Source organism: Chanos chanos, chromosome 9, assembly GCF_902362185.1.
Source record: "Chanos chanos chromosome 9, fChaCha1.1, whole genome shotgun sequence".
Lineage (NCBI taxonomy): Eukaryota > Metazoa > Chordata > Actinopteri > Gonorynchiformes > Chanidae > Chanos > Chanos chanos.
Genome location: NC_044503.1, coordinates 22424211 through 22476910, shown reverse-complemented (window position 1 = coordinate 22476910; position 52700 = coordinate 22424211). Strand labels below are relative to the sequence as shown.

At 41.0% G+C, this 52700-nt stretch overlaps 2 protein-coding genes across 3 annotated transcripts; both read right to left on the bottom strand.

Moving 5' to 3' along the window:
- Window positions 1-4745: 4745 nt before the first annotated feature.
- nacc2 (NACC family member 2) lies at window positions 4746-27988 on the bottom strand. Of its 2 annotated transcripts, none has more exons than XM_030784020.1 (6): window positions 27819-27988; window positions 12567-13457; window positions 9412-9588; window positions 8471-8576; window positions 7544-7641; window positions 4746-7219 (listed from the first exon to the last, which is right to left on the bottom strand). In XM_030784020.1, the coding sequence occupies exons 2-6, from the start codon at window positions 13405-13407 to the stop codon at window positions 6666-6668; spliced, it is 1776 nt and encodes a 591-aa protein (XP_030639880.1). In that variant the 5' UTR covers window positions 13408-13457; window positions 27819-27988; the 3' UTR covers window positions 4746-6665. The 2 variants fall into 2 exon arrangements, with proteins under 2 accessions (XP_030639880.1, XP_030639881.1); XM_030784021.1 differs by lacking the exon at window positions 27819-27988 and adding an exon at window positions 17145-17192.
- Window positions 27989-31023: 3035 nt separating this feature from the next.
- tmem250 (transmembrane protein 250) lies at window positions 31024-33067 on the bottom strand. Its single transcript, XM_030784885.1, has 2 exons — window positions 33003-33067; window positions 31024-32463 (listed from the first exon to the last, which is right to left on the bottom strand). Exon 2 carries the CDS (start codon window positions 32257-32259, stop codon window positions 31840-31842), a length of 420 nt encoding a protein of 139 aa, XP_030640745.1. The 5' UTR covers window positions 32260-32463; window positions 33003-33067; the 3' UTR covers window positions 31024-31839.
- Window positions 33068-52700: the final 19633 nt, after the last annotated feature.

Here is a 52700-nt window from a genome sequence, read left to right as displayed (position 1 = left end):
TACTGAGCTGTAAAAGCTTTCAGCACCTCTAGGGGGTGTGCTGACACCTCCACTGACATTTCTCCAACACACTGATCACAGCAACACGGCCTGGGGTGCTCATTGGTGCAACCAGAAGGAGGTGACCACAGGATATCAACATTGGCAGAATAGCCCTACTGCCATTGGCTCCTTTCCATGCAAATGGCCAACCACACACTTTACACAAACCTCAGCGTGACCTTAACGTTCTCTGAAATGAATGACCACTTTGTTCTCTGTGCCCATCATGCCCTGCAGTTCTAAGTTGCATGCTGGATCCAGAGCACCACAGCCCTACAGTTACATAGAAGCATACTGACAGCCTAATACAGATTCCTTCTTCTACTACTGCCACCCAACAGACGGGCTTTGTGATTGCAAACAGAAAGAGGTGCATAAGATGGTCAGAGTCAATGAAAAAAAACCCAAACAGAAACAGCTACCTTAATTCAGACTTGCAGGCAGTGGTGGATGGGCACAAACAGCAGGAGCCATCAAGATGTGCTGATACGTTCAACAACATCCACGAAGTTTGGGATGTGGGTTTTTATTTGTCGGCAGGACAAGTTGCTGCAGTGTAAACATCATAGTGTAAGCACAGCTCTTCTGAAGCTGGAGAAAGCATTGTTAGGTATACTGAAACAGACAGTGGTCCCGGTTTTGTACTCTGACATTTCAGCAGGCTTTTCATCTGCTCTCAGCAAGCTTCCTTAAACCAGCTAAACTCTGAAAAACAATAAGATTACCTCAGGGAGAAAAATGAAAGATGGAGCAAGGCAAGGATCTTTTGGTGAAGAAAGAAATTTTATTAGAAAGCAGAGTCATCAGTATTGCATTTTGCAAAGAAATCAGTCACTTCAACTACACAATGTCAACTCAAACTGAATTTGGTGCAAGAAAAAAAAAAATGGGAATGAAAGGCATTTACTCTGTAACATTTAAAAGTGGCATTTTGTAATAAGCTCAAATTTTATCATATGATTCAAAAGGCAAATAATAATAATAATGATAATAATAACAATAATAATAATAATAATAATAATAATAATTGGAAGTTGGTGTTCCATTCGTAATTATATGTAACACCCCCTTCCTTATTGTACGATCATGGCCCTTTGGGCAAAGCTTGGCCGGATTAGCCAGTTCCAATCCTCAGATACTGAAGTTCACATCAGAAGTAGTCTTAACACGCCATTCTCCTTTCCAATCTGCCAACAGACCAATGAAAGACAGGTGGTCATTAAAACTTTGGTTGCCGCAGCAACAGTGACCGTCGCAGGTGGCATCTGCCACAGTCCACCGGTCTGAAGTAGCACGCACAGTACAAGCAAAGCTGGCGGGGAAAAAAAAAGATGAAATGAAACAAAACAAAACAAAACAAAACAAACTGGGCAACAACTTGTAGGTGCCTACCAACTGATAGCCAAAAGATTAGTGCACATTCGTCCTTTGATTGTCTGCGCTCTATGCACATGGCTTTGAGGGTTGTCTCCTACATCTACCAAACTTTTGCTCTTACTGAGAGATTGCTCCTTTTTTGTCTTCTTCTTTCTTTTTAAAGTGCTGGCATAATTTCCAAGGACAAAGACATAAAATTTAGTGCAGTTTTAACGACGTCCGTGCAACGCTTGCACAATAAACACAACAGACTACAGCCATCCAGAATGACACAGTATTACATAACTCCTGAAAACTTGAGTGAGTTGTATAGGGGACACGCTAAGAATCACTGCTCAAATGACCATTATGTAATCTGCAGACAAAACTGTAATCATTCATGCCTGACACATTTGTTTGTCTGAATAATAACTGAGGGGTGGCAATTTGGGGTCCGAAACATGTAAATTAGGTGGAGCACATCCTCATTGAATACCATTTCATGGTTACAGTGATACGGCCCAGCAGAAACCCGATTAGACCGTTCAGGTATATATCCTTATAGGATTGTTACACACACATATACATACATACACACACACACACAGACACACACATCAGTATATATATTTAAAATAATAAGATATTATTTTTGAGTTCCTTATAACAATAAGCCATAAAGTGGCTGTTGGTTCAGTCCTGGGTTCCAAACTTACAAGGAGCGCATTTGGATAGGGGTTATTTTATATTTCAGGACACAAGCTCAATGTTAAACAGAGGGCTTGATTATTCCGAAATGGTTCCCAATCTTCCCTCAAACACACCTTACCACACAAAACTCTCACATGTGCACACTCTCTACCAAAAGTCAAACGATACCTTGTGGCTGTGCAAAAGCAATTACATTAGCAATTAGTGCTGATATTTAGAGACCGAGGGGTCTTTCTGAATGAGTAGCATCTAAAATCTAAACATATATCTTTATAAATTAGCATTTTTACACACATCGGACAGCAATATTTAAGCTACCACATACAGAGCTTTTGCTCTACAGGTTAGCAAGAACATTCTCTGAGTTCCTCTCAGGTTTTAGTGCAACATCTTACATCAGTTCAGGGCCAAAATGTCCTTACAACAAGAAAAAGGGTCATAAAAGCAAAAAAAAGACAAATTTGGAAAAAGTGACAAAAGAATAAAAGACGAGTTTTGAAGAGCTAATTTTGAGGTTACAGGCATAAAAAAAAAATCAAAATAAGATGGGAGTCAGAAAGCAAGAGTACAATTACTGGACTTTACAGTAAAAACTAAGTCAAGATCGTGTCTGTACACTATAGTAGTCAGGAATCAGCATTTCAATGATCTATTTTGTAATAAATGGCTGGGAGATGTGTTAGACAGGATGTGAAATATTCCATTCAAACTGAGTGAGTTCATGACTACATCTATTCCAGAAACAACCAATGAAATACAGATGATTTGACAATTATAAATTTGCATCACAACTTTGTCTCCAATATTACACTCTTAAGACATTTGTCAGAATCTTCAGGCATGTGTAAGCTTGACCATATTAAAATAACCACACTCATTTGCATATAACAACACAGAAAAACAATAATTATATCATTTCCTTTGGAAAAGGCTCCTTACAAATGGTTGTTCCATCACCACATGCGTGCCAGCATTCACTTGCTCCATTTTATTACCTAAAGTCTTTGAGACGTTTTTACCAGATGTTGTCAACGGTTTGTCAATCTTGCCGCAAACAGATGGCGTGCAACATGAGTCATATCAGTAGTTTCAGTAAGGCACAGATCCTCCTCCAAAACCCTCCATATGCCATATATACGCTAACTTTCAACCGCAGCAAATATTTTTATTATTACTACTCAGGAGCCCCTTTAACCTCCCCAAGATGTCAACAGGGTTTTCTCATTGGCTGAATAGAGAGAGCAAGAATGATAATCAGATTTTTTCTTTTCTTTTCCCCTTCCTTCAAGCACATTTCAAGGTAATAAACTGAAGAAACTAAGTTTGTATTATTTTTGCTTCAGATTAACTCAGCAAAAACAAATGGCTTGTATTCTGTCGTCTTTTTGGTTGGATGGAAAAGGGTCTCTATGGACAGGATGCATTCAATTTTGGAAGATCCTAACATAAGATCTCTGAGGATGGCATCGCATTGTTAGCCAGGAGAAACACAGTAAACCACACAAATTCTTAGCTGATGAACAAATGTCCATCCATAGTATTTAAAATCAAGTTCTGTAACATTCAAAGAGCCATTTAGGAAGTGGGCCTAACCTTGTTTCCTTGGTCACCCTGTGACAATTTGTATTATAAGACATATTAAGTACGTGACCAATTTTAACAGGCATGTAACCGAATATTACACACCAAATACTGAAATATATCTTGTTTCTAAACACATGAGCAGTGCTTTAGCTTGTCCTTCGTAGCATAGTAAGGCAGGCTAATTGTAATTCTCTTCAATGTTTGGGCCAGCGCAGTGAATGCTAAGGGTTACTAAGACAGATTACAAAGCACAAAAGAAGTGAATTATTTTACATTCATTTTCTTACTCACTCTCTCACCCAGTCAGTCTTATAAATCAGTTGTAGCTCTTACAAAAACAACTGTAAACAAGCTGATACCTGTGTTTTAATGCACAAGTATCAGCAGTAATGCAAGTCCAAATCCTTCGTCAGGCGTATCGTGGTAACACTGATACATATGAAATGATGAAAGGAACCGAGCCAATCCTATTTGTAAATTACAAATTCTCATCGATTTTTAAATGTCACAATCATAAAGTATTCACATTTTCGAGCATATATTGTGATTGATGGGCATAATGTATGGGGTTGTCAAATTTTTCCTCCTGTGGTTTTGTACCCAAGGAAAGGATTCCTTGCCACCACAAACCTGAAGACTCTGACACTGATATAAAATTCCATTGCTTTTGGGAAGGGGATTAAAATTCTGTTTGTTGGAATTATGTACAAACAAAAATCAAATTTTATCAGGGCATATATTTGAACTGAACACCTAGCTCATATACTTAAGGCCATTTTACTCTTCAGCCATATATATATATAATAAAAACACAGTGCTCTTTCTTTTCAGACTGAGCGTGTTTGTGTGTGAGAACGAGTTACGGGAACGTGTATTTTATCAGAGGATGCTGGTAAAATGCCCTCACGGTTCACATGTTCTCTTGAAATGACAAAATATCCCAAGTCAAGCCTCACGGAAAATGTACTTTTCCATGCTTCGTAGTCACAGAGTGCAAAAAAAAAGGAAAGGAAAAAAAAAAAAAAAAAAAAAAAAACGCCTCTGTGAAATTTTCAACATAGTGTTCTTTTCTTTTAAAAGTACTTAGTTATTTTAATGGAAAAAGCAGTACAATAACTGAATCATTCTTGGCTAAAATATTGCGCGGGATGAGTCATAAAAAGAATGCTGTATGTTTTTTTTTTTCTTTTTTTACATTAGGTAAATGCAATGCACTGTCGGCTAATCATTAATACCCATTCGGTTACGACACTATATTGCATTTACCTTTAGTTCAATCATCTATTGCTTTAAAGACAAACAAACAAAGACATGTGACGCTAAGCAGGGCAACAAAGATTGCGTCGCTGTGCAATTTGTAGTTTCTCATTTCTCCATAGTCCACACAACAGTCTTTGCCAGCATCATCTAATCAAACTGGATGAGAATGGGAGCTTGGGGCTGGGGTGGGGTGGGGCGGGTTGGGGTTAACATTGCTTTGTCCCAATAGTCGCTTCAAGATGCAAATGCAAAAAAACAAATACAAAAAAACCAAAACAAAGACAAAAACAAACAAACAACACTCCCTCCAAAAACTAAAAATAAAATAAGCCAGCAGAAAGTTTATACTTGTTTCATTAAATAATTTACAGTACAGACCCTTTAGCCATAAAACCTTCTCTGTTAAACAGTGGAAAACCATCCATTGCTTGCTGTATTTGGAAAGGTTATGGTTACCTTCTTACGTGGGCCAAACCAGACTTTGATTCAGAAAAAAAAAAACGAAGAAGGTAAAAAAAACACAGGTTTTTTTTCTGTGATGGGACTGATGATGAATCTTCAGGCAAACTGTAGGTTAGCGATTCCTTTTCTTTTGGGATGCGGATTACTTTGTGGCACTGAATTTTTTTTATTGTATTTTGTTTTGCATGCAAGCAATTTGTGTTAGTGCATGTTCTGGATAAGAACTTTTTTTTTTTTTTTCTTTCCCCGAGTCAGTGTGCATATCTGTTTCTGCAGGGTATGCTAATTGTTGCAAAAGTGCTTGTTTGCTGTCTTACCAAGATGTATTTGCATTTAAGGATCAGGACACCTCACAGATCTTCTGCAGACATGTAGCCTGAGTGTGTGTGTATGTGTGTGTGTGTGTAAAAGTTAACCTAACATACATAGGCATTGCACTGGCCGATGAAGCAGGGCCTTCTGAGAGAACGCAGCATACGTGGAGACTTTTTCGAACAGATGAGACATCTTAACATAGCTCACAAAATCAAAAGAGGACTCCCTCTTGACGCACAATTATGGTCACACATATTGTTTGGTTTATCTCCATCTTATTCCTTAGATCTTAAAATTGTGGATTTTGAACGAGTCTTGAGAAAAGCACATTGTAAATAAAATTCATTATTATTACTAACATTATTGATGCTGCTGTGGTCAATTGTTGTCACGATGCTCCTGAGAAGCAGCGAACATTCATCCTATTACAGTTTTTTATAGTATCATTTCAAAATCAAGGTTACTCTGAAAACTTTTGGCCACTGCATGGTCAGTTACACAGCTATTTGCGCTTTATATCAAGACCCTGGGCCACAGAGAAACAACATATATTGTGTAACGTTCTTTCTACTAAGCCAACTAAAGTACACAAAAAGAGAGTCATCAGTCTGACAAATTTGACAAATGTTTAAAAATCACTAAATTGGCCAAAAAAAAGAAAAGAAAGGAAGAAAAACATCACGCTAGCGTCTATCTCTCGTGCCACGGTGCTTACAAGAGTGATGCCTGTGTTTGTTTGGCTTCAAGGATCGTGTGAGGGTCCCCGCCCTTACCCAACATGCATTGCAAAGTGTGTTAGTGTGGTGGCGTAATGTACTGCGAGCGCGGCTTCACGAGGCAAGAGGCTCCCTTCAGAGAGCAGAGGCATTGGCGCTGGAGAGAGCAAGAGAGAGAGAGAGAGCAACTTGGGTGTGGGGGGAGGTCGGTGAAATTCATCACTGTCCGTTTATCCGCAAACCATCCGCGAACTCCTCTTCATGCTGTCCCTCGGGAGTGGGGGCCCGAACCCCTATCCCTCCTGCTTCGCCCCCTGGGATGATCGTGGTCATCCCCAACGTCCCCTCCGTGCTCTCTGCCCTTGCATCCTCCTCCTCCTCTTCCTCAGGGCCTTCCTCACCCTGAACGTCGGTGAGCTCAGGATCAACCGTCTCTGCTGTGGGTTCCGGGCTGTCTTCGTCCAGCTGCACGTGAGTTCTCAATGGATCCTTGCGTTCGCCATACAGCCGTTGCTCCAACGTGAGGCCGGAGGGCGCCAAGGACTTGAAGTCAGCCTCGAAGGGCAGCGGAACACCTGCCGAGGGGCCCCCGATACCCAGGCCCAGTCCCATAGCGGCTGCAGCCCCCCGGTACACCTCCATCCCATCTGGTAGCATGGACTTGATTTTGGGCAGCCAACGTTTACGTACACGGCGGGCGTTGGTGCACATGTCGGCTGCGATCACGTTCATCTCGCTCTCTTTGAAGTTTGGTGCAAAGTTCTGACAGTAGACTATGAACGGTATGGTAGAAGGAAGAGGAGGGAGGCAAAATGTGACCTGTTAGTCACTTTAATCAGACCCAATAAGCTAATTATTCTACTCAGTCTGAAACTGTACAGCGTTTTATCCAAATGATGAAAAGACATACATCTTAGAATAAAAAACTAACAAAAAAAAAAAAAAAAAAACACGATTAAAGAGAACATTTCATGGAGAGGTCATTACTTTTTGTCTAATTGTTATTGCTAGCTGTTGTTGCTGATTGCGCTTAGCCTATTGTCTGAAGTGTCTATGTATATTATTATACTTCAGTATATCATGACATTATAACTTACGTTTCACAGCGTTTAGCACACGACTATCCAGAGGTTTGCGACTGGGATCACTAGTGGAAGAGCGGATTCCAGTCCCACAGCTGTTGGCCAGCGTGTTCCTGCATGTGCAACAACCAACCACCAGAGGGTGCAGTAGAGACCATGAGTATGAGGGGAAAAAAAGTGTCTCCTCACGCTGCACTGAATAACATGTCTACTCACGTACACCAAAATATAAAATGTCTACTTGCTCGCCATCATTTTCAGAATTAGATGACGTTTAAGGACAAATTAAGGTAAAATTTTGCGTCTCCTAGCGTTTTTCTGTCCAGTAGATTAGAGATATATCAAACAAACTAACAGTTCAGATTGTCTGCTTGTCTTTCCCAGAAAATTATACATCAAAAAGGATTATTTTTAAACTTCTCAAACAGAAAAGAACTTAGCTTCTGAAACATTTTAGACAGATTTATAGGCATTTTTGTGAGAACAACTATGATTTCAATATGCTATCTGTGTCTACCATGTCTCTTTGTACTCAAAAGTACGTGAGTACGTAACTAAGTAGATGTTAAATAAAGTGGTTTGATCTCAAAATACATTCAGTAAATGCTGCTCAGAGTTGCTTCATGACTATGAAACCTAAGGACAACCTGCAGAGGCAACTTAGTGACAAAGCCACTGCCAACTCATATGGATATGTTTAATGTTTAACTAATCGCAGGCCACAACTGCATCTAAATAATCCTAACATTCTGTCTTCATAGGAATCATTCCAACACCAGCAAAAGTGTGCCACTGACAGTTATGTTTATATTTCCAGAGAGAATACTGTAAAAGTCAAAAAAACATAAACAAAAACCCATGTGTTGTACATTGGAACTAAAGTGTTTAGAGTTGTAGTTTGGGAGAGACTGTTAACTTTTACTCAGAGTGAACTCCACTGACCTGTCGAAGAAGGTTGCAAGTAGTCGCCTGAGCAGGACTTTGTGTTTTATGCCTGCACAGAGGTGACAGTTCATCAGCTGTCCACGAGTCATAAACACACCAGTGCCTAGGACAGAGAGAACACCACATCAGCATGCACGCGCGCACACACACACACGCACACACACACGCACACAACCTGCACAAAAAACACTGCACTACACACCTGACATACACCTGAGCACTACCCTGGTGGCTTTAATATTAAAGAAATATATATATATATATACATACACACACACACACACACACACACACACACACACACAATCACACATACATACACACATAAACATATACATATATATATATAGGCCCTGGAAGTGAAGTAGGCTGAACAGATCTCTATGTGGCATTCGCAATGTCCTGTAAGTTTTATTTTAAAACGTTATGCACTAATAACCCTGGCCTATTTAACATACAACTGAGGCATGTATATGTTTGGCATGACACCAGTGTTTACGCTTAATGCCACACCTCCTCGGTATAAAGGCGTGAACATGGACAAATCGTAGGATGATTCTGACTAACTAGATAATCATCAAACAAAATACAATGACTAGCTTTAACCTGGCTACGGATCTGTGGCTTTTTTCAACACTAAAGCGCCCTAATTCCTCTGAACTGACGATAAACATCAAACCTCAACAAATAAAGGTGAGAGTGGATCAGAAAATTGCTTTTTTGTGTGTCTAGATCTCTAAAGACTTGCACGTCACATAACTTGGCTATTTCCACAGACGGTAAGTTTATTCTTCATACGTTTCCCCTATATCCAGCCTAATCTCCCCATATGCTTGTCAGTTCTGATGTAGGACTCCTCATATAAGGTCTAAGCCAGAACTGGTCTTATACAGATTCATACTAAAAAGGAATGAAAAAGTTTGACCAAGTCTACCCACCGGCTACCAATTCGAGTTTCTCCCCTGGATCTCCCTCTGTATAGAGCTTCGGGTGGCACCGATACCCTATCTGGCTGATCAGACTGGCGGGCAGCGCCACCAGGTCCCTGCGAAGCAACACGCAGGAACGGCTCTCCAGGGCCAAGGGTACAGCGGCCATCTCAGGCTTGTCCTGAACTGAAAGGAAAACAAAAACGAGGATCGTGTTCAGTGTAACTCTTTGTGTTGTGTCGTTTTGCCATTCGCTTATAAAATATTAATGGCACACATTTGTTCACTGGGTGACGTTGATTCGCCTTGAAACCAACAGACATTGAACTCTCCTAAGATCAACGGTCACTTGCATGTGTCTGGACCGTTTCTATGTCTGTTTTCTATTACTGGTTCCTTACATCTGGCTGATGGAAACAATAGGAGACCACAAATAAGATAGACAAACATAAGGAAGATGAAGCGCTCTGCTCTGTATGTCGCCTCAAGGCATGACACAGCAATGTTCCACAAGACACGTCCTGAACCTGGCTGTTTTGCGAGTACGTCAAACTTTGCTTGATGCAGTTCAATAAATGTTTAAATTTATAGATGGGGCAACCGGAGCCCTTGAAGGTTCTGGTTTCTTTGTAGTCTTCGACCTCTCCAAATTGACCTCTACAGTCTTCCTGTCAGTCACCACACACACCCACACACCCACACACCCATACACGGACACACATACACCTCTCAGATATCCCACAATGTCACCCTCTCGTGTCCTGACTCATTACAGACAGAATGGATTTCAGGAATATCTGAAACTCGACACTTTGATAAAACACTGTGCACCCATTTGCCTGCAGAGCGTACAGTATTAGTCACTGCAGAGCACCACCTCTGAAGTCTGGAGAGTCAACACATCGCTGGAGTGAACTCGGTGATGGTGTGAGAATCCTGCAGAGAAACCTGGGGCCCCAAAGAGAGCCTCTGAATAAAGCTACACTGCTACACATATGGGGTTATTCATATATATGTAGAGAAAGTCTGTGTGTGTGTGTGTGTGTGTGTGTGTGCGTGTGCATGTGCACGCGCGTGTGTGAGAGAGAGAGAGAGGGAGTGAGAGAGTGAGAGAGAGAGAGAGAGTTAAACATACAGGGTGCACATACAGGTTTATTTTTATCTATATCTATATCTATATCTATATATATATATATGTGTGTGTGTGTGTGTGTGTGTGTGGAAGGGGTGTACACACACACACACACACATATATATATATATAAACAAACACACGTGTGTGTGTGTATATATATATATATATATATATATATATATATATATATACACACACACACACACATACATACATACACACACACATATGTATGTATGTATGCATGTATGTATGTATAGGGAGGGGGGAGAATATCTATACACATATATACAGGCTGCCGATTAACATCATGGCAAGAAACATTACATTTAAATTACATGCAGAAGTGAAAATACATCTGACTTCTGTTTTCATTTTAATCACTCTTCTATGTCGGTGGGTGATGAGGAACTAACAGAGGAACCTGGCAGACGGAGGTTTGCTTTCTCCTTACAAAGACTGACTGACTTGTGAATAACTGTGTGTTGACGGTTCATTCTAATCATTAACCCCTCACGTCTTTATATAACTTTATCTTTTTTTTAGAATTTAGGAGCAATCTAATTGACCTGTTTAGACTACAACAGTTTTAATCAGGGACGAGGACAATATTGATCTGACTAAACTGTCTCGATGTTGAATTAGGCTAACATTCACATGTAGTCACAGCCATCTCATATATATTGGTAACAATGACAGCAAAATACGAAAATTACATTAAAATTAGGTTACTATCACCATATTAGGCCTTAGTTTGAAAGCATGGACTTCGACAATGAAAAAAAAAACAAAAAACAAATAGAGACTGCAGCATTTGATAGTGACATCCAAACAGGTTTTGGCGAGCCATTTAAAGGGCCGAACAGCAATGAAAGCATAATGTTATAGCATTTAAAAAAAAAAAAAACCCTGTAAGGAATAAGCAAATATATCATATCATATAAACACAAGCCCACAACACTGCATCGATTCATGCCCATCATTTAATGTAGTTGAGATGAAGGGTATGTATCGTGGTTGCAGTCTGAGACCAGAGAGGCGAAAGCTTATAATGTGAGTGTGGGTATTTGTCATTTGGCACTGACTTTTTCACCTCTGGCAGTGTTCTCAGCAGGAGAAAATCTCATTTCATACATCAAGGGGTGAATGACTGCTATAGAGGAACCTTATCTAATAGGCCCACGGTGTGTGTGCTCCTTTGAATGATTCACAGCTTTCCACTGCTGCTCCACTGCTCGACATGCCACTATTTTGCCACTGTTTTTTGCGTGCTAAATAAATTAGGTTTGCTTGGTTTTTCTCCGTTGGGCTTAGGGGCCAAAAAGCTGTAATGGTTTCAATACCAAACAGAGAGATATCCCTGTTATTCAAACGAGAGCGTAGAATATTAATGATTCAGTTATGGTTCATTTGTGAGCTTTACCATACAGCCAACATGGAGGTTATGATAAACAGAACACAACAACAGTCGTGAAAATTATCATGACAGCTCATACCAATTAATTCTAATTTAACCCAATTCACTTTAATTTACTGCAGAATTTGTTGTTAAAAAGCACGCACTGAATGTCTTTTTCCCCCAAAGGTGGTCTCAATGCCTTAAAGGTTAGCTTCTGATGAATTCTGACATTACAACAAGAGTATAAAATGGGGGGGGGGCTTTATCATTATTTCCAAGGTAGTATTTCTGCCAGTTGCTCCTCTAGTTCTGTAGTTTTTGAAAAGCAAAACGGCAAGCTCTCAACAACTTTCTGCTGAAACACATCAAACCTTTGACAAGCAGTGTCCATCTGTAGAAGAAAACTAGCTAGCTAACTAACAACACTGCTGACTTTCTGAGACTTTCAAGAAAAAATTACTTGTCAGGAGCATTTGTATAAGTCAAGAGACACATCTAACACTTGTTTCTTCATCAACCTATATTACAAAGGACAAAAGGGCTGAATTTAATTCTTTTTTCACCCCCTTAGCGATGAGAGCAGGTTACGCATCGCACTGAGAGACCTGAAATTGGCTTTCCCACACTTACTTCCATATGGGTTGGACGAGCGGCCATAAATCTGGCTGTATGCCTCCTCTGTGATCCCATCATAAGGCTCCTCCTCAAACTCCTCGTCTTCGTTCTGGTAGGAGGTGGGGCTATCTGTGGTGGGGAGGCTGGAAGCCCCTGGGCTGGAACGTTCCCCGGGCGCCATGGGATACTGCTGTGCCCCCGGCGGAAAAATAGTCGCAGCTCCAGACCCCGTGTAGAACAACGAGCTGCTCCGCACTGACCTCCCCCCTCCCTCCCCGTTGGCAGAGCTCCGTTTCTGTCCCGCCAGGCTCTGGAGGTTCAGGGGCGGCAGCTCGCACCCTTCCAGTTTGATCCGACGGGCGGGAGGAGGCACAGAGGGCGACCAGCCCGGAGGTCCGAGCATGGCCGTCTGGTTGTTGCTGGGGCTCTGGGGCTCTGAGCCCGGTTCTTCCATGGCAGCCGTCTGGGAGTCACAGTGGGGCGAACTGGCCTTGAACATGAGGTCCATTCCCCTTTCCACAATGTGCTGGATCTGGAGATATCCCGCCGTGTACATGACCACCAGTTGTTCGCTGGCCGCCATGGTGAGTTTGCCGGTGTAGCAGAATGTGAGGATCTGCTGGAAGCAGGCTGGCGTGACCGAAGACGGCAGCTCGAACTGGGCCTTGGTGCTGGTGCTGAACAGGTCTCGAAAGTACAGGCTGCTGGCGGCCAGCACGGCCCGGTGAGCTTTGAATGCTTGTCCTTTGACTAGGATAGAGACATCACAGTACTGGCCCAGGAGACGCTGCTCATTCAGCGAACCCAGCACCGTGCTGCCAAAATTGGGGATCTCCACGTGGAGCAGCTGGGACATAGCGGCCGGCTTCAGGTGTGCACGGGAGGCAGGGCTGGTGATTAGGTCATCTGGTGGCAGAGAGAGAGAGAGAGCGAGAGAGAGTGAGAGAGAGAGAAAGTGAGAGAGAGTGAGAGAGAAAGAGTGAGAGAGAGTAAAAAAGAAAAAAACACATTAGGAAAGTGAGCAAGTGGTGAGAAATTGTGAGAGTTTAAAAAGAAATACAACAACAATAAAAACAAAATGTAGGTGGGAGATAAAGCTGATACAACGTACAATAAAACACATAATAAAAAAACTATGATGCGCCTGAAAAGTCCAGTTATGATGAGGCATGTTCATGTCACAGAGAAAGAGGGGGAGAGAGAGAGAGAGAGAGAGATAGGTCACAAACAGATTAAGTCCTGTGATGATCACGAAGATCCTCTTTCAATAATTTGAATCGTTTATATTATTATACACGTTAGGAGCTGCAAGAGAAGTGTAGCAGCCTGTATGTTGCAGTGGGCAAATATTTCTATAGCAGGGAATACAGTGGAGGTTTATAACAGCGATATTGTCATTGATATTGTCACGTATGGTCAAAGTAAACTGACAAAACCTGTGCATATACCTACTACACATCTACTTGTATCAGGGATATTTTACGTTTCTACACTGACATATTCTTTAAATGGACGTTGCACCCTAAGAGGGGAAGAAGAAGACAGATCGAGGGAGGACAGCTGGACGGCACTCCAAGGTTTAGGTGAACCTTGCCATAGTTACTATTTTGTCAAACTAGCCTTCAACGACCTTGCCTCTGTAACCACGACTGGCTTTTCGCCAGTTCCTCTCTGTATTTTCATTGTACTTTTTATTTAGTGCAACAAATAAAATCAGTGTTTTGGAATTCACAAAACTGGATTCTAACTAATGTTCTGAATCAAAGCGAGACTTTGTTATATCACTAAATAAAACAAGAATAATTGTACCAAAGCTAAACATGAACTGAGAGAGTATTAGACTCACTAATATGGACTTAGACCAAAACCATAGATTAAAATCAGCTAATTTTCTTCAGAAAAGTAAAAAAAAAAAAAAAAGAAAGCGAGAAATAAACATAACCAACATTGCAAATAACTTTCACATTAAAACCAAAAAAAAAAAAAAAATCAATACCTAACACTGATAAATACATTTCAATATTTAATCAGAATTGTAGTCTTGCAGTTAAAGAGCAAAACACTACAGTCATTAAAGATTTAGTTTTTTTTAAAACCGCACTGCAACAGGAAATGCATGGTAGATTCACTTTACGCTACCACCACTGACAATTCAGAGTGAGAAACACAATTACATTTGTTCTCCTTATGCGACACTTTGTCAACTGTTTGCTTTGTGCCTTGCTCACAAATTCCACTATCAACAATTGCTACAGAGGATTTCCAGGAACCCTAACTGAAAATTTGCCACCCTTTCAACAACCACACGCTCGCACGCACACACACACACACATACTCCCAAAAACCGCCACTACTCCATCAGAGTCCTGACCTGCTCTGTACGCAGTCCTCGAGCAAGATCACAGGGTGGACAGAAACGTGGAGCTGTCGTGCTTTTCGTATCAGTAAATGAATGGAGCATGGGAGGAGAAAGAGAGAGAGAGAGGGAGGGGGGGGATAGGGAGAGAGAGAGGGAGAGTGCTCTTGCTTTCTTTCTCTCTTTTTCAGGCTCTCCCTACAGTCTCTCTTTCTTTTTTTCCTTCATTTTTTTTTTTTTCTTTTTGGCCAAATTCAACAAGTGTTGCTGCAGCTGGGGAGAACACATCAGTGGTGGAAGGAAGGAGGAGGGGGTGGACAAGAGATTTCTGCGTGCAATCAATGCAGCATCTATATGTCGCAAAGAAGGAGAGAGAGAGAGCAAGAGAAAGAGAGAGAGAGAGAGTAAGAGGGTGGAGGGAGGGAGGGAAAGAGGGGAGGAGGGAAGAGAAACCAGGCTTCAGTTACAGACAGAGACAGAGTGAGAGGGAGACAGCCGAGCGCAAGGGGGGGGGGGGGGGTGTGGAGAGAGAGGGAGGATGTGTGAGACGAAGAGAAAGTCATCTGAGGACAGCACAAGCAAAGAAAAGCAACTGTGCTCAAGCACCTTCAACTACCTCTACACCCAGACCGCAGCCAAACAGACATGGAATAAAAAGGCAGACGGAACACAAAGGCACACTGACAGACATAAATAAAGAGCTCCTAACACATACTGCAGAGAAGAGATACTGCATTTGAACTCACTCTGAATGTTTGCATTCGATGCAAGAGCACTGGCATCGCTTTAAATGTCGTCCTATAAGGAAGAGTATTTTGCATGCGCACACTGAGAAAACTCGCGAGGAATGAGACACAATTATGTTTCACTCGACAGTATAGTTGTTAACATCCGACACAGCAAAAATTTTCATTTCAGTCATGGATAGGGGGTGATGTGTATGGGTCATTTTAGTCCTGTCATCTCACGTACAGGCACAGGGAAGCTTCTGTCTGGCATGTTGAAAGAAAAAGAAGAAGAAGAAGAAAAAAAAATCTGAGTATAGTTATATCTCGACTACAGTCCAATGCTCCCAGAGATGTTCACAAACACACTGACAGACAGACAGACTAACATTTTTTTTTAAAGAAAGCCACAGGTGAGAAACAAAGATCTGTGACTTATGTCAGAGTGTGCTTGCGGGGTTCTTTTTCTTTTCTTCCTTTTCCGTGTGACTTTTGTCTGAGCTTGTCATCCTTGAGTTTCCTGAAGGCCAGTGGCACATTCAAATGGAATTCACTTCACTTTCTGGTCCTCTTTTCCGATGAAGTATAATATGACAATCTGGCTGTCAGGTACTTCGCTTTTTTCCCCTCCTCTGTCTCTCTATCCTAGAACTACAACATCACCTAAAACAAGAGTAAACAACATTTCTACAAGTATAAACAACTGACACGGGCCTCGATGAGATGAAAAATGTTGGCACACTAATTTCTTTCTGTCTTTTTTTTTATTGAGTATTGAGTAGTAATTTGGATGCAGCTGAGGTTACAGAGACGTTAGTAAAGACAACACAGTCTGACAAATAGGATGCAAATCGAGAAACATACACAAAAAACACACAAACATCTCTCCACTGTTAACACAAGGCGGGGGGTGGGGGGGGCATGTGAACCATTTGCATTGCTTCTCATATAGGATGAGGAATTGAATGTGGCATTAAATTAGCCTATGTAAATTGTGATGCACTGAAACCTTCTCCTGTTGGTTCTACACTGCTGAGAGACGCTGAGAGACTTCAGACATAGTCTTTATATGAGCCTCTCTGTGCCTAGCTCCGAATCTGTCCAAGTGATTCAAATATTTCTCCAATGCACCTCTTTTTCTTCCATAAGTGAAGAGTTCTCTAAAAAAAATATTATTTGCCAGTAACTTGTTTCTTTAAATCCTGTGAAATAGTATGACTGAAGTCATCATAAATGTCTGCTACTCTCTAAAAGGTGATGTAAAAATGACACTAATTTCTGTGAAAACTGTTCTCTCTGAACTGGTCTGAAAACATAGAACCAAAAACCAAGTCAGACAGTGAGACAGTCCGGTCCAAACAGCAGAAACACAGACACACGTTCTTGGTGGCGGCTGCGTGTCTCGAAACGAGAGAGAGAGGGAGAGAGGAAGAGAGAAGGAGGGAGGGAGAGAGAGAGGAGAGGAGGGAGAGAGAGAACAAGCATGAGCACCATGGCCCAAGGCTACCTCACCCCGCTCTGCCAGCCACGCGTGCTCCTCCCTCACTTCATACCATTCCAGTCCCGCGGCTCTCGTTGTCTCTCCGCCAATTAACGCACAGCCCTGCAATGCAGTGCAGAGCTCCTACCAGGGTACAGAGTCTACGGACATGCATGTACGTGCTAGCCAGGAGACAGGCATAATGTCGAGTGAGGCCAAGAGAACTGCGCACAGCCGCACATATGCCATGCACGTACACACACACACACACACACACACTAAATATAGACTTTGCACGTCTCTGATAACAAATCTAAAGAAATGAACTCATTCAACCTGGTGCATGAATCCTCAAAGGACCCCAGCTTTTAAAACTTTTTTTTGTCTATACAGCACTGTCATGAGGTGTCTTGTTGTGAAAGTACCACTTAACAGTAAAGTAATCAAACCACGATAAGACAAGGGAACCTATAGACCTAGCACAGATAATACTGGTGGAATACTTGGAACAGAATCATATCTTCTAAGAAAAGTGAAATCAAGGGTAAAGTGTCAGGAAAATGTGTATTTCACACAAAATGAAAATTATGAGATCTTACTAAGAAAAGTAAATGCCTATATAAACTACAGATTATGGTAACCGTTTCAGAGGCCATAACCATAAGTTCTAAGAACACTCTATAAAGAATTAAAAAAAAATTCTTCAGGTTAAGAAGAAAGAAACAAACAAACAAAAAAAACCCTAAAAAAGTATTTATCTGCAAACATGCTCAAATCAACTTACTGCAATGCACAACGTGTCTACATGTCCTGACTGACCTGAATTGCATTATCCTCTCTACAAACAATCCACCTTTATAAATATTCACGCACTGCAGTTGTTCTCATGTCTGAGACCACAGACACAACATATTCCATCCACGTTGAGATGGCAGAGCTCCCTGGCAACAGGCCTACCAATCGGGACAGCGGGCCCTGCCTCACACTGTCTGAGGAACATTCTGGGATGCACAGCTGAGGCACTAGAGAGGAGAGAAGCATTTAGTGTTTAAATCTCTTGCTGGAGAGCTCTGAAATTCAGTCGCCCCCCACCCACCCCTCTGAATGCCCAATAAACTTGTACGGAAAGATTCCTACTGAGATTAACATGGGAATTTGGCTCAAGTTCATATGAAATATAAGATAGCTATTACAAACAAGAGTGTCTTTCATCCAAAATATTTGTCTTTTTGGTTTTTTTTCATCTTCTTCACAGTAGGAAAGACTTTGATATATGCATAAAGCAAAGCTTGTATCAAAAAATCAAAACAAACGTGAAAAAAATTGTGGCTTTAATATACACAAGTGACAACGCAAACACTGGCAGTCATTTTGTCTCTGTTTTCTCTTTGACTGACGCAGCACTGAAGTAGAGCACACTCTTTGAAACGAGAGATTCTGCAGATAAAGACAGACAAAGAATGGGCTTTTGGCACTTCTGAGTCTTATTTTGATCACTTCCAGATCAGTCTCTATACTCTCACCACTTGGCTGAGCTAGAAATAATAAAAGTTAATCAAGCTGGAGCTGTCTAAACTGGTAACCACACAGCAGCACAACACTCAAACAAACACACAGTCTGTTCTGTGATGGTATGATCGAGAGATCCATTGAGAGTGAGTAAGACACATGACCAGTAGGCCTACTCTAAGCATGTATTGCTAGCATGTGAAGCTAAAGAAGCGAATAGATTTATTTTGTTTAAGAGGGTTTCATACAGAAGTTGATCTAGATTCTCAACTTCAAACCAAACCTCAAAGATCGTGAGTTAAAAAGAAAGTCGGGGAAAAGAAAACAAGTAAACATTGTTCCATTTCCTCTGATGTAGATTTCCTAACTAATGACCTTTACATGAAAATGCGCTAAACCCACAGCTGGTATAAGGTATTATTACAAACAAAATAGCCAAGGGATGAATTTTAAAGAATGTTATTGAGTTATAAACTGCACACAGTGACAGTACCATGTTGTCCAGTAAAAGTGCTAGTCATAGCACCAGCTTTGTATCTCCATAAACAGGAGTTAAAGCCTAATTCAAAATGAATCAGGTATAGTTTGAACTGTTGTGCTTATAGTAAATGCATCTTTAATGTGACACATAATCCCGATACAGATTTTTAAACAGAAGACAGCAAGTATGTATTGTGCTAGTTCTGCAGAAGTTATAGGCAGGATCGCAGCTGGAGCGCTAAGTCACTGGCTATGCTAATGGACTGGCGTAGGCACAGAAGGTAAACAAACAAACACTAGCAGAAACAACCGTGTCTGCTATCGACTCTGACAGCATGACACCAGCCCTCTTAAGAGCGAAAACCAGAACCATGTAGCATCCCAGAAAAATACATAAATAAATAAATGAAATAAATAAAAATACAAATAAATAAAAAGCAGTAGGGGTTCTGGTGTTTGCATATGCTAATCTAGCACCTAATAGCAGAGAACTGACCACTTCTGGGGATATGCTAATTAAGCTCAATGGCAAATGTAGTGTCTAACCTCAGTTGTGTTTCGATGGGTATCCGAGGCTGTCTGCTGACACAAAGTGAAATGGAATTTTAATTATAACTGAAGCTGGGCCTCTGAGAACACTGTTACGTTTTTTGTTTGTTTGTTTTTTATAAATCAGTCTTCAGATAATGGCATTTGGTAACATGCTAATCAAAACAGTCAATAGGATTCCACTAGTGAAATGGTCTATGAAGTACACTGCTTGTACTGCACACTGTCAGGCATCAAAACTTTGCCAGGCTTCAAAACTTTACACATCATCAGAGAGCCTGAAGTAAGCATGTGGTTTTCCAGTCTGCAGGAGCATGTGGTGGAGGAAAAGTCTGTGTGTTGGAAAGTAACAGAGAGGAGAGGAGTGTTTATGTGTACGATGACTTGTGTTTGTAGTACTCTGAAAAGTCAGAAGAATACATTAACTGGCTTTGAATCCCCTGGCCCGATCTAGTTCTTTGACTCAGGAGAAGAATGAGAGGAGCAGTAGGCCTGGCAGTTCGCTATATCCTTATTCTAACACTTTCATTCCTCGCTTTCTACTCTCATCCTCCACATAAGTTCCTTCTATCAAACCAGTGGTTTGTGTTCTTGTTTTCTGCAGTTCTTCTTGTGTATCCCTTGGCGAACAGTTGAAAAATGATGACATGATAAGAAAGTTGGCGTTATTGGTTGGCGAAGGGGGTTTCACATGGCGACTCATAACAATTCTACTATTGCTTTTCAACGGTGTCAGTGATGGAAAATCACAACTGATAGACCACAGAACAACTGCTGATGACAGGTTTCAAGACATTTCAAAAGCTCATGACATTTTGAGTGTTGGCCCTAACAGATGTAGTTTTTGAGAACTGATGGCAGTGGCTAGCAAAATGATGGATCAAAGTAGCAGTTTCATAAAACCACTTCTTGTTACCTGATCCTAACACCATCCAAGCTCTGACTAAGTTTCACTGTTGACTTTAACACCCCTTATGATGAAGTAGTGTTTCGCTTATTTATCTATTGATTTTTCTTTCCTCTGTTAACCAATTGTGGATTTTTTTGGTCAGAATTGGCATTTACTATTTAGCATGAGTGGAATAGCCCTTGCTGGTGTAACCTTAGCCTCTGACAATGGAAAAACGTGCTGTTAAACTATGACACAACACAAGCCATCTACACCCTTTCTAACTTGGTCAAAGGACATTATTTGTCCAATTACTGTCATGTACCACATGCACTGAATATATGAATGCTGTCCTCCTTTGACCAAAATGTCAATGAAATACTGAAATATCAGCCTCCATATGTACACACACACACACACGTTTGGTACAATGGGTCTCTAAATCTGTATGTTCTGTAGTAACATATGTAAAATCAAAAGTTTTTACTAGGCCCAAGGCAGTCCACTGGAAATAAACACAAACTGGCAAATGCACAACAACTGTAAATCGTATAGACCAAACTCATTAGTACAAAATAATGTCTAGTCATAATGTTCACTGGTGCAGAGAATGAATTTTGTTAAACAACTTGAACCCTGGTGATGAATGGAACTAGCCAGGGACTGAAGTAGCGACTGAATGGAGCAGAGAATGCCACAAACATGTGCGTGGGACAGGGCGTACTGAGAACGACCACCGTGTCTGTCCCCAACAAGGTCCATAACAAAGGAATCAAGGATAAAGAAAAAAGGAAAGAAAATAAAATAAATCAGCTTGTATAGCACTTCTAGAACATCCTGCTCAAAAATAATATAGTCATGAGACATCTGTGCTTGTGACAGTTACACAAGGAACCCCTCTTTAAACACATATGGACTGATGTTTTTAATCTGACTTCCTCATATAGGTTTATACATATAAATTTAAGAAACAGCACAACTCCCTGATTTGTGTCTGCAGTTCCTGAATACCTCTAATAGAATTACAAGGAAAACAATTACTTGAACTCTCTGAGGCACTCACAGACTCAGGGATCCAGCTGAGTATGTGTTCACTCCATTGGTCACGTACTACTGCTCTTTCATGAAGGATCAAGTCAATCATTGTTATTAAAAACCTTCATTCTTACACATACTAAATGTGAGGTTTGAAAAGATTTTAGATGTTAATAGACAACCAAAGTTAGGGTAAGATGCTAAGACAGGTCTGCATGTAAAAAACAAATTAATCCTAAAAAAAAAAAAAAAAAAGGCCTGACATGGCCTCATTCTGAATGGGCGAATGGGGCATTTTTGGCAGCTTCACGCGTCCTTTGACTGCATTTATTGGTAACAATTCAACTTTATGCCCCGTGCCATAAAGCTTATATGAATGCATCAAATGCAGAATGACGCCAATTACAATAGCTGTGTAAGGTCAAAACCATAGCATGAGATTATGACAGTTATATCAGATTACCACTACACATGCACGGTGACCTGTTTGCTTCTTAAATAAAGACATACACAGCGATAGGATTTCAGTTTTCCTAACACGTCCACTTCGAGGGCAGTAGCAAGGAGACTTGCTCTTGCCTTTTTGTGGAGAAAAAGAATTGCCAATCGAATGTCATCTCATAAACCTATGTGCCTAAATCTTCACAAAGGCAGCCCATGATCATGCCAGCTTTCTTTAATATCTTAACTTGAGTTTGAGCATAGCTCCAGTCAGATGGGTCAACATCAAAATTCCCCTCACAGGAAGTTTTGGCAATGTGGTTAGGTACACCCCCTCAATGACATTAGTCAAGAAATGACTCAATGGGGTTCTGCTCTGCTGTCTAACGTAAGACTGACAGAAAAAAAATTATAAGTAAATATTTAAACACCACTGACATAAGTCAATCCTAAATACTATATTGACAAAATATTATCAACTCAAAATGACATTTGGCTATGCAGGACTGCAAAACAGGAGAACTTTAATAGCTTCTAAAACGTTTATACATAGAACTTGATTCTTAAATTAACCAGTTCTTGCCAGGGAACAACTGTTTTGTTCAGTTTCAGACTGTTCCCAGTCAGCAGACGTCAGATCCGTCCAGTCAGATGAGAAGTTTAATAATCTTAAGGGTACTACAGCTCACGTTCTCATCAAGTCTAAAACAGGCGCAGTTACGAGCGTTTGTGATGCGTTTATGATACGTTTACGTAGGTTTTTATGATGAGGACTCCTGAACGAGTCAGGAGAGACATGCTATGGAGAGAAATTCCAAGGGGGGGGGGGGGGGGGGGGGGGTGTAGACGGTTTGAGATTCCAGGATTTTTCCACCCTCCTGAAGCTGCAGCAGAGACCTGGCATAACACATTCATTGCACATACAGTGCAGAAGTGTGTAAAGACAGACTCAGCCAAACAAACTCAAAAATCTAAACTTTAGCTACAGTGGACAACTTCCAAAACAATGGCCGCTGACAACGTAAACAGCTTGTTTACTAGTTTGTTGTGACTTTAACAACACCGCTAGACCAGCTGATTTGATAACTGAATGAACAATTCTCAGGGCTACTTTGACCAGGTACTTGCTAATTTTGGTCATTTTGGAGCAACGATTATCATAATACTATCTACTTCATTTCAGCTAATTATATGCTTTTATTATGGGGATTCTGTGATTTCATCAGTGTTTGCTTACAGTGTTTATTTCAGTCAGAGTTGTCTTTGCTATTTTGTGGTTTTACACACATAGGGCTATAATAAGAGAGTTTAAATAAAAAAAGGAAACTTCTTGTGGATCTGACTCGTGATTGTGATGGTAACTGACAAGTGAAAACAATTTAACATTCCTTTATTCAAGGTTACAAAGTGGAAGGAGCAAACATGCACATGTCCTAAATCACACATGCACACTCAGTGAGTCTCTTCCTCAGTAACAGAGCCAAACAGAAACAAAATCCCTCTCCCTCTCTCTCTCTCTCTCTCTCACACACACACACACACAGACCCGTGCTCACTGTATCTCCCTCTGACACACAACACAGCCCCACAGAAATTCAATCACACACACAGGCGCGTGAACACACACACACACACACACACACACACACACACACAAACTGGCGTGACATCCATACCATGTGATCATGCCAGGCATTATGCCAAAGGCCAACTATGTCACTTACCAGAAATCTCACAAAAAGCAAGGGGAGGAGGGGAAAGGAGAAAAAAAAGGCCTTTAATTTTGCAAGAACTCCAATCAAATCACTTAACACACACACACACACACACACACACACACACAAAATAAGAATCTTGTTCAGTTAGCATTGTGCTTCTTTAGCCTTGGTGAAAGAACACAACACTCCAAACTTAGTTTGATGTTTCCAGATCCACAATCTGTGTTTATTCCCCAGTTCTTAGAAAGAGCACTTATGAGCAAACACACCTTCAACAGTTACATTTCAACCCCTGCCATACACCTTCCCACTCCTTTTAACTATAGATATGAACCAAGCGCACACACACACACACACACTTTTCGTTCTTTTTTTTTTTCTCCCGCCAGCCCCCGTCTTTCCGCGTAACCAACCCGAGTAAACAGAAATATGGAAAGAAAACATATTCCAAGAGGAGCATATGGGGACAGATAAGACTCTGTTTAGCCAACAAAGGGAAATGAAGTCAACATGCTCTACAACCACCTACAGCCTCATTCCTAACTCGACATGTCATGGTTGCCTGTTTAACCAGTTCTTATGTACAGAAATGGACATAGACATGAATTGCATGTACACAGTATACCAGTCCACTCCGAGTACTACAGACACGGGTGTATCTCTTAGCATAGTCCACATAGTGATGGATACATGGTTGCTATAAATACTGATCTAGTGGGTACACTGTAACTGTAAACAACATAAACTATGTTATATAGTCTAGCGGACCATGTCCTTAACTTGGAGCTCGGGGGGGCAGGTGTCAAATAGGTTGCTATGATACCTTCCATTAAGGCTAAACTGTCAGACTGACCAACTGGCCAAAATGTGGTGGCGGCGGTGGGGTGAAGAGAGAGAGAGAGAGAGAGAGAGAGAGAGAGAGAGACAGGGAGGAGAAATTAGGGGGAAGCTGGGGGGGGGGGGGGTCCTGAAACACATAGGGGTGGTGTATAAATTGGTCTAATTCCTGGTCATAAAAAAGTCTTTCTTCTGAATAAGATTTCTGACAGTCAGAGAGCAAATTAATAACATTCAAGTCCACGCTGATTTCTGTTTTTTTTTTTTTCTTTTCTTTTCTTTTCTTTTTTTTGTGGAGTCCCAGGTCCTCAGACAAGCAAATGAGCAGAGGGTGAAGCTAATAAGATTCCAGTAAACACACACACACATTCACACACACGTAATACTTCATGAGAACTGCCCCCCTGGAGATTGTAGAGGACATACAGGACAGAGATATCTCTAATGGTGGACTAGTGTTAAAAATGACATGTGCCTACCATAAAAGCCTTGGTCCTTACATTCACACTGTTATGAAACTTTGACGTCTATTTCCAGTGAGACGGCCTTCCAGGCAAACAGCAGTGAGGGGAGCATGTCGTGGAAGAGCAAAGTCTGTAGGACTCGCCTGCAGGTCTTGTGGAGTTGTGATTATTGATCTGGGAGAGGCACTCTTTTAAGGGAATGATAGCTGGGAGAGCTCAGACTAAGAGGCCTACAGTGGGGGGGTTTTGTGGAGGGGGGGAGCTAGAGAGAGGGGGGGTGGTGGTGGTGTGGGTGTGTGTGTGTGTGTGTGTGGGGGGGGGGGGGGGGGGTTAAGCATGCCGAGCAAACCTGACAAGTCCCTGAGCCCCCCCCACCCCCCCCTTCTCAGAGTGCCCACCTCTCCCCCACCCCACCCCCCGTGTCGGAATGTGTGGTGGTGCAGGGTCTATGGAGGGCAATCCGGGACACAGCACAAAAATACAGCTGTTGAGCATCGTCAGAGACTTTGGCAGCCCGCCAACTCAAGGACGGAGCTGTTGAGGGCTCGCATTGAGTGAGAGAGAGAGAGTAAGAGAGAGAGAGAGAGAGAGAGAGAGAGAGAACACACATCCTTGTGAGTCTGTGTGAAAACACAGGAGGGGAGGGAGGGAGGGCAATTGAGCAGTGTGCGGCACGGCTAAGGACCAGAGATCTCGTTCGGAGAATAAGGCTAAACCAGATTATTTTTCATGAGTGGCTGCTTACATATAAGATCCAACTTTGAGTGCTAAAAACCAAAAAAAAAAAAGGTTTCTTTAAAATCTCTGTCTTTAATCCTGTGCTTAAATACCTATAGGTGGAACAGTGTTGAGAAACCAAACTGGAGTCAACAAATTGCTGCTGTCCACATCTAGCTAGTGTGATGTAACAGCTGGAATAGATTTCACAGTGGTGTGTACCCACTGAATAGAGAGCCCTGTGGGTCTCCAGGCCTGGATGTTTGGCTATATCAGCTAAGCAGTGCATAGGATATAAACCAACTCTATTTTGGAAAGGGTGAGGGGTTGGGTGGGTTCGTTCTGACACAGGAAATGCCATGAAACACATGTGAGATTCATAGGAAAAGAGGCATTGTGCATAGTCACATGTCATAAGATCCAGACTGTAGCAGGCTAGTCATGAAGTTCCATAAAGCAATACACAACCTTTCTCTGTTCTCTCCGACCACTCGACTTCCTTTCACCATATGAGTCACAGAGCCTAAGAGAGGTTACAGAGAAATAAACAGCTCTAATATACAACCAAAAGGCTGTAAGAGATTCTGAGTGTCAGAGTTTAAAAGAAAAAAAAAACTTGTATGTGGGCCAACACAGTCTAATGGACAAAACAAGAAAAGATTATGCATGAAAAAGAGGAGATGCCAGTTGACACGGCATAGTCATTTTAACGTTTAACATTAAGGTGTTTTCTTCTCCTTTTTTAAAATTGTTATTGCGGTTCAACGGATTTTTCTCCGTTATCTTCCGCTCAGTCTAAGTCAATCCAATAGGCCTGTCGACAAAGATGCTGAATTTACAATGCAGTGACAGCAATTAAAAAAAAAAAAGAATAAAAACTTATGATGAATCCCTAAAATCAATGATTTCCGAGATACCAAGTATTAATGCTCTTGCTCTGTGAAAGCTCGAGGAAGAAGGGATTCAGTTTGTGAAATCAAGACAAGACAGACAGATAAGTCATATGTGAAAATTCAAGAGTGATAAACATAACGCTTTGGAAAGTTCATGTACGAAACTGCTTGTATCGTTGTGGACAGTGTTCGTGCATGAAATCGGGTTTTTAGATGTTAATTAAGTCCGCGTGTGAAACTTTTCTCCCGATGACCTATGAAAATTTCATCGGTTACAAATTTTGACGGTTTCTTTTTTTTCCTCCTTTCCTTTTTGGCAGCGTGCATAAAAAAACTCAAATTCCCCATGCGAAAGTTTCTGTATGCCCACTCAGTGATACATAACCAATTTCCAAGAATGTTTCTGACTTTGCACCTTTGACCTGTCACCCCGACAACAGCCTGTACACATAAAGGCACATTTATAGTGAAAGGACATCTTAGCATCCTCGGATTTTTCAAACAAATAGTTCCATGCGCTAAAAAAGCATGGCTTACTTATCATTCAAAGGCATAAGGACTATGTGCCACAAGGTAGCTCATTGCTGAAGAAAATCAAACCGTTTCGTATAGGTGAGCGAAGTGTGAGAGATTTTGAATTGCGATCGCACAAACTGTTTTTAAAAGTACACATATAGGCTACGTGTTATCGTGCGGACACATGCCCCATCCGACTGAAGAGTAGGGTCGCATTTTTGGTCAGCTACGGTTTGCTCTAATAGTGACGCAACGAACAATTTAATGTCATATCACACATTACACACTGTAAAGTATCAACTAATAAAAAGTAGCGTTCTCAGCCAACTTCAACTGCCCATAAAAACCGTGGCCTAAAAAATGACGCTGCCATGAAGCTGCCGACATTCCTTCACTGCCGAGTTTTATTTTTGGAATTAAGTTGCACTATCAAATCAATGTCAGGACTCGGGGTGTATACAATCAAAAGCGTAACGCAAACGAAACAGCTCTAAGTAATAGGTCTCACCATTTCCAGGAATGTTATTACAGCCTCTTTGTGACACCGCCAGTACTGTACACTATATGATAAATATTAATATAAGTACTTAAACGAGGAAAGATGGCAACCATATGCGTCATACAATCAAGCGTTAAAGGTAGCAAATAAGATATTTACCCAGTATGTCTCTCCTCCATAAAAAAGGAGTTCCCGGTTGATACAGTGCTATTTTTCTCGGATGCAAAGTTTGCAGGGTCCTTATTTGCCCAGGCCCCCGCTTCACCTCGTTTGCTCGCTCGCTCCCTACTATGCTCGTTCAGTCCACATCTCTCTCTCTCTCTCTCTCTCTCTCTCTCTCTCACTCAGCTGCGTGCCTTTTTCCAAGTCCAGGAAGTGATTGCGGCTCACATGGACGACGACTGAATTGCGCTCAGCCTGACATCACTCTTAAATCGGTAAAGGAGTTTTTAAAGAAACAGACGATACGTTTATGCGCCGATGAACTATCTGTACTCTGTAAGCTCTCAAACAAAGCGCTTCCGATGTACGGAGATAACACCTTGTTACGGATATTCTTTGCAGCTCCATCATAAATCCTCCCTCCTCGTTACCTTTGAACTCGCCTAGGAATTGTTCTTAAATACCGCAATACCACACGCATATGTGGCCCGATAATTTAAACAATAGCGCGTGTAATAGAATGCTACCAACTTGCATGTGCATGTTTAGAATGAACATCATAAAAGAATTTCGCTTCGCGGTATTACGATATTTTAAGGCAAAGTACAACCATAGAATGACAAACATAAAGAGCTTTCTTTTGTGATAATGAAAAGTTTCCAGAGCAAGCAGTTTAAGTATGCTCGTGGATAATCGGGCAAGGAAGTAGTCTGTCTTTCGTATTTAGTAGGCTAAATGTATATGCACAACTGGTTGGCACTCCAGGGAATTAAATGTAACTGACTCCTTTTTTTTTTTTTTTTTTTATAAGCTAAGGCCAGTGCACAACAACGGCGACACATCACGTATTCAAAGTAGTCCCCGGTCATTTTATTCGCTTGTTAATAGTAAACGGATCCTATGTAACGTCAGTGTAGCTCGTTAGTGTAAACGCATTATGGTAACGCAATTGGTCAAGTGATTACTTGGTAATTTTCCAACATGTCACATAAAGAAGCTGTGCATCGTCACTTCTCTATAATATATACATATGTATATAATATGTGTATAATGTATATGTATTTAATATCCGTATAATATGTGTGTGTGTGTGTGTGTATGTATATGTATGGGCAGCCATGGCCTAAAAGCTAGAGAAGCGGGCTTGGGTTCGATTCAACAGACCGGCAGGAAAATGTGGATGGGGGGAGTGGATATGCAGCGCTCTCCCCTCCCTCAATATCCACGGCTGAAGTGCCCTTGAGCAAGGCACCTAACCCCCACCTGCTCCCCGGGCGCTGTGGCTGCCCACCGCTCCGGGTGTGTGTGCTCACTGCCTCAATGTGTGTGTGTGTTCACTATTCGGATGGGTTAAATGCAGAGATTGAATTTCCCATTGGGAAATGAATAAAGCATATAAAGTATATAAAATTAAAAAAATTAAATTAAAAAAATATATAGTAATCATCATTCTTCATTCAGCACGAGGTGGTCTTGACACCCCACAGGAGTGAAGCACAGAAGCGCTAATCAGAACAGCACTAGAACAAGCAGTCAGCACTAGATCACCTACAACAGGGCTGTATCAGACAAAACTCAAGGTACAGACTGTGCATAGAAGCCCTTTAGTCAATCCAGTACCTAGCAGCTGCAAGATGCACATGGGAACAGCATACACTGGGAGGCACAACCAAGTGGCAAGGATCATATACACGAACATCTGCACGGAATATGGGCTGTACACTCCCAAGTCCAAATGGGAGGCACCAATGAGATTGGAGAAAAACAACAGCTGAGGTCTTATGGGGTTTCTAGTTCCAGACAGATAAACAAGCAATGGCTAACCCATCCGATACAGTGATAATAGATAAGGAGCAGAAAACGGCTGTAGTGAGAGATGTGGCAATCTCAAGTGATGGCCACATCAAACAGAAGGAAAATGAGAAACTGGAGAAATACCAGGGATTGAAGGAGAAGTTAGAGAGAATGCAGAAGCCAACCAAAGTAGTCCCAATGGCAATAGGAACAGTCAGGAATGATACCCATAAACTGGTATACTGAAAGAGTAAATATATATGTGTGTGTGTGTGTGTGTGTGTGTGTGTGTATATATATATATATATATATATGTATGTATGTATATGTATGTATGTATATATGCGTATATATATACACACACACACATATGTATGATGTATGTATATATGTGTGAGTATATAAAATAGCATAATGCAAAATCAAAATGTAAAAATGCACAAGCACACACACCCATATATCTATATGTGCTATACACTGGCCTGGCCAGTTAGTGTGGAAAAACTATAATTGTTGCTTCACTATGGCAACAGTAACAGTGTAACTGAACACATGCACATACAGTATGTTGCTTAGATTTTCATATATGACACTTTGTGATGCTATCACCGTTCCATCCATGTAATTAACAAATCACTGTTATAAGCTTATAGACTCCTTTTTCCGACAGTAAGTTGTTAGAAACATAAGCAAACTGCAGTCTTGGAGACCCGCTGAGTTCTAAGCCTGACACAAGATAATTGATCCTCTCCTTATGAAGTCTCTGATTGGCTGAGTTTTTGTGCTGGGCACGAATGAAAACGTGCAATCCCTGAGATTGAAGCTGGAAAAGAGAAAAACACTGCTATGCTTAACATGGTGCGTAAATGAAAAGTAATTAATTAATTAATGAAGGGACATTAATCATCAGGAAAAGCAGAGGGCATTCTGGCACATCCCCATCACGTTATTTATGAGGATTATGTGACCACATTAATAACTCCACAACATCATAGATAGTGTTTAGTGCCTGTTCAATCACATGCTGTTTATAGCTTGTTCCATAGTAAGCTGTTATGATTGACAGCATAGAACAGCTGGTATCATGCACTGGATAGTGAAAGTTGTGCTTTGCAAAAACATCTTGGTTAACTGTAGAACTGATGCTCCATCTTTGTGTAAATGACGCTTGCTGTAAAAGTCTGACTGTGAACATACTGAAAGACCTTTCCTTTTTTGTGTGTGCAAAAATATGGAATATATTTATTCTTAAAATATTTACACTGTCCCCCCACCCACCCACCCACCCAAATGATTCCACAAACACACTCCAAGCTGACATGAATTTAGAACTTAACAGTGCATCTTTAATATCAAATGAAGATTACAAACAGAGATCTGGCAGCAGACACACAGGGAAAAAAACAAAACAAAAAAAACAAAACAAAATTCCAAACATAAAAAACATAGTTCACACTAGCGTACGCCAGCACTGATGCATGATCAGCATGTTGGTAGACGTTAAAACCCTGTTGCTGTGTGTGTTGACACGTGCAAAATGTCCTGTCCAAAATGTCATTGGAGTCCTTTCATTTTCAGGACAAAGGGCCACACTCAGGCCTAGCATGAGGCATATGATGTCTTGATCCTAGAACAATGGAGAATTATCCTAACCTACTTCAAGCTCATGCCAGTCTGGGCACCAACAACACTGGGCACAATAGAAAAACAGGCATTGGGTCTCTTGAACTGGTTGGCACCGTTAAAATAGTTTGGTATGGTTGGACTAAGTAAGCCGCGGAAAGCTGAACAGATCGCCCAACATGAGATGGAGGGATTCAGAACAAAGCATGTGACTGAAGATCACTTATTCAAAAGCCAACCGGAGATGTTCACTCCAACACGGACAGGAAAGTCATACAGAGATACGGTCACTGAAGAGATAAAGGATGCTGGAACACTAATATACTCACATAATCGGTACAACACAAGACTGCTTGTGTTTATTGTATAAAATACCTTTATATACCATTTCAGAACCGCATTGTGACTATGTGGGAATAAATTAGGGTCACACTGGATTTTCTTCACCTCTTCTGAGGGTGCTACTGATTTCATTATTTATTAGGGGCAGTCCTGTACTTGATAGATAACAAAGTTCAGTCAGCACCCCACGAAATGGCACATTGTGGCCACCCTTAGGATCTTAACCCAATCTGGATCGGTCCCTGGTGCTCACGAAACCTTACATGTCTACAAAAACCATGAAGCACCATCCCAGGCCTCCGACCAAGAACATTGTGATGTGCATGCTGTAGATGAAGAGGTCGTTGAGGATGCCAAAGTCCAGACGCCGGTGACCCAGCAACAGCATAATGATGGAAAGCTTGTACTGAAGGCGCAGGAGGATGCGTACGCCGAGGTACTGCAGGCAGAAGAGGGCCAAGAGCGCCACCCAGAGGAGGGAGGTGAGCAGGCTGCAGCCAAAGTAGAGGAGGAAGCGGACGAAACTGTACATCCATCTGGACTTCAGGTACAGGTCGAAGTTGTTGTACTTGGTCCGAACCAGCTGGGCGCTACGTGCCGGCCCACAGGCCGAATGCATGCAGGTGGTGTGGGGGCCATGAAAGGAGCGCACCCGCCGCGGGATGGGGATCACAGGCATGAGTGGGCTAGGCGAGCCCCTGGTCTCGGCATAGCCTGACGTCAGCTCTCTTCCTCGCAGGCCTCATGGGTTTGGCAAGGTGTTATACAGGGGCTTGGGTCTCAGAGCTCAGAGAGTAGTGCATGGTTACAGAGCAAACACCTATTGTTCTCACAACCAGGGTTTATCCTCTATGGAATCTGGTGTCTCCATGGCATAGGCAATCTCGAGAAAAAGAGAGAGAGAAACAAAACAGTATTGAAAAGCTTATGGTGTATATATATGGCATGCAGCAGCTGACAAAACAGGACGGAAAAGAGAGTAACAAAATGGATCAGTGTGAGACACTCACTGCAGTCAGACTGCCAGATTGCATACTGGTTCTTGACAGACTGACAGCTTGATTCGATGGTTTTAAAAGTGTAGCAAAGGTTACGAGGGAAACTGGACACATCACCAGCCTTACGTATAAATGAGCAGGGTGGACTTCAACAGTGGCCACAGTTAATTAACATTACTCACCACTCTCCAAAAGCTCCAAATAAGCAGTTACTCACACATCGGAGCGCAAGACACTCTATTACTTATCGAGACGTTTGTATCACGAAACGTCCTGCTCCCAAGCTATGATGGAAGTAAAACACATTCCTTGCACATAAAGCCATTGGGATTTGACGGCCCTGTATATCGCTGCTAACTAAGCTAGCCAGCTGCTTAGCTCGCAAAAACGTTGCTGGCGAATTATTTCAAATATGGTTACTTACCGATAATTACAGTGGCTGCAGAGCCGAATAAAAACCTGCATTCTGCCTGTGTCAGGCGCTGGTCAATATTGCGTTTACGTGAATTTAATCTAATAATCACAAACCGTTAGCTGCATTTGCAAGAAGCCTAATAGACGGCGCAAAATACGTTTTGTCGTGAAAGTTGAAGAGAAGAGTTGTTATGGCAACTCGAACGTCTTAAAGGAGAAGTACACATTTTGCTGGACGAGGTTCCTGATTCGCAATGCACTCGTAGATGGCGACGGTAAGAGACTGCTGTGCTGTGATAAAATATTCTTCGTTTAAAACTGCAAGGATCGTCACTGAATAATCCTTATCCTCTTCGCCTTTATTTACAAATATGCGAACTAAACCGTCCATCCAGTAGCCTGGCATGACCATTTAGTGCAATTAAATCTGTTTGCGCAATTTGCTGGTTTGCCTCTTTGGCCAAAACCCAAACACATATTTATTTGCTACGCTCGAGTAATTCATTTCTTACAGAAAAATATTCTAATAATTTCTTAGTTGACTGCTCATTTCTACTTGTCACTTTTCAAATCATTTGGTAAAATTTCAAAAACAAACGGTATTGCAGTAAAGATAAGAAGAACTGTTTAACTGTCCTTTTTATCTTTGCGTTCCTCGCTGTGCCAAGATGACACATTTGGAAGTTGTAACACTTGGCACGTGTACCTACTGGCCCCTGTAAACTTACTTTCACCTCTGCTTAACTTTTGTGGTGTAAAGCAGGCAACCTTCGGTGGCTAGATTTATAGCCTTGCCATGAAATTACATGCGGTTTATTTGTCAGCTAGCCAGAGAGACACAGCTTGGGGAGATAAATCATAAACGGAGGCATTTTTAAAAAGAGTTTATTACGGTCGTTAATAGCGCGCCTGATCACTTCGCTCAGGATTTAAAGATATATTATGCAAAATCAGAAAAACAAACCGTATAATACTTAATCAAACATTCATAAAACTGTCACATAGGCTAAATAAATTCTCCCAATTAACTTGCTTGAAGATTATGATTGCTTTTACTAATTTAATCAACAGTAAGATAATTTGAGTGTCAGCCAGGATTGATGGTTGAATTGGACAGTGAAATGCAAGTGGGGAGTTTTTTTTAAGGAGAATTAGTAGTGATTAAAAGCAGTATTTATCCTTAACAGAATGTTCTCTCTCTCTCTCTCTCTCTCTCTCTCTCTCTCTCTCTCTCTCTCTCTGTCTCTCTCTCTCTCTTGCTCTAGCACCATTTACCATCTCAGAAGATGTACTACCCTGAGCTAATGTCTTCAAATATGAAGGACTATGTTTTGGCTTGTTTTGGCTTTCTGGCACAGCTTCAAATTAAGTATAACAACTATCTGCACAAGAGGTATTGAAAGTTGTGTCAAAGGTATCGTAATGTGTGATACCAAATGGAGTGATGCTTCATGCTAGTTTGACATGTTTAAAAGAAGCCATTCCAGACTTACCATTACATATGGTATCCCTGTTCTCCTGGGCCTCTTAACTTAGACACATATCCATGGTGTGATATGTCTTCTAAAGAATGTCTCTGAACTTTTCATCAGCAAATGAAATGATGTGAAGGGAATGATTAAAAGTGAATGTTTAAATCTGAACAGATTTCCTCGGGCTGCGAAGGGTATGCAGTTGTCACCAGCAGTAAGTTGGGTCTCTATAAAATGCTGAAGAACACAACAGCAGTGACCTGGGATGTTCTGGAACAAGGGGTTCAGTTTAAATAACCATTAGCAACTTTAAAAGCAAATACATTACAGTCACTTGCCCAGGGCCCCGTTGACACAGCACCTCAACATCTGTAGTCTCTCATATACCATTTAAATCAGCCCAGAAAATATATGTTGCATGAATGATCCTATTTTATATGTAGCACATGTACAATCAATTAGTTTTGTGTAGTGTTACTGTAATGTCTTCCTAGCTGCACTCAAAATGTAGCGGACATATTGGGAGAACTAAAGAATGTATGTTTACTCGTCACCATTAGAGGGCGGTATAGACCTGCCTTTTCCCCGTGTTCCATAGTGTAGGTCCCCTTTTCATATACTGTAACATAAATTCATTTGGTTTTGTTCACATATATGCTCATAGCATCCAGATAGGAACATATTTTCATCTTATTTCCTCTTATTATGTAAATATGAATGACTTTCACAGTAATTATTTATTTTAAATTTAGAGAAATCTTTATAGACCGACTTCTGACAGGAAGAATATGCACACGTGCATACATACATACATATGTACATACATACATCAATGCTACAAACAACATACAAACACACACACACACACACACACGAAAAGAGATAAAACCATGTAATTAGCCAAGGTTCCAAACCAAGGGCATTTCTAAATGCCATGACTATCAGAGAGACACCCATGTCTGTTTCGTCACAATATACAAGATTAAAGGGTTAAGTTGTCAAAATCTTCTTAGAATTCCCAAAATGCACTGGAAGTAGATCAATTAATTCATTAACTAAGTAGAGGTCAGTGCCAATACCAGGATGAAAACAAATTAAATCCATTACAAAAGGCTAATAAGATCAGGGGAGCCTTAATTAAAAGATGTTTAATTAAAGCAGTATTGGTCCCTCGTATGAAAAGGATGTTTAATACTTCCCTATAGACCTAAGAGTCTTACATGGCCAACAACTCGTTGAGTTTCTGTCTGGCTCAGTATGCATGGACTAAAGAATGAACACCTATTAAAATAGGTGCCCGCAAGCAGTATTGTTGATCTCTTTCTCTTGCTCTTTCTCTCAGTTTCTCTCTCTCTGTCTCTCTTACCCTCACACTTTCACACATGCGCACATTCAGGTACAACCAGAACCCTGAGGTCATTCAATTTAGGTTTGACAAACAAATTGAGAGAGAAAAGAACAAAACTGAAATAGAGGGAAAGAAAAAAAGTTGGATCTGGGAAAATTGCAATTCCACCATGTCCTGAAACAGGCCCCACTTTCCCACTTTTCCCTTGTTGTGGGTTAATTTGTGACTTTTTTTCCCTGTGAGGATTTAAATTGGTTTTTCTTTAACAGATTTGCTTGTTTTGTAGTGTGAGAGGTTATGAAATAGGAATTATGTTCATGTTGTGAAACAGTAGATTACAAATGTAGCTTACATTCCCAATGACCATAAATTTCTCTCTCTCTCTCTCCTTTTTCTGTCTCATACTCTCATACCCGGCAACCATCTGTTGTCATGGAATCTGGCACCCTTGTCTATGTATTCACATAATTTATTGCCATCACATTGGTATTGATCAGTGTTGCATGTTTTTACATATGATCATATCTATGCATGATAAATGCAAACAAAAGATTTTTTATGAACCAATGAAATATAAATATTTATCAGACTCTTTTCATCAATGTGATTATTTGAAAATGACCAAATTTGTTTAGATATCCAATAACACAGACAAAAGATATTAAATATATACAAATATATACAATATAAAACATTAAATATTAAGTATATACAATGTATAACATATAAAAAAGAGATGTATTGGAGAAAATATTTTGACATATGTGAAATGAATTTTGTAAATTGAATTTTTTCAAATATTCAGATACTGTATTTTGGTATGTGGACAAAGAGTTAGATTATAAAATTGAAAACAAAACAAACAAAAGAAACCAACCAACACAACAAATAAACAACTAGACAAACAAAAAGCACAGGGTTAACACGATCAAAGCCACAGCATATGTGAAATGTGAAAAAGGCATCTCTCTTTTACTTTACTTTACAATGCTGAACATTGTACAGAGTTTGGATTATGATCTCTTAAGGACACAGAGAATTGAAGACACATTTCTCAGTAACCTTTTGAAGTAACCCATAAACTTGATTCTTGTTCTCTCTCTCTCTCTCTCTCTCTCTCTCTCTCTCTGTCTAGCTTTCTTGCTCACCCACTCACTCTCTTTCCCTCTCTCTCTCCCCTGTTCTCAGATTGGGACAGCGTGCTAATCTCTGGCATAAGGGGACTTGGTGGGATTAGAATGAAGCAGAAACATCTGCAGTGGGCCGGATCAGGCGGCCAGTGCTTGAACAAGAATGGGATGAGCTGAGGATTTCCTGGATTTCATAGGATGTCAGTTATAGGGAATGTCAGTGCATTGAGGATTTGCAGGATTGGTGGAGCTACCTCTGTGCACAGTGCTATTGTGTTTTACATGTGTGGCACATGTGCTAATGGGAGAGCTTCATGTCTTTATGTGTGTGCACAGACTTTATGGTAGTAAGAGTGCGTAGTGTTAACTAAACAAATAAATAATTTGAGTTATCACACACACACACACACACACACACACACACACAACTATCTATTCTATGGTGGTAATGAAGAAGAAAATATCTAGAATAGTCTAAGAGAATACTCCTAAAATGATTAATTACATCAATTTAATTGAGTAAATTGTTGTTATTGTCAACAATTAAATTACAGTCAATCTAAAGTGAAGTTAACAGTTAATTAAATCAATTCTGTTATTCAAATGAAATTTCTCATGTTTCATGGTGTTGCTTAAACATTTTCAACAATAACATGATCTCACAATCTTTCATTGTTCCAGGGTTAACAGTTTCACAGCGCATCAAGTCTATACCATGAAAAATCCCACAGAGTAGAGAAAATATCAAATGAAGTGCAAAATTAAAAAGAAACTCTAAGACAGAATGACTTACAAAGGCACTGGGTTTGGTTGCCTATAGTTGCCTAAATGGCTGCTATGTGCTTTATGATACATTCTGTTAATGTCTAGCACTCTTATGGAGAGAGGTGTCATGACTCCATAACATGTTGGGTGGTGGCCACTCCAAAAAAACTGGAATAATTGTTCGACTGAGCAGAAAAATGGTGACTGAAACGGCCCCGATGTATAGTTTGCATCCTTTTCATGTATTTCCATCCTGGAAAACATCATTCCCATCAAGGCAGGAGGACTTCACCCTGGGCTTTGTTCACTCAGAATGGTGTTTGTATTTATAGGCATTTACTTTGCCTTCCAAAAGAGTGAACAGATCTGGACCGTGACAGGAAGCACACACCACGGCCAAGAGAAATTTTGGCCTTGTTTTGTTGAAGCTCATAGGCCTGTAGGTTTCTCATGGTATTCACTGCCATGCACACACTCATATGCTTATTGAGAACAAGGTGACAGATACCTCATCTGACCATGTGACCTTACAGCTTATTATACCACCAGACATTTCCAAACATGCATGTTTAAGTGCAATGAGGGGTTAATGCACTATAACCAGACCACAGCATCCATTTCTGTGAAGATATCAAAGGACAATACTTGATGAAGCTGCTCTGTTCAGTACACTCATCTTCTTCATCACCGAAGCTTGTGCTGAATATGTCCCCAATGATTGCTCCTTTTCCAAAACGGCTGAGATCTCGTCCTCCAGCTAAAACAGTGAGTGATGGAGCCCAGCCAGTGTTGTATTTGTGAAGCTGGACATGATGGGATGGTTATGGCTTAAGTAACGAAGCAACCAATCTTGCTTCCTCATTTACTCAAGACTTTCCTTTACTTTTTCCAGATACTACCATACTGACTTTACCTGTAAGTATAAATCAGTTACGTATTGGAGAAAAGACATCATGAAAGACACTATTACTATAAATGTGGATCATTTCCAGAAGAGGAGACTTGACATCTAAAAAAATATATATATAAATTTGCATACTGCTAGGGAATTGTAAATTGTTAATTTTGTACCAATTCATATTTCTTTTGGTAATTCACACAAAGCTATGAATATCTCCATATGATTTAGAGACCGGGAGTGATGCAGGATTAGACTTTTGGCTTCAGCCTGGCTGGTTCTCTGCAGAAGGAGCAGGCTTGAATCAACAAGAGCTGATTTACACTACTGAACAGATGGCAGAGAAATTGCTCTGTTTGGAAAAGACTTGCAATTTATTCATGTAGACATTGTGTGCGGAAAAAGCTTTTCTTGTTTCTCCTCACATAAAAAAAAGAGAGACACAGAGAGAGAGAGAGAGAGAGAGAGAGAGAGAGAGAGGCAAACAAGAAATGTTCTGACACAGAACCATGTTTTCTGTTTTTTTTTTTGGCACGATGCAAAAAAAGTAAGCCCTCAGACCAAAAGGTGTGTGCCAGGGAAACAGATTTAATGGTGATCACATGGGGAATTAGTATGAATGTGGGAGAGGCTAACGTCTTTCTCTCTGTGTGTGTGTGTGTGTGTGTGTGTGTGCCAACAGTGAGCAGCTGTGTGTGGTTCAAGTTTATGAACCACACTAGTCGCCTGCGAAGCTTCCCACCACCCAGCTGTCCACCACTGGCCAGCTTAAGGCCCTTCGACACATCGCTCAGGAGGTGGAAGGGCTCAAGAAGACATATCGGGAAAACTCTAGGGGCTTAAAAGTGGTAATCCACCAACGCTGTGCAAACCCCCTCAATCTTTAACCCAAATCTCCAATCCTCACTCTGAGAGATCTCAAACTGCCAAAGCAGCATGAGTCCTGCTAACTCACTACTGTACAGCACTGCTGGGATACTACACAGCCAGCTCACTCTTCAACACAAAGACCTTTTTTTTAAATATGTTTTTATTCCTTGGCAGCAAAACTATAAGAGCTGATTAGTTCAGTAAACGCGGTTCTTCAGAATGTAACAATCTGATAGGAATCGCCATGAAAGAACACCATGTAGTAACTGGTTACTATTCTCGAATTGCTGACACAAAATATAGTTTAACATACACAGTTTAAAGCAAAACTCTGGGTTTCAGCTTAACAGTGTCTCTGTCCTCCATGACAAGTACACCGTGAATTGTGAGGACATTAACTCACATTTCCATCTTAAACTTCCAGGTCCATAATTTCAATACCACACCCACAGCTTTAGATTCTTATGGAAATTGATTTATGCAGAGTAGAAATTATTGGAGTCATTGATCTCCGTGACTGGAAGGAGAACATTCTTTCCACACAGTAACATTTACATACATTACCATCAACGACTACCCAGCTCAAATGACAAAACACATCTTAAGCCATAACTTTTGGCGTTAGCTCTCCCTATCTTGTCTTGAAGACTGACGCTGGTTAGGTTAATGCCCCATGGACCCTCCTCCCCCCACCCCCCACCCCCACATGTGGCATTATTATATAGTGATCGCCAGTGAAAGCAGTTAAGTTTAACTGCCCTGTAGAGAAGGAGAGGGGTCAGTGCTAATTAGCTTCCATCCATAGACAGAAGCGCCAGTCTGACCCGTGAAAATACATCTAGGTTAGACCAGTGCGGTGTGAGGAAGGGAGGGGTGGGGGGGTCAGGAGCGTCGTATTTTGGACCACCATTAGCCTGATTGGCCGTGGGGGGTCAAGCAGGGTCAACTGGCCTGTCGATTCCTGGACCGACTCTATCAGACTTCGTCGCGCGTCGGCCAGGCTCCTTGGTCTGAGTTATGTGTGTGCCAGTGGCCTACTACATTAACGTGAGAAAAATCTATCGTTTCATTTGTTGTGATTTATGCGCATCAAACTCCATGGCTTTTGAGTGAGCATTTGAAATGCCAAAGTGAACATAAGCCATATATGCAGATTTACGTGCGTATTAATTTATGGTATTTGGATAGGGGAGAATATCAATAAATGCATTGAAACTGACCACCTGCTTCTCAAACAGCTCCAGCCATTACTCCTGTGGAAAACAGAAACAACTGGAAAAGGTTATATGGATTTCCAAGAAAAGGTACATTAGCCTTTGGTAACCAAAATGGAAACAAAAGTTCTGCATGCGAACATTTCCTGGATATATTTTTCTCAAACAATTTTGAACAACCTATGAATATTTGAATACATTTGAAAATACATTTGAACATATTTGAATACATTTGAAAAGCTCCCTAAATCAATCAATATAGCTTCTGAACTTTTTGTACCTTATTATTGCGAAAACACTGTATTTGTGAAGACACTGAAACAATTTATGGTCCACATACACATGCTTATACAGTAAGCCTATGGCCACATAGAAAGTGTTGTCGATTATTTCATTAATGTTAATGTCTAAAACCTAAATGTGTGGTGAACCACAACATGACCTAAATAGAACCGGATAAAAGAATCGGTTTCCTGTACTTGCAAAGCGCAACGTAATCCATAGCAAAGCCATTGGATACCCCTTTATCAGGGCACATTAAAGTTACAATAAGTACAAACGGATCCTTGAGTTGGCTACCACTCTTCCTTTAACTTGTCCAAAACACGGCTCGGATATCTTCCTGAAAGAAATACTTCTGAGGCATTGCTATAGGACGTGAGCTCAGAGGTTAGAGGTTAAGGAGTGGGGAGCTGATGACCTGACCCCATTACATCACTTGTGCAACACGACTTTGCTCTTAGGACCGTGATGGACATGTCGCTGATCGAAGATCCGATTACCCTCTCTAAAAAGGCAACTCCTTGGCTCCAATCTGATCTCAGATCAGAACTCAGTTTCTATTTCCTCAAGTTTGATGAAACGTCGGGCATCCAGAGTTCAGATGGAAAAAAAAAATTCCACCATCCATTCTTGCTCTTAACCAATGAAAGGCGAAAGAGAAATCTGAATGCGAATCAACTTTCTCGATGCTGATGGTTGCATATAAGACTGAATGATGGAAACCCCCCGGCCCCCCCCCTCCCCTTCCTCCCATGGCAGCTTCTGGGTAAACAGGCGTCTAAGTGTCTGATTGATTGCCTTCCATGGCAGTATTTCTCTGGCCCATGGCAGGAGATTACGGACGGCAATTTGTGTTTATAGGATTCCCGAAATTCACTTAACAACTGGCCCCATATTAAAAGGTCAGCCTAAGAGGTAATGCAAAGAGGGTTTTTTTTTTCTTTTCTTTTTTTTTCTTTTTTTTTTCCTTTTTACCGTGATGCTGACAAAAATATGGCACACCGCAAATACTTTCCCTGTAGCTTGAGAATAGAGAATGTTAAATAAAATTGATCTTTACCAAAAACAATGCTCATATCTAGGACAAAGAGGTGTTTACTTTTGGTTTACTTTGGTCTTTTGCTACTAGCATACTGAATCGGTGTTTCCTACTGATACTTGTTTGTCAGGCTATTAAACAAAGTAAGATGTCCACTATGGAAGCTACACATCAACTCCTCTGTTTATAATAGTCATAATTAACCAATCATGTAGACATCCAAAGTGATGACTAATCAAAGCAAAACAAATTAAGCAATCCCCCCCCCCCCCCCCCCAAAAAAAAGGGAAAACTTCTTACTTCAGAATAAATAAAAGCTGTTTAGAATTCTGGTTACTGCTACAGAAGGTCATATGGTATTCATAAGTAAACCTTGAAATGAATTTAGTTACTGATTAAGGATACCGTTCCCGTGGTAGCAGAAGAGACTCCTTGATATTGTGCACTCTTGGCTCTTTTTAGCAGTACTTGCTCGGGTTTCCTTCCTTTTGAATGACCCCAGTGTTTTTGGTTTGGGGTTACATCAGGTTGTCCATTATTAATCGTGTTGCACCATCATCTTGCCCCCAAAAGCTCTTGTTACACAGGGGCTAGTTGCTTCGCAACACATATTCTGTGGACAGCCACAAGTGTCTGTGTAAAGCTAAGAGAAGATCGACGGGTGCTGCATCAATTTTTTATGGTGGTATACACTGCTGTATACACTGTGAGGTGTAAAATGTCAAATAGCAGAAAAGGAGGAGGAGGAATGAAAAAAAAAGGAATCATACGGATATGCTGTCCATCTTTGACAGCTATGAGTTTACTGGGAGGATTTCAGAAACCAGTGATGTGGATCAGAAATGGCTGTGTTTTGATTTAGTGGAAGCTATGGCTACACAATGCTACAGAATATTCTTTTATCATCTTTACATTATAATATTTCACGCTTATGAACGTCTTTCTGTATTAATCATGTTGTTGAGGTAATTTCTCTCACTGGAGACATAAATATCATAGGACATCACAAATTTTTGTTTGCATATAGCATTATAGTGATCATACCAAATGTTTTTTTGGGTGTCACGTTGGTGTCTCCGTAGCGGTTCTTCTGCCTCGGTAGTTTTGTCTTAGTCAGGTAGCGACAAAGCGTGTTTTGCTGCTCTTGAATAATCCAGAGCCCAGGCAGATGGGACTCAGGGTGTAACGTGATCCAGACACCTGACACAGGGGCGACCTGGGGATCAGGCTGGCCCCGAACGTGGCTGCCCGCAATGTCTCTTGACCCTCTTCCCTCTCCGTTCCCTGTCTCCTTCCTCCTCCAGGAGGCCCAAGGTTAAATGCACTCTTCTACCTGGCTTTCGCAACAGTGTCCTGTTTCTCAGACACTTGTTCTACAAACACTTTTGAGGTCTAGCTGATGGCATTCCACCCCACAAATCCAACCCACAATTCAGCCAGGTGAAAGTTTTATTGTTGTTGTTGTTGTTGTGTTGTTTTTTCTTTTTCTGTTTCTTTTTTTTGTAGATAAATGGATGAGAACAATAGCGGTCTGCCAAAAACAATGCGACATTGTTCACCTTCAAAGAGAACTGTTCTATACCTGACTAAACTTTTGAGATGTTAATTCGTAAATAAAGCACAAGGCCAATATTGCAGATTTATATATTTGAATTTTCAGTGACTTTATCCAGGTGTGTGCAGTTAGTACTTGCAAGATACCATTTGTTTGACAGTTTGTTTGCTGAAGACATGCAGCTCTTGCCTTAAGCATCACCGTAATGTTCAATCAGACCTCTTTAACCGCAGCTGACATACACTATAGAAAAGATGTTAAACTGTTTAATTAATGATAAACAAAAAAGAGTGGCAAGAAAGATGATAAAGCTTTCATGAACAACATGACTTGCTACAAACTAATTACTACAGCTAAACCCTTCAGATTTCGCCTGAAACATTCCCTACAAATCTTTCCGAGCATGTTGTTGCCAGGATATACCCATTTGCTAACTTTCTGCGATATTCGTGTGATATTCGTTTCCACGATCTATCGTCTTTAAGTTTGATCTGTTTCAAGGCCTGAGTCAGGGCATGAGTGAAACGTATGGGCTGTCATGAGAAAATGCAGAGCCTTGCCCGAAACTGACGCTGGAAAATGATTGACTTTGACATTCCTGTCCTCAGAGCCAAGGGTTGGCAGTAGTGGTGTGTGCGTGTGTGTGTGCGTGTGTGCATGTGTGCGCGCGTGAGTGTGTGCGCGTGCCTGTGTGTTACACATTTTACCACTTAGTCACCTTTTCTGCTTCTGCATTGTCTTTAGCAGTTTCTCTTCTCTCTCTCTCTCTCTCTCTCTTCTTTTCTTTCCTCTTCTGGAGAGGAAAGCAGTACCTCACTCATCATCTTGACAGCTCAATCACTGTCATCCTTTGAGCCCAGCTTGAGCTGTTTGAGCTTTGGATACGGCATCCTGCTTTTTCTTTCTTCCTCCTTTCTCTCACTCTTATTCTCTCTGAAATCTGTCCTTCTTCTGCCTTGTGCCTTAATGGTATGTTCTAAATAGTTTGATTAAAAGAAAAAAAAAAAAACCTTTGGTACGTGTTGTCACATGTCCTTAGTACAGTTACATCCCAGTACCCTCCACTCCACCTGACACTAGCAAACTCTACACCCGCTCCCTCCCACTCCCACTCCCCCACCCCCACCCCCACCCCCACCCCCACCCCCATCCAAGTCTCAAGCACCACCCCAATGTGGTCTGTCCCCTTTTCCCACCCATAGGCACCCCGGTTGATGAATGCTTGGCCTCCTATTGATCGCGATGCGTGATGGATGGTAGCCCGGTGATGAGTGATGGGGTGCTGGGGAAGGTGCCAATAAGGCCTCTGTGCGGGGGCGGAGCCTCAGATGGGAGCTTAATGTGAGGAGATCGGCCCTTGGAAGTGATTGGCCCTGGCCGTGTGAGGACCTTGTGTATGTGAGAAAGAGGGTCGGCGGGAGAGTGGAGTGGAGTGGAGTACAAGGGGAAGTGTGTGTGTGTGTGTGTGGGGGGGGGGGGGGGGTGAGGTAGAAGGGAGCAAAGGGGAGGGGAAGAGGAGCTGAGCGAGTGAGTGAAGGGAAAGATGATGGATGATGGGGCAGGAGGGGAAGACTGCTTCGCCGCTCCAAATTGATATCCAGGCAAATGTTTTTGTCTGCTGTGAAAAATGGCACGGCAACTCTCATCTCTACGCCGCCCCCCCTTCTCCTCCCCTGCCCCCCCCCCCACCCCTCTTCATTTCTCTCATTTCTCTTCTCTCTCTCCTTTCACCCCCTCCCTTTCCTTAAACTGCTCCCCCCCTCTCCATCCACTCACCCACCCCTTTCCACCACTATCACTGGTCCTAACTGCACTGAATCAAATGGAGCAATCCATTCCGGCTCTCCAGTTCTCCCTCTAATGGTCCAGCGGGTGGAAGATCACTGAGGCAGCTCTCTGATTTCGCAGAGCCATCTCTCACGCAGTTTTATTTCACTGTACCCATGGCAACAGGTCAAGACTATTGCTTTCCCCATCACATGCTGCAGACATGCAGCTTTCGCGAGAAACATTGGCGTAGCATGCCATCAATTGCGGCCAGGGAATCAGAGTATTGGGGGCAGAGGCAATACCAGAGGGCTTGTCGGAACAGGAGCGTGTGATTGGTAGCGCTCACAGTTCTCACAACTAATGGGGTAAGGTGAAGGTGAACGAGGAAGATGAAACTTTCGGGGAAAGCATTTAACCCTCCCACGAGATTAGCAAACTTTTCTTCTTCTACTTCTTTTTTTTTTTCTTTCCTGAGTATTTTGTCCTTTGTCTTATTTTGAAAGTGTTGTTGAATATGTAACGTCTGCTATCGAATCACCTGAAATCAGTGAAACATTTTTGGTAAGGTTTGTAGTCATAACACTACACAAGGATAAGATTATTCATTTTTCTGTTTCCTTTTTTTTTTAAATGATTTTAAGTTACCTTTAGTGTAATTTATGCACTTAACACAGACAATTTACCTTTAATGTAATTTGTTTAAAACACAACAATTCAGAACAAATTTTCAAGAAAACCAAAAACAAAACAAACCAAAAAACACTGAAATAAGGTTGAATCAGCTGATAAGTTTGTTATGTGTGTCTGTTTATTTTTATGATTTGGTAAGAGCCTTTAATTAGCAAATTTGCTTTTGCTTTTCAAATAAGATATCATGTGGAGAAATGGAAATAAATAAACTTAAAAAAAGAAACCTGCTGTAGGATTGAAAAAAGAATACACCTGTCAGCTTCTATGCACAACACGAAAGGCCTTAGATGCCAATGTTCATTTTTATAAATATTCTGACTGTTGTGAAAAAGGGACATCTCTCTCAGGCATGCTAAAACCTGGCCTTGGCCACTAGTATGTGTATTTACAGTTTACAGTGCATTTTTAAACAGTATGCAAATTAAAATGTGAACTATTCAAAAATTTCAACATCGAAAGTTGTTGACTGAGAATCATGACTGTGAGTCTGTTGCAACATAGCAATGGTAAAGACTTCGTCAGGTGTTTATGGGCTTGACTCAGTACCTGAATGGACTTTTTCCTTAGCAGGACAGTGCAAAGTGTAATGGGGACTTCTCAGGGAGTAAAGTGTGAAAGGCACTGGGCCAACACCTCTTACACTGAGGATCGGGGGAATTAGAGATGAGCTCAGTTCCTCCACAGTGCTTAAGAAAAGAACCATCTGCAGAGGAGATTCAGACTCGGATTAGGAATAAGGGACAGTCCAAGCACAGATTACAGCTGCCAGACAGTTGCAACATGATTATGTGTGGACAATACAGCTATGGCTGGGTCGCCAAACATTTCTTCTCACACACAGATATATACACACACATATATACTCACACACACAGTGTACTGAAAACAAACCTACACACACAAATGGCATCCTCACATGTACCCCGGATGTGTGCCTGTATTCGCTCACAATCACACTCTCTCTCTTTCTCAGACACTCACACGCACATGAACACACACACACACACACACACACACACAGCTGGAATGGTGAACTCTGCCAACTGTCAGTGGCCATAACCTTATGGCCCTACTCCAAGGTCACGGCTGGACATAAATATTTAACTCTATGATAAATCAGCGTCCCAGCATTTAAATCTCAATGGAATGAACTGGAAATTACGAGCCCTCCATTGTCATTTACTTTCCATTTTACTGTCCTCATAATGCTGTATTTTGTGACGTGTAAGTACAATTGATCACAATATGCTTTCACATGGGAACAGATTCTCTAAGGATATTAGGTAGTGTGGTGTTAGTACGGTAGGTAGAAATTAAGACCATCTTGACTGTTATTAACTTAAAACTCTAAGATGTAATTAACAATAATGTAACATGAGAAAGATTTTGTTTTTATAAGAGGACAAACACAATGGCATGGCAAAATCAGGGGGGAAAAAGTCTTTGCCCAGTTTTGTAAATGCAAAAACAAACAAATGAACCAACCAACCAAAAACAATTCATTTAAGTCATAAAATCATTTCAATAGAATTAAACTGACTGGAAACATTTCTACAGAATATATGGGTTTGTTTCAATTTCTAATTCTTGAGTCAGGTCTCTGAAAAAGATAGGAAATCAGCTGATCCTCATACTTAATTACCTTTAATGTGCCACTCCATTATGAGTAGGCCTGAGTTTGCCACCTTCTCTACTCACGGTCACTTTCCTTATGAGATCTTTTGAATAATATCAGTGTCCGTACCAGTCACAAAACAGCTTACTTACAACAAAATCAAGTGATTCATATTGATACTTTTGGCTGAACGTTAAAACTGATTTCCACAACACATTTGCAAATGAACTGTCAAAATGAAAATGAAAATGAAATGAAATGAAAGAGCAGTAACCTTTGGAGCTTGATTTTCAGAAGCTTCCAAAAAAATATAAAGATGAAGAATCAAGAGTTCACAAGTATTTGTTAAACTTAAGATACCAAAATGATTTAACATGGCAGGTCCTATATAATTACTACATCTTTTCTGCTGGTGACATTGCTTTGAGTGTAGTGTATATCTCTACATCCTGTTCAGTGCCAAGTTTCCAAGCAAAAAGGTTCCATTCCAGTAAGGCCAATCCTGGAGCCATCTGGGTGGCAGCACGTCCTAGACCTCAGACAGATGTTCGGGAGCTTTTCCGAGCTCTGGTAATGTGATGTGTAACTTTGCAATTTTCTAGATATACAATGTGTGTATGTGTGTGTGTGTGTTAGTGTGTGTGTGTGTGTGTGTGTATCCTCATGTACACACACATACAGATAGTACAAGACAGTGCTGAACATAGTGTTCCTCGGATCAGAGTGAGAACACTGCCAACAGAAAGTATAACACATTGAAAACACATTTTCTATTAAAAGCTGAAAATGCCGCTTTATAAACAGATGGGCAGCAGATGAGCTATTGTGCCAGAATTTGGGGTTGGTGAAGTGCATTATGATGATATGTTTTCAATGTAAAATATATGGTATTGAATACAAGGCTCTGATTCATTAAAGCAAAATGAATCCATCTGAGATCCATTTGAAAATAGCGCATGCCTAATTCATGCGATGTGACACGGTCCTAGAGAACTTGGGCTGACGTGTCCCTGGGTATTGAAGTTTGCTTTCATTCTTTACTCATTTCATTGCAGGAAATGAGGAGTAATGCTAAGCTAACTCAGTGTTGCTGAGGGATAAAAATCTACTGGTTGGAAGCCGGTTATGCTCTTCAAACCTGAGATAATCTGAGACAACTGACAGCTTTGCAGGTGCACAGAAAATCATATAAATGCATTTGGTGGACATTTCCTCTCAACCTTCCTTTATTTGAGTCATCAGATTTTCTGCTAGCTCAAGTGACTGTCTGAAGTGATGAACATCACCTCATTCCACATCCTGACATATCTAGCTGAAAGTGTTAAGTACTTCAGAAAGGGCTTAAAAGGAGTGTTTATCTATTTTCTAAAAGAAGAATGTTATTTTGATGACATTCCAGAGTGGGCTCTTTTTTGAATGGCTAAAAATGTAGCACATTTACTCCACTTTCCTGAACTTCACCCAGGGAATGAGCACAAATAATGAGGTTTCTGATGTTTTTATCTGAGCACTAAAAAACAGTTTATAGTTCAAATTTGAAATCTGACTTTATAGCTCAAATTTACGTATAAAGAGTTTATGTCAAAAATAATAGGTTCTACAAGTGAAATTTGTCACGACGTGCTTTCAACACAAGAGTGTAAATGACCAAAATTGCATTTAGACATCAACTCAAGAAATTTAAGAAACTTACAGTTAGAGGTCAAATTCTATATCAGTGTTTACTAAGTTGGATTAATGAAGGTTGGGGCAGTCTGTTTGGAAGGGAATGACTAGAATAATTAAAATGATGGTTTGCCTTTGTGTTCAGCTGAGGGCAAACTGAGCTCCAAATTTGCCTGAGGCACTTAAAAAAGATAAAAAGGGTCTTGTTTATTTATCGATTTCTTTATTTCATTAGTCAGTTAATTCTTAGTGGTTTCTCATTTTAAGAAGCGCCTTTCGCGAGTTAAAATCCGAGAGAATTTTGCTGCTCTCTTAAAATAATGACGGGCAAGCCAGAGAGATGTCATGAGGTGTTTGGAAACACCACAATGACAACCACAGGTCATTTGATATCCTGGTGTCAAGTAGCAGAGGAGGACTGACTGCCTTTGATTTAACCCAGTGAAGTGTATCTGAGTGCTTAGGAGTCATCGGCCCAAATTACAAAAAAACAAACAAACAAAAAAAACAAAACAAAACAAATAAACAACAACAACAAAAATATGCTAAGCAACATTGTTTTTGCAATTTATAGAATGTGGATGATATCGTCCCATATTTTCGGTCTTCATCTTAAGTGATTATTCCAGGAGCAAAACACACAAATAAAGTGTTTTGGAGTTAAAACTAAAACTGGAAGGTTCTTCACATTTAAAAAAAAAAAAAACCTCTGCTGCGATGATGTTCTGTTGTCACTGTAGTTTGCTGATAAATCTAATATTTTAAGGCAACCTGTAAGCTCAAAAGAGAATAAAAAAAATTAACACATAAAATGCTCCTTAGCAACGCAGTGATTCTGATGAGGAACCATTCTGTGAATACAGAACTACAGAATCATTCCATGAACACAGAACCATTCTGTGAACGCAGAACCACAGAAGCATTCTGTGAACAATTCCTGTTGAGAGTCAACACTCAAAATTTGTAAAGCAGGAGCTCTGCTTGCATCAAGTAAACCACTGTGGCATTAAAAAAAAAAAAAATCCAGCGTCGCAGACGTCATTGAAAGAGACAGATTTTTTTTCCTTGTCTCATGTGCAAAAAACAACCGACCCTCCCCAGGTTCCACCTCATTGATTTGTCCGTCTTCACCGCGAAGGTGAGCTGAATGCGGTCGCTGATAAATGGCGGACGATTGATTTGTATTTAATTAACAATTTTGGAGGACCTGCATGGAAACTCTCTTATTTTCCTGCCGTCCTAAGGCCCCTTGCGCCGGTCCTGCCGGAGCAATGATTCATGGGTAATTTATGGCTTGATCAATATGTCTCGGCCTAACATCCATAGCCTGAACTAAGGAGGCTGGAAGGATTGTCAGAGTTCACACGGCAGAAAGAGTGTGAGAACAGGAGGAAGGAGGGAGGGAGAGAGAGAGAGAGAGGAGAGGAGGAGAGAAGAGAGGACCGAGAGAAAAGAGAGAAGAGAAGAATGAGAGGGCGGACAGAGATTATTACTAATCGCAATGGACACTTTTTGTGTGTCTAAATCTGTGAAGTGAGTTGAAATGGAGATGGAATAGGGAAGATTTAGGCTTTTTTTTTTTTTTTCTTCAGTTCAATTCACTCCCTCACCAGCTCACCAACCTTTCTGCATAAATGATGCAGTGCATTAAACAAAATGAAAAAAAAAGCTTTAAAAAAACAAAACAAAACAAAAACATAAGGAATTGTCTCTTAACTTTTAATGTGCCCTTAGCCTGCGTTTCTTCCTCTGTCCATTGGAGGGCAACAATCTCTCTACTCCATCACTGTCAGGCAAACAAGGACTCATTTACTAAGACCTATTAAAAACGAACATGAAAAGTCATCAAATTACTTCCGTGCCTGACAATGTAAAGCAAACAGATAAAGGTTTGACACGACTCTACAGTTTCATCAGGCATTTATTTACCATGAAGGTCCAGCGGGTCTTAAAACACGGTGAACCTGTTTTGACGATGTTTGTAAGTGCTTCACCAAGGTGAAAGAAAAAACATGAGTCATGAGCAGTAACCCCTGGACTAGCAGTTACTGACCCGCTAACTGAAACAGCCTTCAAATGGAGACTGCCACGGTTACGTGTAGGATGCTAGCCTACCTTTTACTACCAGCTCATAAATATGGTTTATGACATATCTTGTAATGTGACGTGTTAAGGTTGACTGTTGTTGTTTTCTGCAAGGTCGTTTTGTCCCCCTTTTCTTCCTCAAGCCACTCCTCTCCACCTCCATCTTTACCCCCCCCACACACACATCCCCAACCCAAACAATTTTCATGGCGTCTCTCCGTTGCTTTACGGAGTTCATCTGCATGACTGTCACGGTGGAGACATATATTTAAACGACTGAAGACATACGCATCAAAGCAACTCATTCAATATGGCAGTGAAAAAAAGTCTGTCTCGACAGTGTCCAAGGGGATGTAATCAAAGCACTGGCAAAGATATGATATCAAAGGTTTCAAATGAAATGTCAGAGTGCTATGTCTCTCCAACCAAACATTTCTGACTGATCAATAACCTGGTCAACATCAGCATTTGTGTGTACAGTCAGCTGTAAGATGGTCCAGTAAAATCGGCTAAAATGGCATGAATGCTAGAAGATGGTTGGTGATTTTGACAGAAAAGCCATGCGAGCACATTGTTAAATCCAAGGCCAGTACTCTTCATATCCCAGGTTTGAGCAGTCATGTTTGAGCACAGCCGCTTGAGACTTCCCGTTATGTGTTCTTCTGGTGACCCCCCCCCCTCGCCCCCCCCCCCGTCCCCCTGCCCCCCGTCCCGTGTCCTCTTGAGTCCGTCTTTGTTTAAATGTTTAATAAGTGAAATCGTCCGAGTTTAGCTGGATTACCAGTCCCTCCCCACAGTTTGTTCCTCGACCTTTTTTTTTTCCTGTCCATTTTTAGCATCAAAAAAATTCACATTTCTCAATCACATTTCAATATTTCATCATTCCTCTCTCCAAATTTAAATCCAGCAGCTTTTCTCGTAATCTCATCAGACTGTCCCCCTTTTCTGCTTTTCTTCAGTAATAAAAGAAATGCATAATCCAGTGTTTTAAAATATGAGATTTGCCTGTTTAAACCCAAACGGTGCATGGTGGATTATGTTTGCCGGTAGGAAGAGGCCAAGGTTTGTGCCTCCGGATGTCTGTCTTTGCCAGAGATTTAATTTACGCCTAACAAGAGAAAAAAAAAAAACAGGGGAAAAAAACCCACAGAAGGTTCAAGGGGAGTTTCTTTGGATGTATCAACCATCATTCAGTAAATGTTCTTCAATAACAACATTACCACCACTGTTCTAAGACTTCACACTGGGATCAACCTGCAATAGAAATAGATGGAGAGAGATAATACAATCAGATGCTTGTATTCTCTTAA

Excerpts from the sequence above, each read along its gene's own strand:
- nacc2 (XM_030784020.1), bottom strand. The coding sequence starts at position 13,407 with ATGTCCCAGCTGCTCCACGTGGAGATCCCCAATTTTGGCAGCACGGTG. Across the intron at positions 8,577-9,411 it reads GAAACTCGAATTGGTAGCCG|GCACTGGTGTGTTTATGACT; the intron begins GTGGGTAGACTT and ends TCTCTGTCCTAG. Across the intron at positions 7,642-8,470 it reads CTTGCAACCTTCTTCGACAG|GAACACGCTGGCCAACAGCT; the intron begins GTCAGTGGAGTT and ends TTGCACATGCAG.
- tmem250 (XM_030784885.1), bottom strand. The coding sequence starts at position 32,259 with ATGCCTGTGATCCCCATCCCGCGGCGGGTGCGCTCCTTTCATGGCCCC.